This window comes from Homo sapiens, chromosome 11 (genome assembly GCF_000001405.40).
Source record: "Homo sapiens chromosome 11, GRCh38.p14 Primary Assembly".
In the NCBI taxonomy this organism is placed as follows: Eukaryota; Metazoa; Chordata; class Mammalia; order Primates; family Hominidae; genus Homo; species Homo sapiens.
In genome coordinates, this window is record NC_000011.10 from 97,374,104 (window position 1) to 97,446,192 (window position 72,089).

A 72,089-nucleotide genomic window follows, 5' to 3' on the forward strand; every position below is an offset into this window, starting at 1 on the left:
AAATATTTGTGGCCTAAGATTAGGCAATAATTTCTTAGATGTAACACCAAAAACATAAGCTACATAGGATACATAAATTGGGCTTCATCAAAATTAGACACTTTATGCTTCAAAAGACACTATTAGCAAAGTGAACAGGAAATCCACAGAATGGAAGAAACTATTTTTAAATCATATATCTGATAAAGGACTAGATTCAACAATATATAAAAAACCCTTGCAACTCAACAATAAAGAAACAACCCAGTTTTTCAAATGGACAAACTATTTGAATGCATACTTTTCCAAAGAAAATGGCCAATAAGCACATGAAAAAATGCTCAGTACCATTAATCATTAGTGAAATACAAAACCTCAATGAGCTATCACTGCACATATACTAGGATGGTTATAATTTTAAAAAAAGGTGGGTAACAAAAGTTGGTGAGCACGTGGGAAAATTGAAACTCTCATACACTGCTAGTGGGAATTCTTATAAAATGGCACAGCTACTCTGATAAATGGTGTGGCACTTCCTCACGATGTTAAACATAGTTAGTTACTATATGACAGTGATTCTAGTTCTAGAAATATCCCCAAGATAATTAAAAACACATTTCCAAAAAAAAAATTCATTCATGTATGTTATGTTTATAGCAGCATTATTCATAATAGTCAGAAAGTAGAACTAACCCAAGTATCCACAAACTGAAGAATAGAAGAGTAAAATGTTGTATATTCATACAAGGGAAAATCATTCTGCAATAAAAAAAATGAAGTACTGATTTATGCTATGACACGGATGGACATTGAAAACATATCAAGAGTATGAAAAGGTAGTCACAAAAGATCACATATTATACGATTCTATGTATATCAAATATCCAGGGTAGCCAAATCTATGGACAGAAAGTATTATAGAATAGTGGTGGCCTAGGGCTGGGGCTATAGGTTTGGGGTTAATACTGGCAGTCATTGCTAAAGAGAATGGGATTTCTTTTGGAAGAAATGTTTTAAAATTTATTGTGTTGATGTTTTCATAATTCTGTGAATAGACTAAAAACCATTGAATTGTACATTTTAAATGGATGGATTCATGGTATGTAAATTATGTCATATTATGGGTGTTAATTACATCTCAATAAATTTGTTATAAAATAAAAGCCCTTCAGAAACGGTGGAAAAATTAAGAGATCCATTTTTTCTTTATGATATATATATATGTGTGTGTGTGTGTGTGTGTGCGTATTTACTGTAAAAAAGATAGAATGAATAATTAAAAACACCTCAAGTGTGAAAAGAATTTTAGGTTGGGAATGTTAGAAAAACAAACATATTTACTAATATAGAGAGCAAGAGAAATATGTCCATTTTGGGTTGTAAAAGTCAATCTACTTTTTGTTATATATATGTAAGGTGAGAGGAAATCTTGTCTTAAACATTGTGACAATGCAGTGGAACATTCTGCCTTTTTAAAATAAGTTCAAAACCAGTAATCAGAAAGTTTGTTCTGTATTCCAGATGTTTCTTGTTAAAATAAATAGTATATAAAGGAAATATTTCGTATAAAAAAGTTAAAATACAATAATAAAAATAATATTCTTAAAAAATACTTTAAATTTAAATTGACAAATTTAGTCATTGCAGAGAAGAATAGTGAGCTGTACAGCAATATTATTATGGAATAGCATTGGGAACTGTGAGTCTTTGTGTTCCTACTGGGCAGACTTTGGAATATTCTAAGATGGTCATGATGGTTGATACTAAGACTATGTGAGCTAAGGGAGCAGACCCTAACTGAACCAACACATGTTAAGCAGTAAAAAAAACTCTCAGAAAATATAATCACAGGTGACTCCTTACCTGAAAAAAGAATGGAAACCCATAAAGCTAAGTCCCTGACCCAGTGATGTGCTAGAGACTGTGGATGCCAGCTTATAATAGCTCTTAAATATTCAGAAATTCTCAAGCTATTTGTTATAAATAGCCATTATTTAAAATTAAGTCATATCAAAAACAAGGGTAATATATACTTAAAACACATCACTTCATATTTATTTTACTGTTAACTTTGCTCTTGAGGTTATTTATGTCTATTTCATTTCTGATAAAAATACTGCATAAATCTGTTACTGTGCATCCTTTCCTAACTCTGTTCAGTGCTTTGTTAAAATTAAATGTAGTTGAAATATTTACACCATAGAATGTGCTATCTTTTACTAGGGCTCTATTTATTGCTTTGTTGACTTTGTAAGTTTAAGAAAATATTAATAATTCAAATTAAACCTATCTGTTGCAACATCATTGGGAATAGCACAAAAATGAGGACTGTTTGTTTGTAAACTACCAGTAGTTCTCATTGAATTTATAGACCACTATGAGGTTTTTTAAATTAACTTTTATTTTAAATTCAGGGGTACATGTGCAGGTTTTGTTATATAGGGAAACTTGTATGATGGGGCTTTATTGTACAGACTTTATCACCCAGGTATTAAGCCTAGCACCCATTAGTAATTTTTCCTGATCCTCTCCCTCATCCCCCCTTCCAGCCTCCAATAGGCCCCAGTATGTGTTGTTCTTCTCTACATGTCAATGTGTTCTCATTTAGCTCCCACATATAAATGAGAACATGCAGTATTTGGTTTTCTGTTCCTGTGTTAATTTGCTAAGGATAATGGCCTCCACCTCCATCCATGTCCCTGCAAAAGACATGATTGCATTCTGTTTTATGGCTGCATAATATTCCATGGTGTACATGTACCACATTTCTGGATCCAGTCTACTATTGAGGGGCATTTAGGTTGATTCCATGTCCTTGTTATTGTGAATAGTACTTCAATGAACATATGTGTGATATATCTTTATAATAGAATGATGTATATTACTTTGGGTATATACCCAGTAATGGGAATCCTGTATAGAATGTTATTTCTGTTTTTCGGTCTTTGAGAAATTGGTCTTCCACCATGATTGAACTAATTTACACTCCTACCAACAGTGTATAAGCATTCCTTTTTCTCTACAATCTTGCCAGCATCTGTTATTTTGACTTTTTAATAATCGCCATTCTGACTGGTGTGAGATGGTATCTGACTGGAATTTTGATTTGCATTTCTCTAATGGTCAGTGATCATGAGCCTATTTTCTTTCTTTCTTTGAGACAGTCTCACTCTGTCACCCAGGCTGGTGTGCAGTCGCACGATCTCGGCTCACTGCAACCTCCAGCTCCCACGTTCAAGCAATTCTCCTGCCTCAGCCTCCCATGTAGCTGGGACTACAGGCTCACACTAGCAAGCCCAGATAATTTTTTGTATTTTTAGTAGAGACAGGGTTTCACCATGTTAGCCAGGCTGGTCTTGCACTCCTGACCTCAGATGATCCACCTGCCTCGGCCTCCCAAATTGCTGGGATTATAGGCATGAGCCACTGTGCCCAGCCAGATGAACTCATTCTCAATATGCTTGTTGGCTGCATGTATGTCTTCTTTTGTAAAGTATCTGTTCATATCCTTTGCCCAATTCTAATGGGGTTGTTTTTTCTTGTAAATTTAAGTTCCTCATAGATGCTGGATATCAGACTTTTGTCAGATGCATAGTCTGCAAAAAATTTCTCCCATTCCGTAGGTAGTCTCTTCACTCTGATGATAGTTTCTTTGGCTGTGCAGAAGCTCTTTGATTTAATTAGATCCCATTTGTCAATTTTTGCTTTTGTTGCAATTGCTTCTGGTGTCTTTGTCATGAAATTTTTGCCAGTTCCTATGTCCAGAATGGCAGTGCCTAGTTTGTCTTCCAGGTTATTTATAAATTTGGGTTTTACATTTAAGTCTTTAATCCATCATGAGTTAATTGTTTTATATGGTATAAAGATATAATCCAGTTTTAATCTTCTGTATATGGCTAGCCAGTTGTCCCAGCACCATTTATTGATTATGGAATCCTTTTCCCATTGCTTGTTTTTTGTCAGGTTTGTCAAAGATTAGATAGCTGTAGGTGTGCCACTTTATTTCTGTGTCCTCTATTCTATTCCACTGGTCTCTGCCTCTGTTTTTGTACCAGTACCATGCTGTTTTGGTTACTGTAGCCCTGTAGTATAGTTTGAAGGTGGATAGTGTGATGCCTCCAGCTTTGTTCTTTTTTTGCTTATTACCAGTGATCTCACAGAAAAACAACCATCAGATAATATTATAAAGACCTCTATGCATATAAAGTAGAAAATCTAGAAGAAATGAATAATTTCTGAACACATGCACCCTCCCAAGAGTGAAACAGGAAGAAACTGAATCCTTCAACAGACAATGACTTCTGACATTGAGTCAGTAATTAAAAGCCTAACAACGCCCCCCACCACCGCAAAAAAAAAAAAAAAAAAAAAAAAAAAAAAAAAAAAAAAAAAAAACCACCCAGGCAGGACCAGACAGATTCACAGCTGAATTCTACTCGACATACAAAAAGCTGGTACCATTCCTGCTGAAACTATTCTAAAAATACTGAGGTGGAGGGACTCCTCCCTAACTCATTCTATGATGCCAGCATCATCCTGATGCCAAAACCTGTCAGAGATACAACAGCAGCAAAAACTTAAGGCCAATATCTTTGATGACCCATCAATGCAGAAATCCTCAAAACATATTGGCACACCAAATCCAGCAGCACATCAAAAAGCTTGTCCACCATAATCAAGTAGGCTTTACCCCTGGGATGCAAGGTTTCTTCAACATATTCAAATCAATAAATGTGATTAATCACACTAACAGAATTATAGTAAAAAATTATCATCTCAATAGATGCAGAAAAGGCCTTCATAAAATTCAACACTCCCTTATGTTAAAAACTCTCAATAAAGTAGGTATTGAAGGAGCATGTCTCAAAATAAAACTAGCCATCTGTAACAAATCCACAGCCAAAATCATACAGAATGGGCGAAAGCTGAAACTTTCTCTTTGAAAATCGGCATGAGACAGGGATGCCCTCTCTCACCACTCCTATTAGGTATAGTATTGGATGTCCTGGCCAGGGCAAATCAAGCAAGAGAAAAAAGAAAGTACATCCAAATAGGAAGAGAGGAAATCAAACTATCTCTGTTTGGAGACGACATGATCCTATATCTAGAAAACCCCATAGTCTTGGTCCAAAAGCTCCTGAAGCTGATAAACAAATTCAGCAAAGTCTAAGGATACACAACCAATGTGCCAAAATTAGTACCATTCCTATACACAAACAACAGTCAAGCCGAGAGCCAAATCAGAAATGCTATCCCATTCACAATTGCCACAAAAAGAATAAAAAACCTACGAATACAGGTAACTATGGAGGTGATAGATCTCTACAATGAGAACTAAAAAACACTGCTCAAATCAGAGATGACACAAACAAATGGAAAAACATCTCATGCTCATGGATAGGAAGAATCTATATCGTAAAAATGGCTATACTGTCCAAAGCAATTAATAGATTTAATGCTATTCCTATAAAATTACCACTGAGATTCTTCATAGGAGTAGTAAACACTATTTTAAAATTCATATGGAAACAAATAAGAGCCCACATAGCCAAGGCAACACCGTAAGTATTACAGATAAGGAAACTGACACCTGTGGCAATTAAGTAACATGTTTATTGTCACATGGGCTATGAGTAAATGTAGCCAGGATTTGAATTCCAATCCTTATTCTTCTTAAGCCACATTGAACTTCTTCGTAGCCTTTTCATAATTTTTGTTTGTTTTTTGGAGACAGAGTTTTCACTCTTGTTGCCCAGGCTGGAGTGCAGTGATGTGATCTCGGGTCACTGCAACCTCCACCTCCCGGGTTCAAGCGATTCTCCTGAGTACGGCGCGCACCACTACACCTGGCTAATTTTTGTATTTTTAGTAGCAACCGGGTTTCACCATGTTGGCCAGGCTGGTCTCAAACTCCTGACCTCAGATGATCTGCCCACCTCGCCCTCCCAATGTGCTGGGATTACAGGTGTGAGTCATCACGCCCTTCCCTTCAGAATGTTTTATAGCACCGCCAAGGAAGCATGGATTGTGATTGAAAGGAAGAATAGAGCATAACATGCATGAACCAAAAAGGATCACTTCAGTGACTGATAAACACCTGATTTTAAAAAGCCAGACTAATGAAAATCTGATTCAGAATACACGTCACTTAAGTCATTGACGAATGGATGAAATTCCAAAATATACATTTGTTCTTTCACAGTTATCTTACTAATTAATGTAAACAAAAATACTGATCAACATTCCTGTTGTAAGTGCACCTGATCAGCATTTGCAGCCATGGGTTGTCAATGGATGATATATGATTTTGGCAAAAATCAATAAAAGCATTCTGTGATAATTAATAGGCTTTATTCAATGTCCAATAAAAGATCTTATGCACTTTATTATATAAAAGTTTTATATTATACATTTATAGTTGCCTAATTTATAATAAACTTATGCATACGTATATGTACAAATACTGTCTTTTGGAGATCTATTTGACAAACTTTTATGAACACACCACTGCCCTCAGCCCACTAAACACTTTTATAAATACAGCAAAGTTGTTTCCTTCAATTGTCCACTTCTTTCTCTTCCCCAGTCCCTTCCTCCTAAATATCCCTATATCTATAGCCCTAATTGATAGCTGCTGCTGCTTCTCACTACTTGGCTCTTACTTTCTTGTTGATACTGGACAGCCCTGCATAGTCTTTCTACAAATTCCAGACCTACTGCCACAGCCTAGTAACTGTTACCTTTGTTTCTCCTCATTGCCCAAATGTTCCATTCCGCACAGGAGCTAGACTGTGCCTTTATAATTAAATTCTCCTTACTTCCTGTTGAAAGTTTTCCATTGTCTTCTTATCACACTTAGAATAATATCCAGAATCTTCCCATGGCTTAAGGACCCAGTATAATCTGGCTTCTCTCTCTCCAACCATACTTTTTTCCCTTCTCTCCTTTATTATTTTCAGGATTGGTTCTGCATAGGGCCCTGTGCTCAGAAGGGTCCCATGTTTGGTTTAACCTTCTGCTGTTAGTTACTTTTATTAACATGGGGTCTCTCTATGCTGCCCAGGCTGGATTCAAACCCCTGGCCTCAAGCAATTCTCCCTCCTCAGCCTCCCCAGTATCTGGGACTACTGGTGTGTACTACCACACCCAGGCACTGTTGCTACCCTGAAATCCTGTGTGATTTTTAAACAAGTTTTCACTTGATATTAGTACCTACTAATTATGTAACCAGCCATCCTCAATAATGAGGATGGCTTTGGCTTATCAACCTTAACTTCTTTTTCTCAAATTTGACAGTGTTTTTCATCTCAGGACTACTGCCAATGATATTATCTTTTTCTGGAAAGATTTTTTCCCTCGGCCATTCTCCAAACTGGTTTCATTGTTATTATTCAAGTTCAGCTCTATTTTAACGGAATAAGAATAAAGTTTTTATCTATGACATTTAACACTGTATTCCCAGCAGCTAGAATAGTATCTAGCATATAGCATTAAACAAATATCCGCCAAATAAATGAATAAATCCATTTCTTTCTACTATCTGCCATGACACAACTCTAGTTGCCTCATCTGAAAACCCTCCTGTAAGTAACCTCATTGGTCCCCTCTTCTATCAGTCACTGAACTGATCCCTCATCATTTGTTAAAGTTTAAGTTTCTTATCTGCAATGCTTATACATTTTTCTTCCAATAATCTCTGCTTTTTAGGTTATGTTACATAAGACATTATAAGATGGCTGAAGTTTCCCACAGTCTAAGAGATTGAAAAATGGTGTTCCAATCCTAGTTATACTACAATAGTTTTTAATAATGGGAAGTGTGTTAGTCCATTTTTATACTGCTGCTGAAGATGACCTGGGACTGGGCAAATTACAAAAGAAAGAGGTTTAATTGCACTTACAGTTTCACATGGCTGGAGAAGCCTCATGATTATGGAGGAAAACAAGGAGGAGCAAGTCACATCTTACATGGATGGCAGCAGGCAAAGAGAGAGAACTTGTACAAGGAAACTCCACCTTATAAAGCCATCAGACCTCATGAGACTTATTCACTATCACGAGAACAGCACAGGAAAGACCTGTCCTCATGATTCAGTTACCTCCCACTGGGTCCCTCCCACAACATGTGAGAATTCAAGATGAGATTTGGGTCGGGACACAGCCAAATCATATTAAGAAGTTTATTTAACTGTTCCAGGTTTCAATTTCCTTCTCTATAAGATTAAATGAGGAAATGCATGAAAACAATTTAAGAAAGAATAAGTGTATACAAACACCTCAAAATAATTTGGCATTGACTCTTATTAAACATCTCTTCAGTTATTGTAATCACAGCTTCTGATGTTAGGTGGGCATCTTTACTGACACAAAATTGACACCTAATGTGACATTATACAAAATTGACACCTAATGTGACATTATACTAAATTGTGTGTTTGGTTAATCACAAAGGATGAAATTATATGGGTGTACGTATGTGTATAAATATATTCCCATAGAACACTTAAAAACAAGATATAAATAGTTCAGTATTAACAAAGCTGTGGGTGTGTTAACAACCTTGTTAATATTGAACTATTTATATCTTGTTTTCAAGTGTTCTATGGACATATATATACAAATAATGTTTAAATTCTAAGAAGTTGAAATATAATTTTGCACCAATATTTCCTGTAATTATACTTGCTGGCTTTCTACTTTTTTCATGAAATTCTATGTCACCCTGAAGTTTCAATATTTCTTATAACCACAATTATATTTGTATACCACACAAATATTTCTCTAAGCAAAAATAATATTCTGTAAGGACATTTCTGGATCTTTTCTTCTTTTGAGACAGATACACTTTTTCATCACTGAGGAGAAATCAAAACCAAAAAAACAAAAACATCAACTTGGTTTTTTAGCAATGCCTACTGACAAAGATGCCATAACATTTTAAAAAGGAAGCGAAGAGCAGAGTTGAAATGCTAAGAGCGTAGTTTATTGTAAATGCCCAAATCAGAGCAAACAACCAGTGAAAGGTCAACATAACAGCCCATTGATCTGTACAAGCAATTTGCTAAACCTAGTAATAAATTCCCCAAGATCCACAGTAGAAATTCCTTCAAATATTTGTGATATCTTTTTGTATGAGGCAGCTGGCCAAAAAGTATAGCATAATTTGCTCTTTATCCGTGTTGATCACTATGCCAGTACACTATGGGACCCTTATAGAATTTAAACATTATTATTCCTACAAATTTAGTTTTACTGAACCCACATTTTGAGCATCTATATGCCAATCAATAAACAACCTTGCTCCTTTGGAAACAGTCATTAATAATATCGTTAATATATTGTCCCTGTGATTAAGGAGTTCAGTCTATTTGGGGAGAAATTATAAGACAACTTAACAATTGCTGTAAGTATGCAAAGACTGCTACCAGAAAATTTAGGTAATTTCTAAGTTTTTCTCTTTATGGTTATGTGGTTATGGGCCTAATAAAAAATAATGTGGAAGGAAATACATTTAAGGGAAGAAAATACATTTGAGGGGGCCTTGAAATGTAAATAGGAGAAAAAAGCAGAAACAGACTTGACCCAAAAGAAGGTAGGACACACTGAGTAAAGAAAAAATAAACAAAGGCACGCTATTAAGAAAATGGAAGTCTTGCTTAGGGAATAGCCAGGTTGTGGTAAAGAAATACTTTAGAAATTCCCGGGTCGATGCTATAACCCTTAAAATATAGCATTCAATAAAATTAGTAGAAGATAATGAATAAAGATGTGAAAATAACAACAAAACACAAAAGTTCTTAAGACTTCACTATCCAAGCATGAATAATTTCAGTTCTCCTATTGAGCTGATGTTTATTCTCATTCCCAGTTCATCCAATCATTGCTCAAAGCTTACTATCCAAGGTAAAAAAAAAAAATCTCTTATTTTAAATATGCATGGTGTATCTTTTTGGTTATTGTGAGGGAAGCCATACAAAATATAGGATGTCCAGTGAAATTTGACTTCCGATGAATAACAATTTTTTTTGTTGTGTCTATGTCTCTAGTTTTGTCTGATCTTTTTCTGTTATCCTGTGCATAATGTTACTTTAAAAAAATTACTTGTCTGCTTTTAGTAATTTCTATTATCACAGTTTTCTAAAATTTGATTAAGATATCCTTTGGAGTGATTTTTTTTGTTTGTTTATTATCATTTACTTTGGATTGCTACAGTGCCTAATCTGTGTATCCTATACAGTATAACTTTATTTCAAAAACTGTTATTTTTACCTTTAGAAAGCTGGGCATGTTCTATAGATTGTGGGTATCCAGAAAGTACCAGGAAGAAATTAGTATGTATTTTTATCACTCCACCAACTGCTTTCTGTATATTATGAAAATTTATAATTACAAAATCTCAGTGGTCCTTAAACCCCAAAGCACTTTCCACACTAATTGTGGTTGGTGCTTCTCATAATAAAATATAAAAAACCATGAAGATTTGAAAAGTTGAAGACTCACTTCAAAAATAGTTACTTGAATGCTTGGGCATATACATTTAAATGTACAAAGATGCCTCTATGCATGTGGGTGCACACACACCTATAAGGTAAATATTATGTTTAAAGTTCAGTATGACTTGCTGTAATATAATTTTTTAAAATGTCTTAATATAGTATTGAGGCTCTGCCTCAAGGCTGATCAGTTTTTCTTCTTAAACAGCCAGTTAAGTCCATATTCCTGCCCATTTCCCTTTGGGGCTCTCACACTCCAGGCTACTATACACTTGTTCTATACCCCCCAGGGCCAGGTACCATACAACTAAGTATATTCTCCATTCCCCAGAGCTTGCTGAAATTATTTAAATTAGCCAGTTCTAACCCTGCTTGCCCTGCCTCCCTTTTTCCTTCCTGGGAAGCACACAATAAATGAGCTTGCCCACAGTTGCCCTCCCTCGCCTTGCCTAGACACTGGTTGCTGTGCTTCCCTTGAGTGGCCCTGTGTGGTATGCTACATTCTTTCCAGGGCATTGTGTGCATTAAAAACTGTACATCTCTTTCTAATTTATCTTTCTTGATCTACATCCGGCTTCACCATACCTCACCTAAGGTAACCTGGTTAAAACACATGCCAAGTGTTCTCTGTCCTAGGCCAGGACCTATTATAACCAGGCAAATGATCAAACTTGCAAGGCTTGATCTAATTTTAATAAAACACTACCAAAAACCTCATTTAGTGTACTTATGCTATTTTTTACTTACTGCATTTTCACCCTACATATTAATTATGAGGGTACTTGGAATGAAGGTAACTATGGTCCTACAATTTCTTTATTGGAAGGAGAAGTAATTATCTTTTAAAATAGTCTGTGAAGAACACATTTTAGTATGGATCCATTATGAATGCAGTCTAGTTTTGTATGTAGAAAGGGATTGAATCTAGTTTTCTGAGTGGAAAGGGATTTAAATCAGAAAGTTAGAGGCTTATAAAACTTTCGGAAGGACAGACGGGTTGAAGATAAAAGAGTAAGAAAGGTAAAGCAAGTAACATCTAGCATTCAGGAATTTAGAAATGGTAGAAACTACTTCTGATGAACTCAACTGTCTGTAGCACCAAAAAGGGATGATTTGCCAGAGGATACTCAAAGCTACTGGCAAAAAAAAAATTCTTTCATGATGTCTGCTGAAGCCTTCACATGCTTGCCAATGCCACATCAGGCTTGTTTTGTATCTTTCAAATCTTGTAAGGAATGGCTTTACTTGGCAATTTTCAATTTGAAATTCTGCTAGCAGGGTTTGTAAAGTGTTAGTTTACACACTGGTTAGTTTCCTAGCATCCCAGCCCTGTGATAGGAGGACACTGGCAAAGACAATCTGGCCTGCTACCTCATTCACTATCAAGCATCCATCCCCAGTTTCTTGTCAATATTCAATTTAAAAGAACAATGTCAACTGGAGTGGTGTTCTTTATAAGCAGGTGAAATTATGCCTTATGCAAACTAAGATATATTCTCTGAAAAAGGAGAGACCGTAACATAATCACTGTTTTCACCCGAGTATGCTGTTTATTTTACCCCCTTTTCAGTCAGAAACCTCCTTTGATTTACTAGAAGGTATTATTTGTAAGTACCACTAACACACCTTATAGAAAATAGCAGGGGGAAGAAAAAAATTGATATTATAGAAATGTATGCCTAAAAACTTAGAAGAAAATATGCTCAGTTACTATAGACCTTGTTTGAAGTTGTTAATGCAGCCATGATTGTTTGTGACTAAAATTGCTTTTCTCGGCCAGGAACAGTGACTCATACCTGTAATCCCAGCACTTTGGGAGGCTGAGGTGGGTGGATCACTTGAGGTCAGGAGTTTGAGACCAGCCTGGCCAACATGGTAAAACCCCTTCTCCACTAAAAATGCAAAAATTAGCTGGGCGTGGTGGTGCATGCCTGTAATCCCAGCTACTCGGGAAGCTGAGGCAGGAGAACTGTTTGAACCTGGGAGGCAGAGGTTGCAGTGAGCAGAGATTCTGCCACTGCACTCCAGCCTGGGCGATTGAGTAAGACTCCATCTCAAAAAAAAAAATTTGCTTTTGTCTACAGTCCTCAGCTAATTTGTTATTTTAAAAAATGACCACAAACCTAATGTTTCAAGGGTCTGATTTATTAAGGCCTGGATTCCTAATAGTCTTTCATTAATTACTACCTCCATTACTTCCATTACTACTGACTATGAGAAAAGGAAAAGGTGCTCTCCCTGGATTCCAGACATTTTCCTCATCCTCATTATGAAGGACTGCCCCTACTTTAATACTCCAAAGCAAAGCAGTAGTCCCCAACCTTTTGGGTACCAGGAATCGGTTTCATGGAAGACAATTTTTCCACAGAGAGCGTTGCGGGGGGATGGGTGGGGATGTTTTCAGGATGAAACTAATCCACTTCAGATCATCAGTCATTAGAATTAGATTCTCATAAAAGTGTGCAACCTAGATCTCTTGCATGCACAGTTCACACCAGGGTTCCCGCTCCTATGAGAATCTAATGCCACTGCTGATGTGACAGGAGGTGGAGCTCAGGTAGTAATGCTCACTAGTGGCTGCTCACTTCCTGCTGTATGACCTGGTTCCTAACAGGACATAGACTGATACCGGTCCATGGCCAGGGGGTTGGGGATCCCTGCCCCAAAGGACACAGTGTCTTGCCAATTGTTTCAGTGTCCCAGAGAGACCAAATCAACTAGTTATCGGTCTCAAATTCCAATTCAGTAGAAATAGAATGATTCTATTTTGCAGAATGATGAAAGCAATTCTCTGCTGGCAACAGGAATGCACAAGTCAACAGTCAAGGATGGGAGGAAAAATGTTTGCAATTGTGTTATTGGGCAGTAATGTAAGCGATTAGTCAAACTTCACTAATTCCTGGACCTGTACAATATATTGATTACTGTTCAAAATGCTGCACATCTTGAAGCATAGCATTGCAAACTTTCACGTTGTCTCCCTCCTGGTCTGTCAGCAAGACTTCAGTATTCCACCATTCTCACCATTTCTCAGTGATCTGAAATGTAGTAATATCTGTGAACTTTATTGGTGTATGCATATTGTCGCAATATTTGGTGGTAAAATACATTCTTAATCACAATCAAAGATATAATTTAAACCATGATAGTGAGTAAGGCACTTTGTAAGATTACATTTTGGTGTTTAGCAAAACTGTATCTGACAGTCAAGAAAACCAAATTCATATCCAGGATAATTGCCAGTTCTAGTGACAAAACTGTTGTCATTATCATCATCACAGAAAGGGAAAAATGTAATTGACTTGCCACTAGGAGACTTAAAAAAAAAATCCTACTGAATGTTGCCATATTGGATTAAGTATTGGTCTCTGATGCTGCCATGTTGGAACTCAGCAGTAGCAATAACCAGATCTGCCTAATGAAAGGAATTCCATGTTGACAAGTCAATGCTCATTATTTCTGCAACTGTGATCACTTTTTTCTTAAGTCTATTGAATAAGATCTGTTTAACTAGAAAAAGAATGGAAAGATATCCATATGCCAGGATATCTTGTTCATCTTATTAATGAGGATCTTCTATATTTGTGCCCTTTCCCAGTGGTCAAACCATACTCCTTATTCCTGAATGGGACTATAATGTTATACCAGTACCCTTCCATTTGCTGCCAGTGTGTGTGAACTGAGCTTTTGTTATTCAAACAGCTAGTCATAGAAATAGTTTCATGAAACTATATGAGTGGATTGACAGAAAAATGAGTGAATGTAGCAGGAACAGACACGATTTAGTCTAAAACACCTGCTCATATAAATTACTCTCACTTCTGGGACATTTTGAATCTCTCATATATACAACTTCCAATTATGGATGGAGTACTGCAAAACAACTTTATGGTTTGGTGGGTTAGATAATACTATTTCATTTTGGTAACTCAAGTTACATGGTCACTTGCATTTTATGGTCAACTTTCATTCCCTGTTATGTCCTAGTAGCAAAGCAGGACGTGTTTCACAAATAGAAAACTGAAGAAGTCATCAGTGTCTGAACTTGAGCTATTTAGTTTCCAATTTTGTCAACATAGAGAATGAAGCCATTCAGGGATGAACTTAACCTTATCCAGGCTCATAATGTATAAAAGTGGTATATAAATCCAGAATGCTGATACATTATCTATGTGATTTCAGCAAATGACCATGGTTAATATGTTACTTCTTATAGTCTAATCCTTTGAAAATTTAGTCTATATAAACTTGCATCGCAACTCCATTTTAACTAGAATGTTTACTCAGAATATTCTGTTCTTTAAGCTATTTTAGATAACACATTTTAAAACTGTATATAGATAATATAGTTCTACCAAGTGACATTCTTTCATTAATTGCTTAAGTTCTTTAGAAATGTAACTTATGAGATTTTTAAAAAGATCTTAAACATGAATAAAAAGGTAGAACAACAACTTGGAGCCTTTTCTCTTACAAGGTCAAGGCTCCAGAAACAACCTTTCTAATCCTAGAATAGTCTTTGGTCTGCACATGTTTACAAATGCAAATAAAAGCAGAGAGCACAGTTAATTCTGTACTCCTTACATAGCATAAGCTTATATTTGTATAGGCCATTTCTTATGTAGTAAACTTATTTCCTTCTGCAGATTCTACTTTCATGTTTTTTCAGTCCAATCCTAGTGTGAAGATGGTTGAATAAAACTATCATTTATCTATACACACAAAAATACTTATTTTTAGAAGAAGGCATGGCTTTGCTTCACACTGGGCAAAGAGCAAGCGTTGTGAATCTGACAGGGACTTGCCTAAATGTCCCTAGAGCATCTGATATGCCCCAAATATTTAGGACACTATTTAATCAGCTGGGTCATAAATACCAAGTGGCAAAACAGCTTGCTCCTACAAACTAGAACAGCTGTAGATCTTTATCTGGCTTGTGGCATCATTTAAAACTCGCAACCCTACTATTTAATCAATCAAAGCAGCACATACATAGGAATTATATGTTCCCTCTATAATCTAGAATCTTACTAAAAATGTGCCCATGTCTTAGTAGTAGGTAGTGTAATATTTTAAGTACCTCTTATTTTATTTTATTGTGGTTTTATATGTATACACACTAAAAATTACCATTTTAACCATTTTTAGTGTACAAGTCTATAGCATCAGTTATACTCACAATATTTTGCAACCATCACAACTATCTCTTATTAAATATTTTTCAACACCCCAAACAAACTCTGTACTAACTAATTAAACAATAACTCCCCACTCTTCTTCCCCTAGCTGCTGATAAACTCTAATCTACTCTTTGTGTGAATTGGTCTATTCTAGATATTTCACAAAAGTATTATCATACAATATTTATTCTTTTGTGTCTGCCTTATTTTATGCAGCATGTTTTCAAGATGGATCCATGTTATAGTGTGCATCAGAATTTCATTTATTTTTATGATTGAATATTATTCCATTGTGTGTATATAACTCATTTTGTTTATCCATTCATCTGTTGATGGACACAAGTTGCTTCCACCTTTGGGCCGTTATGAGTAATGCTGCAGTGAACACCAGCACACAGGTAAATGTTTGAATCTCTGCTTTCTATTATTTTGATTATATACATAGGCTAGGAGTTGAATTGCTGGGTCATATTTATAGCATATTATCTTTCCTAGGGAATGTTCCATGTGCACTGAGGAGAAAGCATATTCTGCTGTTGTTGACTAGAGTGTTTTATGTCTGTTAGGCTTACTTGATTTATAGTATTGTTTAAGTCCTCTATCTCCTTACTAATTTTCTGTCCAGATGATCTGTCCATTATGGAAAGTATTGAAGTCTCTGTTATCATAGAGCTGACTTTTCTCTCTTCAATTCTGTCAGTGTTTGCATCATGCATTTTGTGGCTATGTTTGGTGTATGTATGACCATAATTGTTACAGCTTCTTGATTTGATCCCTTTATCAATATGAAATGTCCTTTGTCTCTTATGACACTTCTTGACTTAAAATCTCTGTTTGTGGTACCAGTATAGCCACTCTACCTCTCTTGGTTACTATTTGCATGGGTTATCTTTTTCTGTACTTTTGCTTTTAACCAATATTTGTCTTTTGATCTAAGGTGAGTCTCCTACGGTATACAACTGGATGATGTTCTCTGTTCTAAGCTTTGCCTTTTGATTGAAGAGTTTAATCCACTGTCATTTCAAGTGATTACTAATGAAGAAAGAATTACTTCTGCCATTTTGCTATTTGTTTTATCTATATTTTATATCTTTTTGGCCATTTTCCCCATTACTGCTTTCCTTTGTATTTAGTGTATTGTTTTGTAATGACCCATTTTGGTTCCCTTCTCATTTTCTTATATGTACATTTTTATTACAATGTAGGTTGGTATCAAATTTGATTCCATAGCCTATAAAACTTGATCCAGTAAAGCCACATCTTCCCTTTTATATTGTTTTTGTCACAAATTACCTCTTTTTATATTGTTTGCTCAATAAACTTAGAATTATAATTTTATGCATTTTTGTTTAAATCTGTGTAGGAAATTAAAAAGTAGAGCTACAAATAAAAAATAGAAAACACTGGATTTTATATTTTCCCATGTAGTTATCTTTACTGAAGATATTATTTCTTTATACAGCTTTGGGTTGCTATCTAGTGTCCTTTCATTTTCAACAATGTAATATGTTGTTGATAATGTATATATCCATATGTATCCATGTCCTAGAGTGATAATCACAGGGTATCAGCTCAGTGAGTTTTTTAATATAATCAGTTGAGCTAAAAAAAAAAAAAAGAGAGAGAGAAAAGAACTTTACTAACTTTACTTATCCATCATGTTTATAAGCCCCCATGCTGACTGATCACAATTTTGATCTATGAGAATTTGCAATGCATTTCTTTCTCTTGATGTACAATAATCCAACTAGTAGCTACAGATCATTGTTTAAAAACCTAGGAGGGGCTGGGCGCGGTGGCTCAAGCCTGTAATCCCAGCACTTTGGGAGGCCAAGGCGGGCGGATCACGAGATCAGGAGATTGAGATCATCCTGGCTCACACGGTGAAACCCCGTCTCTACTAAAAATACAAAAAAAAAAATTAGCCGGGGGTGGTGGCGGGCGCCTGTAGTCCCAGCTACTTAGGAGGCTGAGGCAGGAGAAGGGCGTGAACCTGGGAGGCGGAGCTTGCAGTGAGCCGAGATTGCGCCACCGCACTCCAGCCTGGGCAAAAGAGCGAGACTCCGTCTAAAAAAAAAAAGCAAAACACCTAGGAGAATATTTATGGTAAGTATTTATTAAAGTCTTTTAAAGATCTCCCTTTAGGGATACAAGTATCCTTTTTATTAAGGAGCTTTAAATCTACTCACTGTTTTAGTTCTAGAAATTGGATTGATACTATGCTCTATTTTGGGGTGGATGAATTATCTTTTCTAAGAGGTAGAGAAATTATTTTTTTAAGCTCAATCACAGATCAAGTAAGTATTTAGATGACTATTTATTTCAGCAATAGGAACACTATGGCTTATTTAGCCTCACCAAACACTACGCACAGGTCACATAAATTTGGTTATACCTCCAGATCTACTATCCAATGTAATTACCATCTGTACCATGTCTCTGATGTTTAACAGCTATGATTTAACTGTTGCCACTCTGGATCACCATTTTTATAAATTAAATTCAGGATTTTGCCAAAGTTTCTACTCTGATTGCTGAACTGCAGCAGACAGCCACTACAAAGCATTTTAATGATGCTAGAGATCTCAATAGTAAGTATTACAATATCTGGATGAAGAAAATGTCCTCTACATATTTCTCCCAGCAATGATGTATGACAAAATGCACAGAGTATTGTCAATTAAAAATACTCACCTGAGCATTGGTTGCCAGTAGTGTGGACATTGTTGATCGCCACAAAGCTGACTTCTCTTCATCCCTTCCAGATGTTAAACTGATAAAAAAAAATTAAAAACTTTAATTTAATTTGGTACATAGTAGTTGTATACATTTATAGGGTACACAAGATGTTTTGACACAGGCATGCAATGCATAATATTCAGCTCATAGAGAATGGGGTATTCATCCCCTTAAGTATTCATTCTCTGTGTTACAAACAATTCTATTATATTCTTAGTTATTTTACAATGTACAATTAAATTATTATTGACTATAGCCACCCTGTTGTGCTATCAAATACTAGCTCTTATTCATTCTATTTTTTTTTGTACCCATTGACCATCCATCCACACGCCCACCTCAATGCTCCCACTATACTTCCCAGACCTGGTAACCATTGTTCAACTCTCTTATCTCTACGAGTTCAATTGTTTTGATTTTTAGATCCCCAACATAAGTGAGAAGATGAGATGTTTGTCTTTCTATGCCTGGTTTATTTCACTTAAAAAAATGACCTCCACCTCTATTCATGTTGTTGCAAATGAAAGGATCTCGTTCTTTTTTATGGCTGAATAGTAATCCATTGTGCATAAGTAACAAGTTTTCCTTATCCATTCATCTATGATGGACATTTAGGTTGCTTCCAAATCTTGGCTATTGTGAACAAAGCTGCAACAAACATGAGAATGCAGCCATCTCCTTGACATACTGATTTTCTTTTCTTTGGGTACATATCCAGCAGTGGGATTGCTGGATTATATGATAGCTCTACTTTTAGTATTTTGAGGAACCTCCACACTGTTCTCCATAGTGGTTGTACCAATTTACATTCTCATCAACAGAGTAAGGTGGTTTCCTTTTCTCCACAGCCTTGCCAGCATTTGTTATTGCCTGTCTTTTGGATATAAGCCATTTTAAATGGAGTGAGATATTTCATTATAGCTTTGATTTGCATTTCAGTGATGTTGAGCATCTATTCATATATCTGTTTGCCATTTGTATGTTTTCTTTTGAGAAATGTCTATTCAAATATTTAGCCCATTTTTTGATCAGATTACTAGATTTTTTTCCTATAGAGTTCTTTGAGATCCTTATATATTTTGGTTATTATATATTCCTTGTCAGATGGGTAGTTTCCAAATATTTTCTTCCATTTTGTGGGTTGTCTCTTGGCTTTCTTCATAGTTTGCTTCACTGTGCAAAAGCTTTTTAATTTGATGGGATCATATTTGTCCATTTTGGTTAGGTTGCCTGAGCTTGTGAGGCATTACTCAAGAAATTATTGCCCAGACCATTATCTTGGAGATCTTCCCCAATGTTTCCTTGTAGTAGTTTCACAGTTTGAGGTCTCAGATTTAAGACTTTTAATCTATTTTATTTTGATTTTTGTATATGGTGAGATGTAGGGGCCTACTTTCTTTCTTTTTACATATGAATATACAGTTTTCCCAGCACCATTTATTGAAGAGACTGACTTTTCCCCACTGTATGTTCTTGGTACCTTTGTCAAAAATGAGTTCACTGTAGGTGTATGGATTTATTTCTGGATTTTCTATTCTGTTCCATTGGTCTATGTGTCTTTTTTTAATGCCAGTACCATGCCATTTGGATTACTATAGCTCTGTAGCATAATTTGAAGTGAGGTAATGTGATTCCTCCAGTTTTGTTCTTTTTGCTTAGGATAGCTTTGGCTATTCTGGGTCTTTTTTGGCTCCATATAAATTATAGTGTTTTTTTTTTCTATTTCTGTGAAGATTGTTGTTGGTATTTTGTCAGGGATTGCACTGAATCTCTAGATGGCCTCAGGTAGTATGAATATTTGAAGAATATAGATTCTTCTAATGCATGAACATGTATATTTGACCTTTTTTGGTATCCTCTTCAACTTCTTTTGTCAAGGTTTTATAGTTTCCATCATAGAGATTTTTCTCTTCTTTGGTTAATTCCTAGGTAGTTATTTTATGTGTCATTATTGTATGTGGCATAACTTTTTAAAAATTTTTTACACTGTTTGCTGTTGGCATATAGAAATGCTACTGATTTTTTAATGTTGATTTTGTATCTTGCAACTTTACTAAATTCTACCAGTTTTCCTGGGAAATCTATAGGTTTTTCCAAATATAAGATCATATCATCTGCAAACGAGGATAATTTGATTTCTTCTTTTCCAATGTGGATGCCTTTTATATATTTTTCTCTTGTCTGAATGCTCTAGCTATGACTTCTAGTACTATGCTGAATAACAGTAGTGACAGTGAGCATCCTTATCTTGTTCCAGATCTTAGAGGAAAGGCTTTCATTTTCTTCCCATTCATTATGATACTAGTTATGTGTCTGTAATATATAGTTTTGATTATGTTGAAGTATGTTTGTTCCATATCCAGCTTTTTTAGGGTTTTTGATCATGAAGAGAAGTTGGATTTCATCAAATGCTTTTCCAGCATCAATTGAAACAATAAGGTTTTTGTCCTATATTATTTTAATATGATGTATTACATTGATTAATTTGCATATGTTAAAGCAACTTTCCATTCCAGAAATAAACCCCACTTGGTCATGATGAATGTTATTTGTTTTTTATTTTATTTTTTTCTTTTTCAGACAGAGTGTCACTCTGTCACCCAGGCTGGAGTGCAGTGGCGTGATCTTGGCTCGCTGCAACTTCCAGCTCCTGAGTTCAAGTGATTCTCCTGCCTCAGCCTCCTGAGTAGCTGGGGTTACAGGCCTGTGCCACCACGCCCAGCTAATTTTTGTATTTTTACTAGAGATGGGGTTTCACCATGTTGGTCAGGCTGGTATCAAACTCCTGACTTTGTGATCCGCCCACCTTGGCTTCCCAAAGTGCTGGGATTACAGGCGTGAGCCACAGTGGCTGGCCGATAGATGTTATTTTTAATGTATTGTGAAATTCAGTTTGCTAGTATTTTGTTGAGGATTTTTTTTGTCAATATTCATCATAGATATTGGCATGTAGTTTCCTTTTTTGATTTGCGTTTAGTTTTGGTATCAGGGTAACACTGGCCTTTAGGAATGAGTTTGGAGGTATTTCCTCCTTCTCTATTTTTTAGAATACTTTGACTAGGTTTGGTATTAGTTCTTCTTTAAATATTTGGTAGAATTCATCAGTGAAGCCATAGGGTTCCAGGCTTTTCTTTACTGGGAGACTTTTAAGGCTTCAGTCCCATTACTTGTTATTAGTTTCTTCAGGTTTTGGATTTCTTCCTGGTTCAATCTTAATAGGTTGTATGTGTCTAGGAATTTGTCCATTTCGTCCAGGATTCCGGTTTATTGTAATATAGTTGCTCATATTAGCCACTAATGACCCTTTGAAATTCTGACGTATCAGTTGTAATGTCTCCTTTTTCACCTCTGATTTTATTTATTTGGATCCTCTCTCCCTCTCTTTTTAGTCTAACTAATTAAAGGCTTGTTAGTTTTGTTTCACTTTTCAAAAAAACAACTTTTTGTTATGTTGATCTTTTGTATCTTCTTCATTTTATTTCTGCGCTGATCATTATTATTTCTTTTCTTCTACTAATACTGGGTTTATGTTGTTCTTGATTTTCTGGTTATTTAAGATGTACCATTAAGTTGTTTATTTGAAGTTTTTTTTTGATGTAGGCACTTATGGCAATAAAATTCCCTCTTAGTACCGCTTTTGCTGGATTCTATAGGTTTTGGTATGTTGTGTTTTCACTATCATTTATTTGAAAAATGTTTTGATTTTCTTAATTCTTTACTCAGGAGCATATAGTTTAATGTGCATGTATTTGTATAGTTCCCCAAATTCCTCATTATTGATTTCTAGTTTTATTCCACTGTAGCAGGAGATGCTTGATATTATTTCAATTTATTTTGAATATTTTAAGACTTGTTTTGTGACCTAACATGTGGTCTATCCTTGAGAATGATCTACGTGCTGAGGAAAAGAATGTGTATTCTCAGCTTTTGGATGAAATGTTTTGTAAATATTAGATCCATTTGATGTATAGTGCAGATTAAGCTTGATGTTTTATTGTGGATTTTCTGGATTGTCACCCCAGTGGTGATAGTGGGGTGAAGTCTCCATCTATTATTGTATTGAGGCCTATCTCTCTCTTTAGCTCTAATAATATTTGCTTTATACATCTGGATGCTCCAGTGATGGGTGCATATATATGTAAAATTGTTATATTCTCCTATGAAATTGACCCCTTTATCATTATATAGTGACCTTCTTTGTTTTTTCTTATAGTTTTTGACTTGAAACCTATTTTTTCTAATACAAGTATGGTGACTCCTGCTCCTTTTTGGTTTCCATTGGCATACAATATGTTTTTCCATCCCTCTATTTTCAGTCTACATGTATCTTCATAGCTGAAGTGTGTTTCTTGTAGGACACAGATAAATTAGTTTTCTTTCCATTCATTCAGCCACTCTATGTTTTTTGATTGGAAAGTTTAGTCGATTTACATTCAATGTTATTATTGATAAATAAAGATTTACTCCTCCCATTTTGTTATTTGTTTTCTGGTTGATTTGTATTCTTCTCTTCTTTCCTTTTTCCTTCCTGTTTTCCTTTAGTAAGGTGATTTTCTCAGGTGATATGATTTAGTTTCTTGCTTTTTATTTTTTGTGAATCTGTTGTATGGTTTTTTTGGTTTGAGGTTAGCAGGAGGCTTGCAAATACTGTCTTATAAACCATTATTTTAAACTGATAACAAGTTAACGTTGTTCAAATAAACAAAAAGAAAACTAATCTTCATTAGTTCTCTATGCCTTAACTTCATCCTCCTGCTTTGTAACATTTTGTTGTTTTTGTTTCTATTTTATTGTACTATGTCTTGAAAAGTTGTAGTTATTTTTGACTGGTTCTCCATCTAGTTTTTCTACCTAGGTAGGATAAGAGTAGTTTACACACCACGGTTAGAGTGTAATAATATTCAGTGTTTTTCTGTTTCTTTACTATTACTAGTGAATTTGGTATCTTTAGGTGATTACTTATGGCTCACTAAACTCCTTTTCTTTCTGATTGAAATACTGCCTTTATCACTTCTTGCAGGAGAGGAATGGTGTTAAATTCATCGAATAGAATTCTGCATTTCTTCTGTGTTATCTTGAATTCCTTTGATTTTCCTCAAAATACCTATTTTGAATTCTCCGTCAGAAAGGTCACATGTTGCTGTTTCTCCAAGATTGGTCCCTGGTGCCTTATTTAGTTCATTTGGTAAGAACATATTTTCCTGGATTGTCTTGATACTTGTAAGTTTGTCTAGGTTTGGCCACTGAAAACTTGGGCATTTATTATAATCTTTGCAGTCTGGCCTTGTTTGTACTCATCCTTCTTGGGAAAGATTTCCTGACATTTAAAAGGACTTGGGTGTTGTGATGTAAGTTGTTATCTCCATTCAGAAGCACCCCAATCCCAGTAACACTGAGGTTCTTGCACATTCGTAGAGGTACCACCTTTATAGTCTTGGACAAGATCCAGAATTCTCTGCATTAACAGACAGAGGCTCTTGTTCTCTTCTCTTACTTTCTCCCAAACAAACAGAATTTCTCTTTCTGAGTCACCTGAAGCTGGGGGTAGAGTAAAACAAACACCCCTGTGACCACCACCACTATGACCGTGCTGTGGCCAACCTGAAGCCAGCACAGTACTGGGTCTCACCCAGAGCCTGCATTACCACTCCTAGCTGCTGTCTATGTTCACTGAAGGCCCAGGGGCTCTATAATCATCAGCTGGCCATGCCAGCCAGGCCTGTGTCTTTCCCTGCATGTGGCAATTTCCCCAGGACTTGGGTGGGTCTACAGGTGCCATCTGGAAGCCAGAACCTAGAGTTAAAAACGTTAGAATTCTACCTGGTGTTCTATTGTCCTGTGGCTGAGCTGGCATTCAAACCACAATACTCAATCCTTGTGACTCTTCCCTCCTCCTTTTCAAAGGCAGCCTTACCTCAAGGCTGCCACCACCACAGGCCCACTGGGAATACTGCCAAACTATTGCCAATGTTCTATTAAGAACTAAGGTCTTTTAAGTCAGCTTGTGGCGAATGCTGCTTGGCCTGTGACTCACCCATCAGGGAAACGGGCTCCTCTCAGGCACAGAGCAGGTCCAGAAATGCCTCCAAGAGCTAAGTGCTGTAATCGGGGGCTCCAAGAGTTTGCTTGGTGTTCTACCCCCAGTGGCCAAGCTGGTACCTACAGTGCAAGACAAAGTCCCCTTTACTTTTCTCTCTGCTTTTCTCAAGAAGCAGCGGTCTTGACACTACAGCTGGAGATGTGCTGAGTCTCACCTGAAGCCTACAAGTCTCAGGGTTTCACCCACTGCCCTTGACATAGTACCTGACGATGGCTGCTGGTTATTCATGGCTCAAAGTTTCTTCAATTAGCAGCTGATGAATGCTGCCAGGAAGGGGTCCTTCCCTTCAGGATAGTGAGTTCCCTCTGGGCGCAGGATGCATCTAAATATGTCATCCAGGAGCTAAGGCCTGGAAAGGAGGCCTTATGACGCTGACCCATACCCTATGCCACTGTGGCTCAGCTCGTATCCAAGATGCAGGACAAATTCTCCCCACTCTTTCCTCTTTTCTCTTCAAGCAGAAGGAAGGAGTCTCTTTTGGAGCTGTGAGCTGTGCAGCCTGTGATTAGGAGAGGGGTAATGCCAGCACTCTCTTAGTTGTGTGGGCTGGTGTCTCAGTAGGTCATGTTCCCCGCTAGTCCCCTGTCTCTGGGTCAAGTTCAGCACTAGGACTCTTCTAGGAGTTGCAGTCCTTGTGGCCTAGATTGCTTTTCAAGTTTATTTAGAGCCCCAGGAGCTCTTTGGACCATGATGGCGAGGCTTGCAGGAACTCACGTTCCAACCCCTGGGATTGGCGATTCTCCTTTTGGTTCAAATGCTCCTTCCGTAGGTGGGTGTCAGCCAGGATTGATCCGGTTTTCCTTTTCTGCTATAACAGGACAGCAGTGAGTTCAATGCCTCACAATTACTCTGCTCTCCTTTCCCCCGTGCACAGAAATGCTGTCAGTACCAGAATACCTCTGCTTGGGGATAGGGGAGGCATGGCACCAGCAATTCAACACTGTTTTTTCTGCCTCTTTCTGCAATACAAAGTTAAAACCAGGTACTACAAGTGCTCACCTGATTTTTGTTTCTCACAAAGGTGCTTTTTTGTGCCATTGGTGTCCTTGTCAGGGGGACAAGCAGTAGAGTCTTCTTCTATTCTTCCATCTTGCTCCATCTCCCCTCTTGCACTCTCAAGCTGATACACTCTTATCTGGAAGGACAAGGCAAAATCTCTAGGCAAGGCGAATACTTCACTAGAACAAACAAGTCACAGTGCTAATCAAGGACAATAATACAATCCAGAATGTGTGTAATATTTATAGTTTCTAATATTTAATCAAATTATCAAATCATGTAAGAAACAACATTGCATTTAGCAGAAAAAGCTTTAAAGCAACTATTATTTATATATTTAAAAAATTAATAAATATCAAATTAAATGTAATATAATTTTATCATATAGGTCAGGGATTTCAGCATAACAATGAAACAAATGAAATTCAAAATGGAATTGCAGAACAGAAAATTAAAATAACAATTTAAGGGGTTTAACAGCAGATGGGAAATGGTAAAAGTCAGGAAATTTGAAGACAGTTTAAAACAAAATATCCAATCTGAAAAAAATAAAAAAAAATAGGAAAAATAAATAGAGCCTCAGAGATCTTTGGGACATTTTAAAAAGTGTCTGATATACTTAATTATGCTATGAAGTGAAACTAACCCAGCGGTCATGGTGAATGAAAGAAAGTTGGTCCTGCCCACTTTGTTCTTGGAGCAGGATGCTCCAGACAAATATCCCTTTTGCACCTCTGAGCTAAGATGGTTTCTGTAACTAAAGTGGAGCTCAGACTCTCTGGCTAGAAAATTCCTTCCACCATCTGCTTCAAAGGGACATCCAATAGAGACTTATGGTTTGAGATTTGGAAACTACCCAATTGGGACTTAGCTGTTTTAAGCTAAATGGATTGAATGAGTTTGAATTATTTATTTGCATATACAGACGTCCCTGAGGACTGATGTGGGAACTTTCCCTATTTAAGCCAGACCCCCTATTTGTTCTCCAGAACACACTTTTGTTTACACCAGGGGTTGTATCCGCCTAATCCACAAATTGATTTTTGTTGTTGTTTTCAGAAAATAAAGCTCTATTTTTTTTCCTTCTGGAAGACCTAATGATCTTTATTTAACAATAAGAATCCCAGAATGAGACAAAAAAAGAAAGGAGGAGGAGGAGGAGGAGGCAGAGGAAGAGAAGGAAGGAAAATGGAGGAAGGAAAATGGAGGTAGGGACGGAGGGAGAATGGGCCAAAGACTTTTAACTTTTGATTAAAATTTCAAATTACAGGTGAAAGAATTGCAGTCAACCCTTATCTGAATAAATACAATGAGAGTTAAACCTAGGCATGTCATAATACAATTTCTAAATAGTAAAGTTAAAGAAAAATTTCAGAAAGACCCGGAGTTAAAAGACATATTATGAACAGGAGACATAGGGGATATGAATTATACTGATTTATCATCAAAAACAATGACAGCACAAAATAAATGATATCTTTATAGTGTTAAAAAAAATCCTGATTTCTATTTCCAGTGAATGTATCCTTCAAAAATCAGGCTAAAGGATATATATTTTCAGAAGTATAAATCTGAGAGCTTTTGTTGTCAGAAGGTGTATGCTACAGAACATAATAAAAGGTATTTTATACCAAATGGAAACTCCAATATACTGGCAGGAATGAAAACAACAGAATGAATAAATGTTGGCAAATATAAAAATTCTTAGTGGTTAGTAATTTCAAATTTAAAGCACTTCAACCCCACATGAAAACTTCTGACCTATAATAATTTTAAAGCATATGTATACATTTGTATGTTACTTTTAACGTATTATATCATTTTAAATACTACATCTGCAAAGATGATAAAGTTGGAATCAGAAAGAATATATCATGTTCAGTTTGGTGATCAAACACTAAAGATTGAACTTTATATGGTGCTATACCAAAAACAGATTTAAGCATGGTTTTTATAACATGATATATTGTACTCATAAAAATGTTTTTTTTGTTTTGTTTTGTTTTGAGACAGGGTCTGGCTCTGTTGCCCAGGCTGGAGTGCAGTGGTGTAATCTCACCTCACTGCAACCTCTGCCTCCTGGGCTCAAGTGATCCTCCCACCTCAGCTTCCCGAGTAGCTGGGACCATAGGGCATGTCACCATGCCCAGCTAATTTTGGCATTTTTTTGTAGAGACAGGATTATGCCATGATGCCCAGGCCGGTCTCAAACTCTTAAGCTCAAGTGATCCATCCACCTCGGTCTCCCAAAGTGCTGGGATTACAGTTGTGAGCCACCATGCCTGGCCTGGTTAGTTTTTATAATTTTCATGCTTTACTTTCAGTTAATAAGAGAAAAAGTTTCCATTTGCTATTTGTATTTCTTACAAACTGTGGATGAAAATATAATTACTATATTTTCTACTTAATATTGGATTTTAAAGTGCTAGAGACATCTTCATGTTCTACATAAAATTTTTGATTATGTAAATGTAATTATCAGAGCTGGCAAAACTGATCTTGGTGAATTATCTTCATGTTCATATGCCTTATTCATGCGTTTTCTTTTATTATCAGTGGTCATCATGTTTCCTGTGAGAATATATGGTGAAAATATAACTCAAATTAAAATTACATATTGGTCCAAAAACTCACTACAGCACTGTTTTGGGGAGGACAATTCTTAGAGACTATTTGACGTGCAGCAACAAGAGAAGAGAGGATATGCACAAAGACTGCTTTATACACCAGTGCGGGGGCAGTGTACAGGTGATCCAGGCAATAGTCCCCTGTAAACGATATTAGTTCAAACACCTGTCCTTATTTAATTGACCCGTAATGAAATATGTTACTTTCATTTTTATCTCAGACATAAAGAGATAATATATCCAAAAATTCTCAAGGAAAAGGAAGAGATCAAATGTTAAGATGAGAACTTCATGTTTTAGAGGTAAGTTAGAAGTTTGGAATGGATGTCTGTGCCTTCAGACAGAGTTCCTGGAAATTGGAAAGACTGGGAAGACACACAGAAAAAAATCTGCTCCAGCAAACATGTCTTTGCTATTCAGTATGATCACCATCACCTGTTTTCATTATTATTTAAACAGAATGGAAATCATCAGATAATTACTGAAGTAAAGATGGGTGTATTTTAAACTGTTCATTGTCGTTATTGTCAATATCAACACCATAATCATTACTTTCATCAATCTTTACTTTAAAAATATGTACAATTGATAGCCTTTTTTTTTTTTTTCCGTTTTTGAGACACGGTCTTGCTCTGTGCCCAGGCTGGAGCGCAGTAGCATGCTCACTGCAGCCTCAACCTTTGGGACTCAAGCAATCCTCACACCTCAGCCTCTGGAGTAGCAGGGACCATAGATGCACACAACCATGTCTATTTTTTGTAGAGATGGGGTTTTGCCATGTTGCCCAGGCTGGTCTCAAACTCCTAGGCTCAGTGATGTACCCACCCCAACCTCTCAAAGCATTGAGATTACAGGCATGAGCCACCGCACCAGTCCTTACAGCATTTTAAAATATAGTAAAATACTTCATATGTTGATATTTGATTTAATAAAGCAATAGTTAATAATTTATCTTGTAGGTGAATATAGTTAATTGATATTATGAAACTGTGTTCTATAATGATTGCCAAATAATGTGGGTCTACCATGGCTAATGAATATGGAAAAATATTTATTAATTATAATGATACAAAACTTCAAAAATACATTTTTTAAAACAGGGAGTTTTCTATATTTTCAATGTCTCATCTATTTTTATCTTTCTACTAATTTTAATCTTCATTTTTTTTTGTTTTTATTTATTTATTTATTTTGAGATAGAATCTTGCTCTGTTGCCCAGGCTGCAGTGCAGTGGTGGAATTTTGACTAACTGCAACCTCTGCCTCCCGGGTACAAACAATTCTCCTGCCTCAGCCTCCTGAGTAGCTGAGACTACAAGCACATGTTACCACACCTGGCTAATTTTTGTATTTTTAGTAGAGATGGGGTTTCGCTGTGTTTCCCAGGCTGGTCTTGAACTCCTGGCCTCAAGTGATCCTCCCACCTTGGCCTCACAAAATGCTGGGATTACAGGCATGAACCACCATGCCTGGCCTTCATCTTCATCTTAATTTACCCAGACATCACCATTTGCATTTGGGCATTTTTGTCAGAACCTTTCTGTGATCCACATGCTATTCATAGATGAAACCTCTCATCCATCAGGCTGAAAAATGTCTTTATCCTAAAAACAGACAGGAACGTGATACTTTGCCTCTCCAGCTGGATTGTTAATATTTGGACTCAAACCTAACTCTATTTTTGTTGTTTTCTTTTAGTTCCAGGGGTACATATGCAAGTTTGTTATATAGGTAATTTGCATGTCGAGGGGATTTTGCGTATGGATTATTTTATCACCCAGGTAATAAGCATAGTACCTGATTGGTAGCTTTTCAATCCTCACCCTCTTCCCACCCTGCTCCAGGCCCAGTATCTATTGTTCCCTTCTGTGTGTCTATATGTACTCAATTGTTAACCCACACTTACATGTGAGAACATGAGGTATTTGGTGTTGTGTTCTTGCATTAATTTGCTTAGGGTAATAACCTCCAGCTCCATGTTGCTGCCAAGGACATGATCTCATGCTTTTTTATGGATGTATAATATTCCATGGTGTATATGCAGCACATTTTCTTTATTCATTCTACCATTGATGGGCATTTAGGTTGATTCCATGTCTTTGTTATTGTGAATAGTGCTGTGATGAACATACAAGTCCACGTATCATTATGGTAGAATGATTTATATTCCTTTGGGTATATATCCAATAATGATATTGCTGGGTGGAATGGTAGTTCTAAGTTATTTGAGAAATCTCCAAACTACTTTTCGCAGTGATTAACTAATTTACATTCCCACCAGAAGTGTACAAGCATTTTCCTTTCTCTGCAACCTCACCAGCATCTGTTATTTTTTGACTTTAAAATAAAATAGCTATTCTGACTTATGTGAGTTGGTATTTCACTGTTTTCAATTTGTGTTTCTCTAATGATTACTGATGTTGAACATTTCTTTTTCATATACTTGTTGGCTGCATGTATATCTTCTTTAGCGAAGTGTTTGTTCATGTCCTTGTCCACTTTTTAGTGGGATTGATTTTTGCTTGTTAAGTTCCTTATAGACTGTGGATATTAGACCTTTGTCAAATGCATAGTTTGCAATTTTTTTTCCATTCTGTGGGTTGTCTCCCAAAACCAACTCTTAATAATACTCATGCTAATCTTTCATTTTCATTTGTTTGTTTTTGTAAGCAGGGGCTCTCATGAAGCCTGTTACTAAACATGAGGTGGTTTATTTTTTCAATTTAATTTTTTTTGAAATTTCCATCTGTTATACTTTCATGTTCTTTTTCTCACTTTTTTCTTGTGCACCTATGTCTAATTTTCCATTCATTGGATGTATATTAATTTCTTTTTGAAATAGTTGTGCTTGTACTTTTATTACTCTGTTTTGTTCTCTCTCATTTTTTTCTCACTGTTCCCCCCACTCAGTGGAGTTGCAGAGCAACTGATGACATTTTTAATAATCAGAGCTGCTTTTTCCTCTTGTTTGTCAAAGAATAGGTATTTGCTAAGGACATCTAAAATGTCCTTAGGGAATAATAATTGTCCCTAGTATTTATTGACAGCTTATTATATACCTGATTTATGCCAATAATTTTATAGCAATTTCTTACTAAATCCTTGCAAAATATGATGAAGCATTACCATAGATCTTTAAAGATGAGAAAACAGTCTCAGAGTATATTGTAGAGACAATACTATTTTTTATCTGTTTTTTTTTTATTTCTAATACAGGAAAAAAAAACAAACTGTATTACCCGAAATGTCTTTGTAGGCATATGACTGGGTTCTGTCAACAAGGCTCCCCCAGGAATGACAGATGCCATTTTTAAGTCAGACCCTTAGTTCTTGAGGATGGTGATATTTTGTATTTTTCCTCTTCTCCTTCCACAGTGATCTCAAAAGTCACATTATTGTCCTGGCAATGCTATTATGTGAAAAAATCCTGGATTCTTATGCTATCATTTAAAAAATTGCTGCCTGATCAACATGAAAGAGAAATAAAAGTTAATAATGTTCAGCTGTGGAACTTTTGAGAATATATATAATACCTATTATGACTGTGAGTGAGGGGTCCAGCTCCAGGCAAAATCTTATGTAAAATATTTGATTGACTATAGGCAGTTGCAAAGGCTTTGCCTTCCAAGCCTCATGAGGGAAAGCTACCCTTCCCACAGCACACGTGGTGGTGCCTTACAGTTTTCTCAAAAGAGTTATACTCAGGACTCAGTCCCTCTTAGCCATCCATAGTCATAGGCATGTTTGCATTACCAGCTCAGGCACTTCAATTTAGAGATTCCTTATCGGGGAAGGGATGCTTCAGCTCAGGCACTTTTCAGGTGCCCCTGTGAAGACCGCCTTATCTAAACACTTTTCTCCATTCTTACTCAGTACTTCTCTTTACTCAGACTCTCCACCTTTCCCTACCCTCAAACCAAGGAAGCAGTGTCTCTTTCAGAGAAATGGAACACGAGGGAAGTGACATCATATTTTGTCCCTCCCTTACATGGCCACGGTAAGAACAGGCTTGATGATTATGTTCAGTTTGATTCATTATACTGTTTGACTACCTGGACACCTGGCAGCTTGACAGAGAGATGTTAAAAAAAACAACAAACACTCAGTTCTTAAGGGCCACAATTTTGATACTAACCCTCCAGTCCTGATTCAAAAGCAGTTTTCTTAGCAACTTACTACTCTTTACTCTCTACAAGATGAAGGGTTAAATTAGTGTAAGTCTAAGCTTTACGCAGATATCTGGTCCCTGTTATAGTTATCAGAGTAGGTATCTATAGATGTAGGCGCTGAGAACTCCTAGCAAAGTGAATGTATGTAGCCATTAAAAATGTTCTTGTCACTTTCCTAATAAAGTTCGTTTCTAACAGTCATTGAATACATGGATCAGGGTGACAGGAGAGTGAACAACCATTCATTTTAAAACAAGACTGCTGAATGATGTTTCTTTTCCTCAAAATGGAGATATTTTGTCTCTCATTAGAAGATGTAAATGTATGAGTCTCTGGACCTATAAATATTTTTAAGTATTTTCTCAAAAGAGAAAAATTTGGATGTTCATGAAAATGTTTTCATCCTTTCAAATACAAAGCCATTAGATATGTATTACTTTCTGTTTTAATTATTATTGTGTTGTCCTCTGCGGGTGGTGTCATCCACTGTTACATCTGTTGTGTGGTAGAATAAAATTTTTAATAACGTGCCCTTACATTTCTTCTAAGATTAAAAAAACACAAAAAACAAACAAACCTAATTGTGGAAAATGAGCAAAAATAATTTGCTTTCAACCCACACAAGTTATTGTCTTATGAAGACTAGTAAATTAGCCTTCTGCTTAAAATGACAGAACTAGTTAGACTAGAGCTTGAGTGTTCACAAATAAAACTTTTAATCTGTAAACCGCATCTAACTGATATAGCATGACCCCTGTCTGAAAAATATCCTCCCTCTTATGACCTTCCTTCTGCAATGTGAGCAGCACAATTGCAACTATAATCATAAGACAAGCCAGAGAGAAAAATAAAATAGTGTACCAAACTAAAATCATCTTCATAAGTAGTCTTCTGTGGCTTATTAGAACTATATTTTTCATAAAACATCTTTAGCTTTTTCCAAATTATGTAGCATTTACTAGTTTCAGGTATTATAACCTGATACATGTGTGGGGTATTGTTCAGCCCAACACACAATTCTTTATTCTTCTGCCTCAACCAGTACTGTGTACTGTAGGTGTATACTGTCCTGGCGAGTGTTCAACCTTGAATATGAAGCTTTTTGTAATGAAGGCTATCTCTAAAAGGGACTGACATTTTAACATTGCCTATGGACAATACTCCTAGCATCTGGGGAAAAAAAATCATTTTTTGAAACAGGCTGAAGACAATGGCATCTCTTCGTGCAGTTCAATCACTTTATAGAAAAGAAAGTGCATCATTGGTCAAACTATGATATAATCCACTACTCCTATCCTATATGACACCCTTAGAGTCTTCTGGTCTCCTAATAATGAAATGGAATTTTGAATATGCAGCTATAGCAGCAGCTCTACAATGAAAGTATCATTCTCAAGGATTTATTATACCCTGAAGTCAATAACCATTATGTAATTTTTTGCCATAAATAACATACATGGGATCAGAAGTAGAATTGTGAAATATGAGTGTCCCATTTATCATCCTTCAATTGAAGCACATGGGGAATTTGTACCCCTCTTCCTGAAACTATAGCCTCTGCATATATAGATAACCTGCTCTTCAGAAGGGAACCATTCCACTAGCAACACAGTCTCATTTAAATTTTAGGTAGGTGTAACATTCCAGCCCCTTTGTTTCAACTTGCAAGAACACTAAAGAGTCATCTTAGGTTTGAAATTCCCCATAACATTGACCAATGCCTCTGTGGCACTGTTGCAGAATTGGAGAGAGAAGAAAATGAAACCAATGAGTAAACTGATTGTCATAATTTAGGACCTTATAGGTTGTAATACAGAACTTGGCTTTCACTTTGAGTGAGATGGGAAGTCATTTCAGGGTTTGAATCACTCTTGCTACTTCATAGGAAATAAACCCTGGGTTGCAGGAAGGAGACGACGATGGAACAAGAAAAGGGTGAAGTCTGAACAAGATTCATTGAAATGGGTAGAAATAATAGATTTACATTATCCCTTATATTAGTCTGTTTTCATGCTGCTCATAAAGACATACCCCAAAATGGGTAATTAATTTAAAAAAATAGGTTTAATGGACTCATAGTTCCATGTGGCTGGGGAGGCCTCACTATCATTGCAAAGGTGAAAGGCACTTCTTACAGGGCAGTGGCAAGAGAGAATGAGAGAGCCAAGCAAAAGGGATTTCTCCTTATAAGACCACCAGTTCTCATGAGACTTATTTACTACCATGAGAATAGTATTGATGAAACCACGCCAATGATTCAATTATCTTCCACTGGGTCCCTCCCACAACATGTGGGAATTATGAGACCTACAATTCAAGATGAGGTTTGGGTGGGGACACAGCCAAACGCTATCACCTGTGTTACCCCTCCCCCAGCCCCAGGCAGCACAGCAAGGAGGGACATAACCACCACTTGGGAGTGGAGAGCAAAGTGGAGCACTAGACTTTGCTTGGGCCCCAATACTAGGCCTCTCCCAGTAAAATCTAATATCAGCAGACTGAGCCTCCAGGCCTACTCCAGTACCAGGTCAGCCCCCAGGTAAGGCTAGTCCTGGTGGTCCTAGTTTCTAGACCACCCCCAGCACCAGGCTGGCCCACAGAGCCCCAGGCTTCAGGCCCATCCCAATAACATGCTGGCCCTTTCAACTATAGTTATCAGACTGGCACCTGTGGATCCAGCTTCCAAGCCAACCCTTATAAATAGAGCTTCCAGGCCCACCCAACACCAGCACAGTTCCTGAGGCCTCAGGGCCACCCCTGGTTCCAGACCAGCCCAGAGCAAGGTCAGTCCACAGAGCCCCAGGCTTCAAACCTGCCCCAGTACAAGATCAGAAACCCTTGCCTCAGACACCAGGTTGGCATCTGCAGACACAGGTTCCAGGCCTACCCAATGCCACACCAGCCCCTGTGGCCTCAAGCTGCGGCAGACCCATGGTCCAGATCCATGCCAGTGGACCCCAGTGGTGGGGGAGCCCCCAAGACCTAGACCCCAGAACCACCCATGAATACCTAGGTCCCAGGCCAGCCCCCATGTAACTTCCAGGCCAGTACCTGTACATGCAGCCTCTAGGACACAGATTACAGGCTGGTCTCCACAGACCTAGTCTCCAGGCACCAGACAAGCTCCTACAATCCTAGGCTGTAGATTGAACTCTGTGCATCCAGGCTCCATGAATACCCTAGCACCAGGTTGGTCCCCATGAAACAAGCCTCCAGTAGTACCAGGTCCAGGCCTCCTTAAGCAGACCCAGGATTTAGCCCCAACCTAGAAGACCTAGCACCAAACCGGCCCCTGCACTGAGGTTCTAGGACTATTCCCTGCAGACCCAGGCTCCAGGACAGCCACTATAAACTCAGACTCTAAGTCTATCCCAGTGGATCCAGAAACCAGCCTATCCCAGCACATGGCCAACTCCTGCAGAATCAGGGTCAAATTCCATCCCAGTGCCAGGTCAGCCCCTATGGACCCAGGCTTAAAGCCAGATCCAACAAATACATTCTCCAGACACATCCTTGGGGACTTAGGCTCCAGGACCACACCTGTGGATACAATGAAAAGTATCTACTCTGGTAAATCCAGGTATTTGGTTCAACCCTGATGACCCAGGTGCCAGGCTTACCCACCCACTAACCCAGGTACTAAGACTCCTTTCTGAGTACTCCAGCCACAAGCCTGGCAATGAATCACATCAGATGACCTGCCCAGTATCTCTAGAAGGGCTGACTGGTGATAGGTTTTTTCAGAAAAAGTCATTCTGAAACAACTAGAATAAGTCTCTATTTGTGATCAATAACAATGAGAAAAACATGATACTACCAAAGGGACTAATTACAGCACCAGAAACTGACACTGAAAAGAAATGAAAATTTATAAACTTCCTGACAAAGATTGCAAAATAATTTTTTAAGGAAGCTCAGTGAACTTCAATAAAATACAGAAAAACAATTTAATGATATCAAGAAACTACATAAAACTAGAAATTTAATGAGAGATTAAAATTATATAAAAACATTCAGAAGCTGAAAAATACAATGAATGATATAAAAATGCAAAAGAAAATATCAACAGGACTGATCAAATGGATGAGAGAACATGTGAAGTCAAAGACAAGTTACTAAAAAATATACATTCAGAGGAGAAAAAAGAATGAGGAAATCTTATGAGATTTATAAAACAACATTAAAGAGAAAACTCTGGGGTTATAGCAGTTTAAGAAAGAGAGAGACATCACAGTAGAAAGCTTGCTTAAAGAAATGATAGCAAAGGGCTTTCAAAATCTGGGAAAATATATAAATATCCAGGTACAGCCATGCCAAAGGTCTCCAATTATTTATTCTAAATAAGATTACACCAAGACACAATAAAACTGTCAAAATTCAAAGACAAAAGAAGACGCTGAAAGTAGAAAGAGAAAAGAAGCAAATCACATACAAGGAAGAGTCAATCAGGCTACGAGCAAGTTTCTTAGCAGAAACATTATAGGCAAGGGAAGAATAAGATGATATATTCAAAGTGCTAAAGCTGAAACACTTCCAACCAAGGACACTGTAATCATCACAGTTGTTCTCTATAAATGAAGGAACACTAAAGGCTCCCAGACAAGTGAACGCTAAGGGACTTCATTACCAACAGACCTATTTTACAACAAATGCTAAAGAGAGTTCTTCAAGCTGAAAGACAAGGATGCTAAAGAGTAAAACAAAAATATAATAAAGTATAAAACTCAGTGGTGAGAGTAAGTACACAGTGAAATTTAAAGTACTCTAATAATGTAATGGTGGTGTATAAATCAGTTATATCTTTAGAAATACAGTCAAAAGACAAAACTATTAAAATAATAGCTACAATAATTTGTCAAGGAATATACAATATACAAAGATGTAAATTGTGACATCAAAAAACCAAATATGTGTGTGGGATAAGTAGATGCATAGTTATTTTAGGTGATCAAAGTTAAGTTATAAGTTTGAACTATCCTATTGCAACTATGAGATGTTTTATGTATGTCTTATGGTTACCACAAAGCAAAATTCAATATTAGATATCCAAAAGATAAAAAGGAATCAAAAGACAACACTGTAGAAAATCATCCAACCATAAAAGAAGACAGAAAGAGAGTAAAACAAGATGAAGGACCTATAACACAGTCAAATAGCAATTAACAAAATGGCAGTAATAAGTCCTTATGTATCAATAATTACTCTGAATATAAATAGGTTAAATGTTCCAATCAAAAGAAATAGAGTAGTTGAATGGATAAAACAAAAACAAAAAAGACTCAACTATATACTACCTACAAGAAACTCACTTCATGTTTAAGGACACACACAATTTGAAGGTAAAGGGATAAAAAAAATATATATCATGCAAATGAAAACCAAAAGAAACCAGGCTAGCTACACCTGTATCAGATAAAATAGACTTTAAGTCATAACCATAAAAAGACAGAAAGAATGTCTCTTTAAATTATTATAATAATAAAAGGGTCAAATAATCAAGAAGATATAACAATTGTAAATATATATGTACCCAAAATTTGAGCACCTAAATATGTAAAGCCAATATTAATAGAGCTGAAAGAATATATAGACTATAACATAATAGTAAGAAACTTCAATACTCCACCTTCAGCAATGTACAGCTCAATCTGACAGGAAGTCATTAATAAAACATTGTAAACTACATTTTAGACAAATGGACCTAAAAGCCATGTACAGAGAACACTGCATGCAACAGAAGCAGAATACACATTTTTCTCAAGTACACATAGAAGATTCCCTAGGATAGATCCGTTGGGCCACTAAACAACTTTTAGCAAATTTATGAAGATTGGAATCACTTAAAGTATCTTTTCCAAATACAATAGTATCAAGCTAGAAATCAAATTTTTAAAAATTCACGAATACATAGTAATTAAAAAACATGCTCCTGAACTAGTGTGTCAATGAAATTAACAATAAAATTTAATGTATCTTGAGAAAAATAAAAATTGAAACACGACATACCAAAACATAGAGGATGCAGCAAAAGCAATTATAAGAGGGAAGTTTATAGCAATAAACATCTGTATCAAAAAAGAATGATCTCAAAGAAACAATGTAATTTTACACTTCAAGGGACTAGAAAAAAGAACAAACTAAGCCCAAAGTTAGTAAAAGGAAGAAGATAATAAATATCCGACCAGAAATACATAAAATGAACAGAAAAAAAATTTAAATAAAAGTTAATGTTGGCTTTTTAATAGATGAGCAAAAGTGACAAAATGTTACTTCATGAAGAGAAAAAGACTCCAATAACTGAAAACAAGGATGAGATGTTATAACTGACATCTTAGCAATGTAAAGTCTCATAAAAGACTAATATGAACAATTATACACCAACTAATTGAATAATCTAGAATTTATGAATAAACACAATCAACAAAGAGTGAATCATTAAGAAATGGAATATATGAACAGATCAATAATGAGTAAAAAGATTGAATTGGTAATAATATATCTCCCATCAAAAAAAGCCCAGCCCTTTATGACTTTACTACTGAATCTCCAAGTCATCTAAAGAACTAATACCAATGCTACTCAAACTTTGTCCCAAAAATATTTAAAAATCGAGGGGATACTTCCAAACTTATTTTACAAGACCAGTACTATGCCAATATTAAAGCCAGATAAGGACACTACAAGAAAGTAAGTTACAGATCAATATTCTTTGTGAACATAGATGCAAAATCTTCAACTAAATACTAGCAAACCAATTCAATAGCACATTCAAAGAATCATTTATCAAAGGGATGCAAGGACAGCACAACCTACACAAATCTATAAATATAATACACCACATCAACAGAATAAAGGACAAAAACATATGAGCATCTCAATAAATAAGAAAAAACATTTGGCAGTATTTAACTTCTTTCATAATCAACACTCTTAACACATTAAATATAGAAGTATCCCACATTCTTAATTTTGTATGTGTGTTTTCAGCAGAGGCACCGTAACACAAGTAGAAAAATTGTACCCGACATTATGAACTCAGGACTTTTCCTTCACCTGGGAAAAAATCATGATAATTAAAAAGAAGCAGAAACCTATTTAATTTCTTCTGAAGTCCAGTATAGTTAAATGATTGGTACTTCATCCATTTGACATAGTGGAAAAGAAAAAACTAGATTAGAGTTTGGTAGACACAGTATGGCATCTGCCTTTGATCAATTTTGTTGCATGATTTGAAATGAGTCACCTCTTTCTAAATGTCATCTCATTTGAATAAGTAATTTTAAACTATTTGCAGCAAAACATTCAGTAACTCATTTCACTATTTCTGATGCAGTGAATGCAAATAAACAAAAGCCATTGCTTTTCTTGACACATCCTCTTCACACAATTAAGAAATGGTTACAACCTGAGAAAACTGCGAACTATATTGCTATTAATTCAGAACAACATAGGAGAAGGGGGAGTTTATGACGGAGGAATAAAATTACAGTGGGAAAAAAAGTACCTCATAAATGAAAAAAAGAGTCAGATTTCATACAAAATCCTCTCAGTAGTTCCACATCACATTCTTTAATAACAAAACTGAAAGAATCGTAATTTTTATGATAAATTCAAAGGCCAGTTGCCAGATAATTTATTTTCCAAAAAGAAGACATTATAAATACAAGGATCTACTGTAACTAAATTTCAATAGAGTCTCACTATCTAATGCAAATGTATCCTATGTAAATTATTACTTGATAAATAAAATACCCTAAATCACCACAAAATTTTAAGCAAGGAGTGTCGAGTTTTTCTCAGTCCCTACATGTACGTTACCCAACACATGATTATATCAAAACTAAATACATTTAAAACTTCGGTTCTACAATCAAATTAGCCACATTTTTTTCCCTCTTTTAAAATTTTTATTTTAGGTTCAGGGGTTACATGTGCACCTTTGCTTCATGGGAAAATTGCATGTCTCTGGGATTTGGTGTACAAATGATTTTGTCACCCAGGTAGCAAGCATAATACCTGACAGGTACTTTTTTGACCCTCGCTATCCTCTGCTCTCCGCCCTCAAGTAGGCCCCTGTGTCTAGAGTTCCTCTTTTTGTGTCCACATGTACTCAATGTTGAGATCCCACTTCTAAGTGAGAAAATTTATGTGACTTTATGTCCCTGCATTAATGCACTTAGGACAATGGTATCCAGCTGCATCCATGGTGCTGCAAAGGACATGATTTCATTTTTTTAATGACTGAGTAGTATTCCATGGTGTATATGTAACACATTTTTAATCCATTCCACCATTGATGGGCATCTAGCTTGATTTCCCATGTTTATTATTGTGAATAGTGCTGCAATAAAAATATAAGTGCATGTCTCTTCGTAGAACACTTTATATTCTTTTGGGTGTATAACTAGTGATGGGATTGCTGGGTTGAATGGTAGTTCTGTTGTAAGTTCTTTGAGAAATCTCCAAATTACTTTCCACAGAGGCTGAACAAATTTACATTCCCACCAGCAGTGTACAAGTGTTGTCTTTTCTCTGCAAACTTGTCAACATCTGTTATTTTCTGACTTTTTCCATAATAGCCATTCTGACTGTGTAAGATGGCATGTCATTGTGGTTTTGATGTGCATTTGTCCAATGATTAGTAATGTTGAGCATTTTTATATGCTTGTTGGCTGCGTGAATGTCTTTGGAAAAATGTTTGTGTCCTTTGCCCATTTTTTAAATTATGTTTGTTTGGTTTTTGCTTATGAAGTACTTTATAGATCTAGATAATTGATACATCAATTGCAAATATTTTCTCCCACGCAGTAGGTTGTCTGTTTACTCTGTTGGTAGTTTCTTTTGCAGTGCAGAAGCTATGTGGGTCTCACTTGTGTATTTTTGTTTTTGTTACAATTGCCTTCAGAAACTTTATCATGAAATCTTTGCCCATGACTATGTCTACAATGGCATTTCCTATGTTTTCTTCTGGAGTTTTTACAGCTTTAGGTATTACATGTAAGCCTTTAATTCATCTTGAGTTGATTTTTGTATATAGTGAAAAGAAGTGGCTCAGTTTCAATCTTCTGCATCTGAATAGCCAGTTATTCCAGCACCATTTATTAAACAGGAAATTCTTTCCCCATGGCTTGTTTTTGTTAACTTTGTTACAGATCAGATGATTCTAGGTGCATGGCTTTATTTCTGGATTCTTTATTCCGTTTCATTGATCTATATGTCTGTTTTTGTATCAGTACCATGCTCTTTTGGTTACTGTCATCTTGTAGTGTAGTTTAAAGTCATCAAGTAGTATGATGCCTTTGGCTTTGTCCTTTTTGCTTAGGATTGCTTTGGTGATTTGGGGTCCTTTTTAGTTTCGTATAAATTTTAGAATTTTTTTTCCATTCTATAAAAATGAAATTAGTACTTTGATAGGAATAACACTGAATCTTTACATTGCTTTGGGGAGTATGGCCATTTTAACAATATTGATTCACCCTATTCATGAGCATGGAATATTTTTCCACTTGTTTATTTCATCTCTTTTCTGTGAGCAGTGCTTTGTAATTCTCATTGTAGAGATTTTTCCCCTTTCTGGTTAGCTGTATTCCTCGTTATTTTGTGTGTGTGTGTGTGGCTATTGTGAAAAAAATTGCATTCTTGATTTGGCTCAGGTTGGATGTGATGTGTTGATTAATAGAAATGCTACAGATTTTTTACATTGATTTTTGTTTCCTGAAACTTTACTGAAGTTGTTTATCAGTTCCAGGAACCTTTGGGCAAATGCTGTGAGTTTTTTCAGGCATAGAATTCCATTGCCTACAAAAAGTGATCGTTTGATGTCCTCTCTTCCTAATTGGATGCCGTTCATTTCCATCTCTTGCCTGACTGCCCTGGCTAGGACTTCCAAAACTATGTTGAACACGAATGGTCAGAGTGGGTATCTTTGTCTTGCTCTATTTTTCAGAGCAATGTTTCCAGTTTGTACCCATTATGATGCTGGCTATGTGTCTCTCATAAATGCCTATTATTCTGAGGTATGTACCTTTGATGTCTAATTTTATGGAGAGTTTTTATATGTTAAGAGATGCTGAATTTTATCAAAAGCCTTTTCTTGCATGTAGTGGGGTAATTATGTCAATTTAAAATTTCGTTCTATTTATGCAAATTAGCCACATTCCAATTGCTTAATACATATGTCTGGCTAACTTGTATACCATATAGGATATTACTGCTATTGAACATTTCTATCATGGCCAAAAACTCTATTGGACAGCATTGCCCCTAGATTATTGAAAGTAGTGATTCTTCTATTCTAACCCATTTTTCCTCAAATGAATTCAATGTGAACAGGCTCATTTACAACGTTTTCAATCTATGTTTATCGGAATTATAAAATTTTAAAACTAGAATAAATTTTGAACTGAATTACAGTACAGAGTTCTTTGACATTCTTAGCACATTTGTCTTACCACAACAAGAAAACAGTCTTAAAAAGTTAAATTGTCATACAATATAAACTTTAATAAGACACTTGAAATGATTGCAATGCTTTAAACTTTTCAGTTCTTGGAAATATCAAATATATTCTAATCAAAAATATACCAAAATTATCTGTTTTGAGAGAGAATAAGTTAATCCTATTACAATCTTTGGTAGAAGATCTCTAAGAATTCAAGAGAATAAAAGACTCCATAAGTGCTCAGGTAGTGAGTCATATGAAGAGGATACACAAACTGTGAGCTCAGGAAAATGCAGCATTAAGGTTGGCCCAGTGCCCCTGATTGGCAATCCCCAGTCAGGGGCACTGGCCCAACCTTATGCCGTATTTTCTAGCTGCAAAGTCCTTTCCCCATCACTTTATTTGCTCTAAGACTATTTTGTGATTTTTTTCCAGAGACACTGTGTCTGTCAAATTAAATTGTAGCACAAGAGGTTGTAAAAATAGATGTAATAAAACCAGTGTGTTATGTGACATTGTGACACAGTAAAACAGAGCTGGGTATGAACGTGTTCTTTAGCTTTCCTTTCTCATTTTACTAATCAGTGCACAGATCTTGAATTTGATGAAATGGAATGGGTTAGAATGTGAGCACTGAATATATCATGACAATATTAAGCTAACAGAAGCTGCACCTTCATGTCCCACAAGGCAAAGAGGGGTTGTAAACTTGGAAAACAAGTTACCAATTTTATTTTATATATATATATAAAAAAATACCAATTTTATATATATATACCAATTTTTATATATATATATATATAAACACATGTATTTGTAGGGCTTGCCTCATATTACATATGTATATATGTATATATAGTACGGCACATATATATATGTAGGGCACAGTATATGTATGTATGTAGGGCACATATATATATATGTAGGGTGTATATATATATATATGAGCCTGGGTTATTCTCAGTGTTTAGTTTCTCCTCCATGAGTAGGCTGGGGACAAATAATGACTAAAATGTTTTCATAGAGAATAAGTTAGTCCTTCCTTGAATGTTTTACCCAGTTCAGATTTTTAAGCTAATGGACATTGCCTGGGAATGGTTAAAGTTAGCTAAAAGCAGAATGATTCAATGAAACTCATCATCTGGGGAAACCGCTATTAATTAGTATATAAAATTTTCTAAGGAGACCTTGGATCTTGAATGTGCTAAGCATCGTCTCTCAGTAGATGACATAAAGTACAATTCTGGTTAAATATTATGTCCTTCAAACTAAGCAGTCCATCTCTCATATATCTATGTTTTACACCTAGTTATCTTTCAAGCAGGTTGGAACAAGTTGAGTGCTGGGACACATTTCAATGGACAATTTAGAAACAAGTGCAATATTCAACATAGGACCTAGAAGAGAAGGGTGAACCATGTTAGCTTATCTTTGAACTGAGAGAAAATCTGTGCATAATAGCTCACCATATTTAGGTATCTGGAAAGACTGCCCAGTGAAGAGAGACATAAGTACAAAATCAAGAGCGGTAAAAATCATGTGACACTAAATGTAAATTGAAAATATGGCATAAATTTATAATTTCTTATTGAAACTGTATATTCCTACTTATGTCCACTGGAAAAGTCTAGAAGTGATTGACAACTCACCACTGATAAGCATCTCTATTGCCCAGATTGTAGTATGTAAGCATAATTTCCCAGTATAAGAAATTAGGATTGCTTCAGGAAAAAAAAATGGTTATTTCAAAGCTTTGGACCAAAAAGCTGCAAGATATGCCTGGGAAATCTTGTGTAAGAAATCAAGGATGTAACACTGAGTTAAAAAGATAGAAGTCACCTTGAAAGTACTTCAATAGTGTAAGATGGGGCAATGTGCACACTGAAGAGAAGAATAATTTCAGATTATTGAAACATATTAAATGTATAAAACTCCATAAGTTTATATCACCACTTTAAAAAAATCCTCACAGTTCATCAATAAGTAAGGTACTAACTCATTTAAAATTGGGGAAGGAAAGTAAATGAAACATTTACCTTCTCTTTATCATAATATAGTTTAAGGAAATAATTTATGAGGAAAAAATTTTAAACATAATTGTAGTTAATTAAGACAGAAGGAAAGATAACATTTAAAAACTATTCTATTGAATTCTCAGCTTAAAATAAAAGTTAGAAAAATAAATAAAAAATATCAATTTTGAATTTTGGATTATATAGCAGTATTGTATTAAAATAAAATTTCTTCAGGTTGAAAACCATACTGTGGTTTTATAACAAAATGTTCTCATTAAGAAGTATACACCAAGATATTTAGGTGTAAGAAAGCAGGATGTCTCCACAAATCCATAGACAGATGTGTACACACACACACACACACACACACACACACACACACACACACAGATGGATCAGTAATAGATGGATAGAATATTTTTTTAAAATAGTACAAACTAGTACAAACTGTAATGAATAAGTGGTTAGTCTGTTTAAAGGATATATTGGAGTTTCTTGTACTATTTTAAAACTTTTCTATAAGTGCTCTCTAAATTTTCAATTACATCAAAATAAAAAGTTTACAAAAGAAAAAAAAGGACACCTCAGAGACAAAACAACAGAATGTAATATAAAAGCCTTTAGAGATCCTTATTTCTGCAAACCAGAAAGTGGGGAAAAAAAATTTAATGAAGCAATCAAGAAAATTGTATTAGACTAATAGATTATATTAAGAAATTAAAATTAATTTTGTTAGATGTAAAAATAGCATTTAAATTATATAATAAAATTATTGTGTTTTAGTGATACATACCAAAACATGTATGAATAAAGTATCAAGATGTTTTGGATTTGTTTTAAAATGCTTCAGGTAAGAAAAAAATATATTAAACATCCCAGATGAGACAAAATCCTGACAATTATTAAATCTGGGTGATTGATATAATTTTTTGTACTTTTTTAATTAAAAAATTGTTTCTAACAAATATTTTATAAAGAAGTTCTAAACTTTTTTATAGAAGAACAAAACAATAAAAGAAAAACAATCTAAGTAGTTTGTCTCTTACTAAGTGGGTAAGACAGCCATTTTCAATTAAAGCAAAGTAAGCATTTTTTTCTGGGAGTTAAATGTTCTTCTGTAAAGTACTGTTATTCTTTTTCCAACAAAAACAGGATGAAAGTCATGTTAACATAAAGAATTTACTCACAAGTTAACAGCCTTTTGTTTGTGTATAATTTTACTTATCAAAGTAAAGTTCTCTTCATTTTTGATTCTAGAGGAGAACATCCTCTAGATGTTTCAAAAATACAATGACTAGATGTATATCCACAGCTTTCCTTGTTCTCAAATGACCCAATCTCATTTAGAAGTTAACAAAAAGGAAAAACAAATCCAAACCCTAAGCCTTTATTTATATAGACCCTAATTGGAAAAACTAGAATTTCAAAGACAATGAGAGATTAACAAACCATCATAAACTTTTTGTTTGTTTATTTTTTGAAAGGAAAAAAGTAAGGTTTCCCTAGGTGGGCAGTTGAAATTAAAGGGGGTCTGTTTGAAAGAAAATGAAAGAAAAATAGACAGGTTAAGAGAATGAGCATCCACATGAAAAACCCTTTATGGACATCAGACTTCTGTATTTAAAAAAAAAAAAAGAAGAAGAAGAGAGAAGAGCAAAGACAGAAGAGAGAAGAGAAAAGAAGAGAAAAGAGAAAAGAAAAGAACCCTTCAAAGCCTAAAATTGTGAGATGTTTCTTTTTACTAACCGTGGTAAGTCACAAGGAAAACAAATTAGATGAAACTACCATTCATATTTCTTCCGATCAGATTAAACTACCATTCTTGTTCCTTCTGATCAGTTCTCCTCAACTTTCACCAGATATCTAAAAAGAAGAAAGCTGTTTATTAATGCGTTATTACTAATAGGCTTTTTTTTTAAGAGAAATTTTGGGTTCACTGTAGATGGAAGATATAATGAATTCTCACATACTATCCACTCCTCCACAACAGCTTACCCCACCATCATCATCCCACACCAGTGTGGTAGATTTATTAACAATTGATGAACCCATGATTATTGACCAAAGTCCATAGTTTGCATTAGGGTATACTCTGTGTAGTACACTCTATGGGTTCTGACAAATGGGATGCATCCATCGTTACAGCATTATACAAATTTTGCTGCCCCCCTAGAACTCCTGAGTTCTACCTATTCATCCCTCCCTCCAAACCCATGGCAAGCAGTTATCTTTTTACTACTTTTTCCCAAAAATTTTGCCTTTTCCAGAATGTCGTGTAGTTGGAATCACACAGCATATAGCCTTTTCGAATGACATATTTCATTTAGTAATATGCATTTAGGATTCCTCCATGTCTTTTTGCTGGCTTGATAGCTCATTTCTTTTTAGTGCTGAATACTCTTTTGCATGATGCATCATATTTTATTTATCCATTTACCCACCGAAGAGCATCTTGATGACTCCCAGGTTTTAACAATTATGAATAAAACTACAAGTAACATTTGTGTGCAGGTTTTTGTGAGGATGTACATCTTCAACTCACTTGGGTAAATACCAAGGATTGTGATTGCTGGTTTGTACAGTAAGAGTATGTTTAGTTTTGTAAGAAAATATCAAACTGCCTTTCAAAGCAGTTGTACTATTTTGCATTCCCATTAGCAATTAATGAAAGCTTCCATCGTTCCACATCCTTGATAGCATTTGATACTATCAGTGTTTTGCATTTTAGCCCTTCAAATATGTATGTAGTGATATATTATTGTCTTAATTTGCAATTTCCTAGTGACATATGATGTTGAGCACCTTTTCATATGTTTATTTGACATTTATATAGATTTGTTAGTGAGATGTCTGTTCTAATCTTTTGCTCATTTTTTACTCAACTGTTCACCTTCTTGAGTTTTAAGAGTTCTTTTCATACTTTGGATTACAGTCCTTTATCAGATATGCCTTTTTCAAACATTTTCTCTCAGCAAAAAATTTTAGTTTCAATAAAATTCATCTGGTCAATTATTTCTTTCATGAATTGTGTCTTTAGTGTTTTATCAAAAAAGGTACAAGCAATGTGTAAAGGATTCCCTATTTAATAAATGGTGCTGGGAGAACTAGCTAGCCATAAGGAGAAAATTAAAACTGGGCCTGTTTCTTATACAAAAATTAACTCAAGATGGATTAAATACTTAAATGTAAAACCCAAAACTATACAAACCCTCAAAGAAAATCTAGGCAATACCATTCAAGACATAGGCATGGGCAAAGATTTCAAGATGAAAACACTAAAAGCAATTGCAACAAAAGCAAAAATTGACAAACAGGATCTAATTAAACTAAAGAGCTTCTGCACAGCAAGAGAAGCTATCATCACATTGAACAGACAATCTACAGAATGGGAGAAAATTTTTGCAATTTGTCCAGCTGACAAAAGTCTAATATCTAGAGTCTACAAGGAACTTAAACAAATTTACAAAAAAAAAAAAAAAAAAACAATTACATTAAAAAGTGGGCAAAGGACATGAACAGTCACTTCCTAAAAGACATTTATGCTACCAACAAGCCTATGAAAAAATCTCAGTATCACTGATCATTAGAGAAATGCAAATCAAAACCACAATGAGATACCATCTCACACCAGTCAGGCGATTATTACAAAGTCAGGAAACAACAGATGCTGGTTAAGTTGTGGAGAAAAAGCAATGCTTTTACAGTTAGTGGGAATGTAAATTAGTTCAACCATTGTGGAAGACAGTGTGGCAGTTCCTCAAAGATCTAGATCTGTTCAATGAGAACACATGGGCAAATGGCAGGGAACAACACACACTGGGGCCTGTTGTTGAGGGTGGTACAGGGGTAGGGAGAGCATCAGGAAGAACAGATAATGGTTTCTGGGCTTAACCTAGGTGATGGGTTCATCTGTGCAACAAACCACCATGGCACACGTTTAACTACGTAACAAACCTACACCTCCTGCACATGTACCCCTGAACTTAAAATCTGAAGAAAAAAAAAGATAATAAACAGCTAATTAAAAAAAGACTGAGTTATGAGAAAATTCACTCTCTCTCTCTCTCTTTGATTTTAAGCTGGGACATCGGTCTTCTCATAACTTGGGACTAGGACTCAGACTAAAACCTACATCAGCGATTCTTCTGGTTCTCAAGCCTTTAGAGTAGGATTGGACCTATACCAGTGTCTCTCCTACCTCTCCAGCTTGCCAACTCTCAATCATGGGACTTAGCCTCCATAACACTGTGACCCAAGGGAACCAATTCCGTATAACAAATCGCTTTTAGAGAAAGATACATAATATATATTAATATGTATATATATGTATATGTTTACATAGCTCTATAAAATCCTGCTGTTTCTGTTTTACCAGAGAACAGAAACTAATTCTATCTATTAATCTGTCAGTCTGTCTATCCATCCAGTTAAACTGAAGTGTGCAAAGGGCAGAATTTAAAAACACATTAAAATCTCAAGGAGATCACAGCTGGATAGAGGAGGTAGTCACTAACAGACAACTTCAAACAGTAAGAAAAGAGCAATCCTTGTGCTGCTTCTGAAGAACTGTTGTAGGAAACTACAAGTTGTGCACTGGCTTATTCAGAAATGTGCTGACAGTGGAAACCTGCAGAGAAGGTAAGTTACAGATCTCAGGGGCCATTTTGTGCCATGTTAGAGTATTTGGACACCTTTCTGCTGGGTGATGAGTAGCCACTGATTTGGTTTTAATCAGCAGAGGGACAAAATCCATTTGTTCCCCAGAACAATTGCTCTGTCAGAAGAATAAAAAATAGCATATAGTGACAAGGGGGAAGCATTCACACTTTTTTTCTTACTTCAAATCCATTTATTTTCTTGCTTTCCCAAAGGCTTTTGAACAAAAAAAAAAATGAGCAAGTAGAGCCTATAAAATATTTTCAAAATAAAAATAAAATTACTTATAATGTTAATTTCAATAACATTATCTTAAGAAATATGTCCTGGACTATCACTGTTTTAACTAAGAACCAGTATATGTTTAACATCTTCAAGTATGACAGAAAAGATATACCAAATTGGAATCCAACTCAATGAGCTGACCAAAACATTTGGGAAATCTCAGATTAATAGTGCAACATTTAGGCCAGGTACAGTGGCTCACGCCTGTAATCCCACAACTTTGGGAAGCTGAGGCAGGAGGACTGTTTGAGGCCAGAAGTTTGAAACCAGCCTGGGAAACATGGCAAAACCAGTCTCTACTAAAAATTCAAAAATTAGGCATGGTGGCATGCACCTGTAGTCCCAGCTACGCAGGAGGCTGAGGTGGGAGGATTACTTAAACCCAGAAAGTCAAGGCTGCAATGAGCCACGTATGTGCCACTGCACTCAGGGTGAAAAGGAGACCCTGTTTCAACAGCAACAACAAAAAAAGTGGAACATGCCAGGCACGGTGGCTCACGCCTGTAATCCCAGCACTTTGGAAGACCGAGGCGGGTGGATCACCTGAGGTCAGGAGTTAGAGACCAGCCTGGCCAACATGGCGAAACCCTATCTCTATTAAAATACAAAAAGCTGGGTATGGTGGCATGCACCTGTAACACCAGCTACTCGGGAGGCTGATACAGGAGAATCGCCTGAACCCAGGAGGCAGAGGTTGCAGTGAGCCGAGATTGCACCATTGCACTCCAGCCTGGGCAACAAGAGTGAAACTCTGTCTCAAAAAAAAAAAAAGAAAAAGTGCAACATTTAGAGAGATTGTTTGTACATATGTGTGTCTGTGGCACTCCCATTGGGGATTATAATTTCTATTGAACAGAAATCTAGATCTTCAACTCCAAAAACAATTTAATACATATGAAACATTGGTAGGGAAATTGAGATCAAGAGATTATTTTTAACTAGCATTTTTTTAAGCACAATTTACACACAGTGGTGCATTACTTTGAAACTTAGGAAGGCATTCATATGAGAATAAGTGAGTAAAGAACAACAAAATTCATATGCGATAAAAGTTTGAGATGCTTCTAAACAGTATTTAAAGTTTCCTGCTATGTTGTTTTCAAAAGGGCAACTGAGAAATGGCCAATCTTCCATCTAGACCAGGGTCCAAGTTTATGTGGGGAATCCAACAGTTTGGTGACTGCTCTTGAAATTTGCACCAAAAATACATCTCTTGTTTATGGTCAAACATGCCTTTTCTTCTGGCTCTGTGACTAGTCTTCTGAAGTCTACAGAGCATTGGGGTGGTACATGAGGTATGAAGAGAAAACTTGCTACACTCTCCATTGAACTAAAACATTTTTATTCTCTTTCTGGTATTACACGTTTTGCTACAACCTTTACACATGCTCCAAAGTCAGCCTTGAATCTTGTGGAATACAAATTAGTTAGCCCCTGGAGGTTGAAATTAGAGTTCAGTGCAGAGAATACACAGTTTATTTCTCTAAATAAACTATCAATGGGTAAAACACAATTTTTTTTTAACAGTTAAGTATGGATCCTCCAAGAAAATATCTATTCTGTGAAACACTATCTTCACACCTTTAGTCATAGTATTCTTACAAAGAAAAAATATGTTTTGTATTTTGTAAATATGTTTTGTATTTCGTAAAAATCATGTAAGACATTTAATAATGCTGAGTTTATCTAATTCAACTTTTGTTTGCCACAGACTGTGTGAGTGTCTCTGTGTGTATCACTTAATAAGTTGTTCAGTAGACCATAGGAAAACAAAAACTACACAGTAATGAGCACAAAACAGGTATCTGTTTTTATGTAAGCTGCAGAAAATCCCATTGTTTCTAGTTCCTGATCCTTCCCCTGCTTGTCAAATCCTTCATATTTATGTATATTCCATATATTTTCAATAATGGCAGTTTACAGCAAAGAGACAAGAGAAGATGAGGCAATGCAAAAAGTTTTTTCTCACAGAGACACTTGGTTGGTCTTTATTGCAATTTTTCCAAGGTTGGAGTATACATCAGGTCTCTTGAAAATGTAGCTCAGTGTCATCATCAATTTGGAATATAACCTGAGCTGTGAACTGCCTTCTGTTAGCTTACTTAGCACAGTGGCCCTCAGCCATTTTTATGTCTGTACTTCATTTACATGTGCAGCAGTATTTCATCAGTAATATTTTGTGCTTTGTGCTGCCCTGCAGGTTACAGAGTTTGCAGTAGCAAAATGTGTACTAGAATTCAGACATCCTGATTTCCCAGCTAGTAATTTATTCCATAACACACTATTTCCTAACATTAACAGTCGCTGCAGAAAGGGCTTGGTAAAGGAAAACTTCCTGGATCATGGCTGGCTGCACTATGCTTAAAATACACAAAGCTTTCATTCTCTAAAGCAATGGTTTTCAAACAACTGTTGTTCAATGTTTCAGCTGCATGGAGGGAAGTTGCCAAATTGGTTAATAAATTATAATAGTAATATTAAGAGCTATTACTACCCACCAGTGAATATTTGGACAAGAGTTATTAGTACCAATGATCCTTTCTGACAAGTGAGGGTAAGAAGAAATAAAACATGTAGAAGGGATATTAAGAAGAAATAAAACATTTTAAATTGTCTAAACAAGGTCATGATGGGAAAACATGTTACTGTATCTTTGCAATGGGAACAATAATGATATTTTTTTCCTGAGACCAACAAATATGGGTCTATCTATTAATCCTGACTTCTAGTTATTGAAAACAGAATTCATGATGGGCACAAGCGGCTTTCAGGCTTGGTTTTCTAACTGCAAACTAGCATTCTTCTAATTCCATCTTGAAGTTGGTTAGATGGAGCAGAAGGGAATGAAAATGTATTGTTAATTTCCTAGAACACTACTTTTAGCTCATTTTAATTAAAAAATTAAGAGCATTTTTATAAAAATTGAATGGTATTACAAAATGAAAGGAAAATTGAACATATATCATTTATCTAAACAGTGACATGTCAAAAATTTAAAAAATATCTAGGTTAATATTTTAACTATGAATTATTTCTATAATATTTGTATTAATTTCCATTTCTTTTTTACATGCTTTTTTCTAACTTGGCTACCTTTATTATATAGTGTGTATTGAGAGAGTAATATGGACCAGATAATGGGCCATGCACTTTCTATTCTGTGGCAGGGATGGTTAAACAGCACAGATTCTCATTTCCATTCCATAAGAACCTCTTAGGCACTACATTCCTCATCCTCCTTGCATCATCTTGGCAGTCATGTGACAACTTTTGGCAGTGGAATGTGAACAGAATCTACGTATAGCAGTTCTGGGCCTGAGTGTTTATATACCTAGTGTTCATTCTCTTGTTCTCATCTTCTTTCATAGAAAACCTGACTGTGATATAATGAAAATGGCTACATCGCAAGATAAAAGCAACCTAGATTCCTGAATTACTGCTTGGGAAAGAACCTTTAAATCAGGAATGCCCACGTTGGACTTTATGTGAATGAGCAATAAATTACATCTTGCTAAGCTATTCAGATTTGCTTTAACCCTGATTTTGTTGTTGTTTTGTTTTGTTAAAGGAATTTGCTCACTCTAATACGTATGTATAATCCTTAAAATAACCCAGCTCAGGTACAATTATATTTTATGGATAAACTTGACTCACAAAAATAAATATTTGCACAAGTTAGTAAGTGGCAGGGGCTACACTCAACTGAGGATTGAATAAATATGTAGGCCATGCGCTTAAAAAATAGACATTTAAATAAGAATTTCTTTACCTCATAGCAGAATTTATTATTCAAAGACATTCCAGATATAAAAGAAACATAGACATAAAAGAAGGCTGTATATTTGGGAGCTGATTAGATTGTAATCTTTCTCACAGCCTCCCCTCATTCTTGTTATGCATCAATGTAAATAGAGAATATTCCCTGAGCCACTGACTTTGGGTTTGGCCATGTAACTTGCCTTGGCAGAAGCATGAGTAGGCAAGTGATGGTGGGCCTGTTAGTAGAAAGAGCTTTAAAAGACATCATATGTTTTTACATTTCTTCTTGAGTTTTATGCCTGTACATGAGAAAAATCACAGATAGTGGTTGTTCTGTGACTAAGATCAGAGAATAAAAAGATACATTGAGAAGACTTAAATCTGGTCCAGCCAAGCCCAAGTGAACTTGTCTAAAACCAGCTGAAACCAGCTACATTCAGCTGAGCCATAAATAACCCACACTTACTGGTATGAATAAGAAATTAGTGTTTCATGTTGCAAAACACTGAGATTCTCAGTCATTTACTTGGTGATATATTTGGTATATATGGAACCGAGGTACATTTTGTAGTGTAGAAGTCTGACAAGAAGATATGACTAAAGTGGTAAGTTGAGGCTAGGTTGTGGTTGGCCTTACATGCCATACCAAGCAGTTTAAATTATCTATTGCAATAATTAGAGAGATATTGGAATGTCATGAGTGAGTGCTCCATTTTGATCTACTTATATAGTTTATCCTCTGATGATAGTAAAATTAAAAATAGAAAGCTTTTTGAAGGAGTCAGTTTTGGCATCAGAAAGGTAGTAAGCCAGCCATGATGCCAACAAGTTTGATGTCAGATGTGTCAGACTGTGTACATCATCCCAGATTGGCGTGCTTATCTTGATTTCTGACCACAATAGCCCTTGTACTAGCTTGTCTTATTATTGCTTTCATGGGCCTAGCTTGCTACTGCTAAAGCCCTGGGTTGCTATAGCACAAGAAACACCATGAGGAGTGTTAACTGGTCAAGGGAGACTGCTTTTTCTGATCACTAGCCAGACAGTATTCACAGTTGCTCTGGTCTTTCATTTAGCTGCCTAGGGATGCAAGGCAAGCTGAAAGTTCAGGAAAATAAATGGCCCATAAGACATGTGGATGAAAGAGCAATGGGAGTGAGAGATGAGAGAAGGGAGGCAGAAAAAATATTTCTCCTTGTTCTGAGATGTAGCAGAACATATTGTCTCTCGGAAGACATACCATGAGACACTGCAATAGTATGCTGTGGCCAGGCAAGAAAATACTTATTCCTATTTGTTATATCTCCTACTAGATTATTTCTAAACAAATTTTCCTGTGGGTACAGACTTTTATTCTTTTTTTTTGTCCCTAAGGAGTCCAGACATATACAGTGAGCTAACAAAAACAGCATTGATATCTGACCTTCAAGTCAGAGAACAGTGCTTACTAATAGAAGTATTATCTTGATATAAAGAGACCTGAGTTTGAGTCCAAGCTCATGCAATTATTATTTCACTGATCTTGGGTAATGCTCTTAAACTGTCTATGTCGAAACCTCCCTTTCTGTTCAGAGGATTGATCCTTGCTCACAGTTGTTTGTACAACGAGTTTTAATCTGTTCAGAATTATTCTTAAACAGCACTGCCTAATCCTAAAAGTGTCAAAATCCTCCTTGCAAGGTGATATTGGTACAGCAGAGAAAGGTTGACAAATGACAAAATGAACATATGATTTCGAAGTATTAGTATATAAATTCCAGACATCTGCTTGGAGAAAAATCAATTAGTGCTCATTAAGCATTTAAAGTATTACAGGTCTTTCACAAAGTCCCTGACATACACTAACATATCTAAAATAGAATAACCTTTCAAGGGAGGAGACACGGAAACTGAGGAACAGGGATGCTTAGCACATATCTACAGGTTATCAACTAGATAGGATTAGATCCAGGACTCAAATCCAACTTGTTGTTTGTAATCATTAGGATAAGCTGCCAGAAATATTGAGAAAAGTTTGAGGTCTTTAAATAGTGACAAAACTTAGCTGAAGTGGCTATATAGAAAAGGCTGTCTTCACACTGTATGTTTGAAGTATTATTGATCATTGTTTAAAACTTCATTTTATTACATATATCAGTGTCACCAGTAATTGCATCTTTATTTTTGGATAAAACTGTTTAGGAGAAGACAAGAATTTCCTTCTGACAGATCCCTGTAAAAAAAAATTCTTACAAACAGAGAAAGTAAAAGTTATAATATATTTTATTTGTTGATATTTATTGCTGGAATGATATATTCACTGAAGACCATGGACATTTTTTATCAGTGCTTAGTTAAATGTAATTTGTATCTATATGCTTATAATTTTAAAATGTTATTGAATCTTACTAATAATTATATAGGAAACAGTTCCTCATTTTTAAACTCTTAACTACCGTGGCTATATTTTAAAATGAGTTCTAAAGTTTAATTTCATATAATACAATTCACCAATTATAAATATATAATTTGAGGATTTTTGGAAAATATACAGAGTTGTGTATAACACGATATATATTTCCATTACCCACAAATTTTCCTTTGCAGTAAAGGGGAAGAGAAACCACACACTGGGAAAAAAGGGCATAATAGACTTGTATACAAAACATAGAAAAGATGGAAGCATTTTAATAATAAGAGCAAGCAACCCAACTAAAAATAACCAAAAGAATAGAAAAAGAGTTGAACATACACTTCCCCAATATATATGTTATCCTTTTTCTAAGAGAAGAGGAATCTGGGGCTTAGAGAGAATTAGTGACTAGTTCAGGTTTATGTTTGGTAAGCAGTACAGTTTAAACTCCAACTGATGACAGTTTAAGAGCCAAATCTGAGTTCTTTACGTGAGAAAGAGGTAAGGAGGAGAGAAAGGGAGGTAAGGAGAGAGGGAAAATAAGCTAGTAACAATGGTCATAATTTGAGAGATTTGTCTTACCGCAAGCCTGACAGTTGATCCCACACTGTGTTGTCCCAAAAAATGACTCACTAAATCAGTAATGGCAGCATTTAACTACATTTTTATATCACTAGTGCTTCTTATAGAAACCAGAGAGAAAGTTTCTATTTCAATTTTTACCAAGTCAAAAGGAGTATCATCTTTTCATTTTGATTTGTATAGGGATTTAAAAGGTAATATCACATAATATGGAGGAAATATTTCTGACGGTTATGACTCAGGTTGAGAAATTGGAAGAATAGATAACAAGCAAACAAAATAAAATTATGTTAATGTTCAGCTAGCCTTCCTTCTTTCCTAAGATTATCAGGTAGAAAATTTAAAAAAAAATTTAAAAACAAAAATATAAAAAACTTGTATTGTGATTTATGAGATGTATGCTAATAAGTAAAGAGGAGATGAAGCTATTAATGTGTTTGTGAGATGTGTGATACAGCGTTTTTTTTGGCGGGGGGAAGGTACTGGTGTTTATTTTTGTTGAAAGGTGTTAAAGGAACATCAGTAAATCCTAAAACAGCTGCAAAACATCTTACATGTCATAGCAATTCGTCATCTGTGTGTATGTGAACAGAAAGGTCCTGTGACTGCAACAACAGGAAGAAGGTAGATCTGTGGTCTTATCTGACCTCTTAATTAGTTGCTGTTTTAATTTGAGAAGTCTGAGCTGTGAATCTCTCAGACTTAGTGAATCAAATTCTTTAAAGAGAAAAGCCCTGAGATAAAACTGTCAGTTAAGAACAAAGCGCCAATAGCTTCAAATCACCATAACTGTTTACAGCATAGTTACTGCGTCTAAAAAAAAGAACTAATATTTTAGTTTTCTTTGCCTTCTAATCAAAATATTCATCAAAATAATAATAAAAAATTCTGCCTTATGGATATAGTGATGCAGTTTTTTTACTGCTTTCTCATGCTATTTCAACAAGTCTCTAAGAAAAGTAGCATTTTTATTCCTATTTCATAGATTTAAAGACACTTCTCCCTCAGAGTATGTGAACTTGCTCTTTGTTCCTTTTGGAAGCTCTTTCTTTCTTTTGGAGACTCTTCCTTCAGATATTTCAATGGCTAGCTTTCCTATTTCTGCTAGATGTTCATGAACATGTCATCTTCTCATTGAGACCATCTCAGCCCATCCTATGTGAAATTTCAGTACCTAACCTTTCAACATTCCTTATCCTCTTTCCCTGCTATATATTCCTTCCTATCACAGCATTTATTGTTGTGTAACAAAATTTATCTTTTTAATTCTACCCTTTCTGTTGCTACTCCCACCTCTCCACAGTGTAAACTCTGAGTCTGTGTCTATGAAGACTGATTTGACAAACATCATGCACTCTAATTGACATTTTATGATTGAATCTTTAATAGAATCACAAGTAATGGGTTTTTAAGATAGAATGAAAACAGACTGATTACATGCTCAATTTTGGTTTTTGAATATGATTCACAGAATGTTTACATGAAGGAGGTTTCAAGGAGAGTTGGAATGATTCAAATATTGATAACATTAATCAAATACTTTAAAGTGAATAAAATAAGCATTCTAACACATTCTGGCTCAGAAAGAAGTTTCTTAAATAGCATTAAAATTTTGAATTTTTAAAATATTTATTCTTGTGAATTTGTTTTCACTCCTTTACATGATAAAACTTACTCTCTGGTGGGAGGTGTCCATATAGAAAACAGGGATGTGGGTTCTATTTATGGCCCCACTAACTATAGTTACCAGGAAGTTGTCTATTTTTTCTATACTTCAGTTTTTTCATCAAGATAAGAGGAGGAGGGTGGGGTTATTTCATGTCCCCTTGATGGTTTATATCAAAGATTTTCATCAATGTATAATTGTGTAATTATATGAACTGTAAACAGTACTATAATAGAAAAGATTTTCAAGTTCTAATCATGTATTTGTTTCTAGAAGTCCCAAAATGCACGTTCTATCTAAACGTATTTTAGTTGATAATCAATCCTTTACAATGTTTATAAGCAAAGCGTAAATCAAATAAGCTCTGTGAAGCTTGTAATTTTCTGCCATTTTGACAGCTATTTAGTTATTTTTTGCATGAAATAAAAACTCAATTCCATTTTCTAATCCTTGTAATTTGACTGAAGGCTGCATCTTTGCTTGCTTCTATATAAGAAAGCTCAAATGACAGAGGAAACAAGCAAGTTATTGCTAAATCAAAATTTATAGCATTGGATAATGGAATTTTACTAACCAGTTAGGAGAGGAAAAAAAACCCTGTAATACCGTAAAATGCTTATGATAAACAATCCTGAAGAACATCAACACACCCGACTCGGCACTTTAAGTAAAGGCCTAGAGGAACCCTAATTCCAAAATATGTCTTATACTTTTTATCTATAGCTTTGCATTGCTCAGTGAGTTTCTAGTTTCTTGAGAAATGTTCACTTGTGATTTAGTACTACAGAACTACTTCAGGCAAATTGAATAAGAGAGCTTAAAGAGTATTTAATATAATGCAGGCAAATTTTTTAAAAGCCCTTATTATTTAGAAGAAATCTTTTTAATGCTCTTTGGTCAGACTGACTGTCTACAATGATTGGCTTTGATGAAAGGAGAAAAAAAAAAAGAGACCTGGCTAATATCTACAGTAGAGAAGGAAACCTAGTGATTACATTATCCTTTGTTTAGACCTCAAACGAACAAGCTAATAGCTTCTTACTTAGCTGTTTGTGCTCTGATTTCAGGCCATTAGTGGGCATTATACAATGAAAAAGTTTGCTTATACTCTTCCCATGGGTGTTTCAATTTTGTACTAATAAGCCGAGTTCAGTTCATCTTTTCATGTTAGAACCCCGAGGAAGAACTATGGGTTAACTTCAGCTGAATAACAAATGGTTATCCAAACTCTATAAGGAATTTTATATTCTCTTAGTAAAGACCTTTCCTTTTAAGATAGAGCAAAAGTTCAAACTAGGAATCTGAATCTCAAGAACAACAGTTACTAACAGAAAAACACATTTGAACTATCTCAGGGATTTAGTTTGTCAATTTATATTCCCTGAGAGTAGTCATGTAAATTCTCAGTTCTGTATTTAAATTTATTAGTACTTCCTTGTCATTTTTAAAGACAAGCAGAAAGAACTTGACTGTGATTGAGATTTTGGTAAGGATTAACAGTAGAATGGATAATAAGCAGCAGATTCATGGAGGACTCTAGCCTGGTGAACAGGGTATACATGGCTGGAGGCAATTCCTGTGGGTAATCACTGAGGGGAGAAATATTTCTTCCAGTTGAAAGCTGAGTGGCAGTACAGACTCTTCTTTGAAGGCAGCTGCTTCATCAGGGAGAAATTTTCATGTTAAGGAACTTAGGAGCAGCTATTTTACCTCCTGCTCTTCTGATATTTTTCCCCAATGAGAAACATTTTTACTGACTTACTCAGCCTGTTCTACTTTCAAAGAGTAAAATCCAGCTGTGGAGTGTGATTTGACAGACATAACAAATTATATATCTCCATCTCTGGAGTCTTCCTTTCTTCTCTGTTACAATATTCTGAATACTGTGTCTTTACTGAACAAAAATAATTAAAATTATAAAATCAAAGTCATGCTTCAATCACACTATCATTTATATATCATCACTACAACATACAAGGTGGTAACATGTATATTTTTTCTTACAAAAAATTAAAAGCATACATTAATATAACTGTCATTTTACATATACAGAATTTGTGTCTCAGAGATTATTGAATTATTTGCCAAATATTATAGAGCTTTGATCACCCAACTGGAGTGTGGAAACTAAATCGTCTGGCACTTGGTTTGTACCCCTTCTTAAGCACACTGCTAAATAAGGCACCTTCTAAGCAATGTACCTTTGAATAATCTCCAGTATTAAGTTATTTGGAGGATATCATGGAAGTGAAGAAGAAAAATGATGAATTTTACAGACTGCTAATAAGTAAAAAGGGTTACAAAGAAATCTTAGATGACATAAGCAATGAATATTCTGTTGATGGAGCTTTAAAGAGAGAAGTAAGAGAATACAGAAATGTTCAAACTGACATGGGGATTAGGGTAAAAGTGATCAGAAAATCCTTCATGAAGATGATAGTACTTTTTCTTGAAAGGTGATTAGGATTTGACATGGACTGATGAAGAAGTTAGGACATTCAGACTAGAGAGAAGGGCATGGACAAGCCTAAAACTTATAAACATAACAAATAAAATGCTGTTACAACTAGGATCCAAATTTATGAGACAATGAGAGGCATGTAAAAGTATTGTTAAGATAAATAAATAGATAGAAACTTGTATTAAAACAACATGAAACTACCTAAACAAAACATTAAGGAGTAGACCTACTTTAGAAGGCAGTAAGAAATTCAATCAATTTCTGATCTGAGTTTGATCTGGCTTTACCAAATTTTTAACTGAGGCAGGTATGCCGATCTGAAAGGAGTTTTACAATCATTAGGCATGGGAAAGAAAAGAGTTAGATTTGATTCGTTTCCATGTTGAAATTGAAAGAGTCCAGATCTGAGGTAAATTACACATGATAGTTAGATTGCAATGATAATAGTTAGGATATTCTGCATGTTGTGTTCAGGATTATTTGGTATATATATTTCACAGAGATTGGATGTAGGACTCAAATTTATGTTCAGGTTCAGGGCCTATTATATGTAGGTATATATTCAAGATATTTCAAGGTAGTTTCTTTTCCACTTATATAAAATGAGGGCATATTATCGATATTTAATATTTATCTCTGCAATAGATGTGCTTGGTGAATAATTCTGAGGCCCCTTTAAAACCCAAATGTGTGGCTTGAAGCTGCCAGAGTACAAATGTAGTCAATCACAATTATGGCAGTGCTTCTTAAACAGTTTTCTCATATTGCTTCAAAAGCATTTAGAGTATTAAAAGACAAAGCCAGATCTATTAGTTTTATTTGACAAATTCATACTCCATAGTTTGACAAATAAAACTAATAATATACTGTTTTCCTTTTGCATTTTGGCAATTTGATTCATTTTAATTATATTAGGTAAAATATTCTATGTTAAGTAAAATAACATAGAATATGCAACCATTCATTTTGACCAGAACTGTTCTGGTTTTGGCATTCAGAGTTTTATATCTGGGAAACCCATTATCTCAGGCAAATCAGGATGGTTGATCACCCTAATATTTCACTACAACTAGAAGTAACTGGATGTTTATATCTATCATGGAATTGGTAATTTTGATTTTGATTATTAAATAGCTTATGATGTACTCTGGGATTCTCAGATTAATCAAATCAGATACCTTAAAATCAAGCATTTACTGTGCTTTTCAATGATCAGTTTAGTTTCTTCCTGTGATAGCCAATATCTAGGGTGTGTTTAAAATCTATCAGTGATATACAATAAATCCTCATTTAACATCATCAATAGGTCCTTGGCAACTGCTACTTTCAGCAAAATGACATATAAGGAAACACTGAACAAAACAACTTTATTTGAGGACCTGCTGTGCATCATTTTGCTTAAAGTTGGTTTCCAAGACTTTATGATGTCAACAGGGGACTTACTGTATATAGTTTTGCTATTTTAACATGCATGTATACTATTCAGTCTCATATATATATATAATATATATATATCTCCAATGTAAACTTTGTTTTTTGTTTTGTTTTGTTTTATAACATACAACAGTGTCTAGCAAACAGAATTCTACCCATGATCCTCAATTCTGGGGGAGACAGACTTCTCTTTTGAGTTTTTTGGGAAACAGTGCAAAGTCATCAATGTTCAAAAAGATAAAATAAATCCAAGATTTTGGGACAAATGGTCTTTTTCCTGCAATAATGTGCTTTTACCTACATCTTAATGTGAAAACAAACGGAAATCATTATCATTAAAGTGGTGCTACATCTAAAAAGCAGTATGTTGGTCCAAAGAAATCAATAGCATATACACCTATACACCCCAAACACATCAGCAACACCTCGAAAACTCAAAAGGGAGACAGTAGGTACACACACACACACACAAACACACACACACATATACACACACATATATACACACACACACACCCCTCTTTTGTGGAAGCCCAGCAAGATGGAGGTAAGATGTTTTGAAATAGGTGCATGGTGTAGTAAGTCTCTCTCCCTAACATTTCTTCCCCTACTTCTAATGAGAACAAATGCAGTTTTTAAATATTTCTGTTTGGAGATTTATTGAAGAGTAAAGAGGACCAGACTCCCTTTACCAAGTGATATGATGAGTAAGTGATGAGTGATCCTTGACTGGACACCTAGCCAGATTACTGTAGGTAGTTTGCATCTTAGCTGGCATTCTGTCGCTATTAATTTCTAAATCATTTACAGTAGAATATAACCTTAGTAGGTGCATAAAAATGCACTCTTTCTTTTAATCAATGATCTGAGGAATATGCACATTGAATTTGTAATGTTTATGATTTATAAGTAATTCTCATTGTTAAATCAAAGTGAGAATAAAATGGGGAGTTAAAGAACTACTTTTCTTGCAAGGCATATGAGACAAGCAAAAAGAAGTTGACAGCCAAAGCAGTTATTAAATCAATTTTTGAGTGAAAAGAAACTTTGGTCCTCTACTATAACTGCCAAATTTCTGAGTCATATCGTTTTATTAACATAAAAATATGGCTTTTACTTAGCTATTTATCTATAGGGAAACCGCATAAAAGACCAGGAAAGCATAGAAACTGGTAAATGTTTCTGCATAACATGAATAACACCCATATGAAAATTGCTCTATGTCATGGTCTTACTTCTGTCATGAACTAATTGTATGACCTTGAGGTATGTCACTTAAATTCTCTGCACACGTATATCTTGGAAAATAAAATGAATGTGTTTTAAGGCCTTTTCAATATAAAAATTATAGAATTTATTTCTAATGTTTTGGTCACTTTTAATTATGCCTTTTTGATTAGCAAAATGAACATCTTTGTTCATGTGAACAAATTTCAAATGAACAAATTTGAAAAGGAAAATGAACATCTCAGGACATACTCTCTTATGGGCACCCGAAAACCTCAGTTGTGTGATCACTCCAGGGTGATTTGCTCACTGAGCTCTAACCCTTCCTCAAACTACAGATGCATTGGCCTAAGCCATACAACTGTTCTTGATTTCCTTATTTTTTCTTTAGTCTCATATGGATCTAGAGTACTTTTCTTATGAGCAACCTGACTGACTGAGTTCCAGAGATTCTGGCCCTCTGTTTCCCTTATTCTCATCTGCAGCAGTTATCTAAATTCACAATCTTCTGAAGTATTTAACCTTGAGCAATGCCACTGCTCATCTTAAGGGATTTTAAGACCAATATTCAAAGAGGTTCATTTTACATAGGAGGCCCCTATAGATAGGAACAGATCTACAGAGGTTTTCAAGTAAACACAAAAGTTTATAAAGTACTGGCATGTATACCCTGGCTGACATGAAATGGGCATATGGGCAGGTGTGTCAAGTCTATGCTTTCCAAGGCTCCTGGACACTGACCTTTGGGGAAAAGACTATTGCCAAGTAAATTCTTTTTTGCTTTATCTCAAACATCTTCTACCTTTTTCCTCTTCCCTACAAGTTAGCCTATGACTGAGTTCCCAGCACATCCTGTGTGAGAACACATTGATATTTATATCAGATGCCCTTTATAAAGTCACAATTAGGCTTATCGCTTTAATGTTGTACTACACTTTGTTTTAAAACAGCCTCCTTCAAAAAAAAAAAAAAATCAATGAATCCAGAAGCTGTTTTTTTTAAATTAACAAATATACCCCCTAGCTAGACTGATAAAAGAGAGAAGGATCAAATAGACAATAAAAAATGATAAAGGAGATATCAACACTGATCCTACAGAAATACAAACTACCATCAGAAAATAATATAAACACCTCTATACAAATAAACTAGAAAATCTAGAAGAAATGGATAAACTCCTGGACACATACACCCTCCCAAGACTAAACCAGGAAGAAGTCGAATCCCTGAATAGACCAATAGCAAGTTCTGAAATTGAGGCACTAATAGCCTACCAACCAAAAAAATGCCCAGGAACAGATGGATTCACAGCTGAACTCTACCAGAGGTACAAAGAGGAGCTGATACGATACCTTCTGAAACTATTCCAAACAATAGAAAAAGAAGGCCTCCTCCTTAACTCATTTTGAGGCCAGCATCATCCTGATACCAAAACCTGGCAGAGATCTAACAAAAAACAAAGAAAATTTCGGGCCAATATCCCTGATGAATATCAGTGCAAAAATGTTCAATAAAATACTGACAAACCGAATCCAGCAGCACATTAAAAAGCCTGTCCACCACAATCAAGTCAGCTTCATGCCTGGGATGGAGGGCTGGTTCAACACACACAAATCAATAAACATAATCCACCACATAAACAAAACCAATAACAAAAACCACATGATTATCTCATTAGATGCAGAAAAGGCCTTTGATAAAATTCAACATCCCTTCTTGCTAAAAACTCTCAATAAACAAGGTATTCATGGAACACATCTCAAAATAATAACAGCTATATATGACAAACCCATAGCCAATATCATACTGAATGGGCAAAAACTGGAAGCATTTCCTTTGAAAACCGGCACAAGACAAGGATGCCCTCTCTCACCACTCCTATTAACATAGTACTGGAAGTTCTGGCCAAGGCAATCAGGAAACAGAAAGAAATAAAGCATATTCAAATAGGAAGAGAGGAAGTCATATTATCTCTGTTTGCAGATAACATGATTGTATATTTAGAAAAACCCATCGTCTCAGCCCAAAAACTCCTTAAGCTGATAAGCAACTTGAGCAAAGTCTCAGGATACAAAATCAGTGTGCAAAAATCACAAGATTCCTATACACCAACAATAGACAAGCAGAGAACCAAATCATGAGTGAACTCACATTCACAATTGCAACAAAAAGAATAAAATACCTAGGAATACAACTTACAAGAGATGCGAAGTGCCTTTTTAAGAAGAACTACAAACAACTACTCAAGGAAATAAGAGAGGACATAAACAAATGGAAAAACATTCCATGTTCATGGATAAGAAGAATCAGGATCATGAAAATGGCCATATAGCCCAAAGAAATTTATAGATTTAATGCTATTCCCATCAAGCTACCATTGACTTTATTTGCAGAATTGGAAAAAACTACTTTAAATTTCATATGGAGCCAAAAAAGAGCCTGTATAGCCAAGATAATCCTAAGCAAAAAAGAACAATGCTGGAGGCATCATGCTACCTGATTTCAAACTATACTACAAGGCTACAGTAACCAAAACAGCATGGTACTGGTACCAAAACAGATATATAGACCAATGGAACAGAACAGAGACCTCAGAAATAACACCACACATCTACAACCATCTGATCTTTGACAGCGCGACAAAAACTAGCAATGGGGAAAAGATTCCCTATTTAATAAATGGTTCTGGGAAAACTGGCTAGCCACATGAGGAAAACTGAAACTGGACCCCTTCCTTACACTTTATACAAAAATTAACTCAAGATGGATTAAATACTTAAATGTAAAACCCAAAACCATAAGATTCCTAGAAGAAAACCTAGGCAATACCATTCAGGACATAGGAATGGACAACAGCTTCATGACTAAAACACCAAAAGCAATGGCAACAAAAGCCAAAGTTGACAAATGGGATCTAATTAAACTAAACAGCTTCTGCACAGCAAAAGAAACTATCATCAGATTGAATAGGCAACATACAGAATGGGAGAAAATTTTTGCAATCTACCCATCTGAAAAAGGTCTAATATCCAGAACGTACAAAGAACTTAAATAAATTTACAAGAAAAAAAAATAAATGACCTCATCAAAAAGTGGGTGAAGGATATGAACAGACACTTCTCCAAAGAAGACATTTATGCAGCCAACGAACATATGAAAAAAAGCTTATCATTAGTCAGTAGAGAAATGCAATCAAAACCACGAGATACCATCTCATGCCAGTTACAATAGTGACTATTAAAAAGTCAGGAAACAACAGATGCTGGTGAGGCTGCAGAGAAATAGGAACACTTTTACGCTGTTGGTGGGAGTGCAAATTAGTTCAGCCATTGTGGAAGACAGTGTGGCGATTCCTCAAGGATCTAGAACCAGAAATACCATTTGACCCAATAATCCCATTATCCTCTGGGTACCAATGATGGACTAGATAAAGAAAATGAGGCACATATACACCATGGAATACTATGCAGCCATAAAAAAGAATGAGTTTATGTCCTTTGCAGAGACATGGATGTAGCCGGAAACCATCATTCTCAGAAAAATAACACAGAACAGAAAAACCAAACACCGCATGTTCTCACTCATAAGTAGGAGTTGATGAGGACACATGAACGCAGGCAGGGGTACACCACACACCGGGGCCTGTTGGCAGAGGTCGGGGGTGGGGTTGGGCAGCAAGAGGAAGGAGAGCATTAGGACAAATATCTAATGCATGCAAGGCTTAAAACCTAGATGACAAGTTGATAGGTACAGCAAACCACCATGGCACACGTATACCTGTGGAACAAATTTGCACATTCTGCACATGTATCCCAGAACTTAACGTAAAATAAAAACAAAAAAATAAAAGAAATAAAAGTCTCCCTGATTTGCTATCAGAGTTCAGTTTTTTAGCTCTTTTGCTACCATTTATTTCTGAATAAAATAAAGTGTAAGAATGATTTAATATTTTTCTGTGCCCTTACACACACATGCACACATACTTACAAACACATACATATATATGTATATAAATTTTAAGTGGAAAAGTTACATAAGTACAGGATTTTTTTGGTTGTTACTTTTCTTTCAACCTGAGTATGACTAATTTTGACTTCCTCCATCTGCTTTAGTTTACCCATGTCAGCAATCCAAGATAGATTATTAAAAATATATATTTAGCTGTGTCTAAGCTTCTGATTAATATGTATTGAAATTTAGATCTCAATTTATATTTTTGAATGTCTATCTTAGTTCTTTTCAAATCTGCCTGTTAATTTTTTATAATATCTTATCCTTTAGCCATATGTTTTATTAACTTATTTTACCACTAAACATACTAAAATACATATTTAATAGTCTCTATCAAAGCAAATGCCCTTAATCAGGTTGTTTTGATAGATTGCTAACTTTAATTTATTTGTGAGACAGAACTATAGAGAATTTCCCTTAATTTATGGTGTAAATAGAGTATATATGACCTCTCTATAAGCATGTATATATATAAACATCTCTATAGGTATACACATGTACACACACATATACATATATATAAAATATCATACAGCATTTTCTATACTTTTTTTGGAGGTTAATTTCAGCATATACATTTGGTAATACTGAGAGAAATGAGAGTCCAAATTTTATTTTTCAACAGTTTCCTCCTCTTCTCCATAATTCACCAACTAATGCCATCATACAGAAATTTGTATACTGTTTCATTTATTAATATAAAACAAATAGACAAGCAAATGACCATGGAGTAAGCAACAGGCCCTATTGGAGACTGAGTAGACAGAGTCTATTACACAACTTTATGACATGTCAAATACAGGCCCACGTGAGTGGAGTAGGCAGTACCTAATTTCTAAAATCTTAAAAGACAGGCTACTATTTATGGGACATACAGACACTAACATAATATTTAAAATAAGAAAGATATTTGATTTAATTCAAATGAAACTATTTGTATTCATCCATGGCTGACCTGATACTTTTCAGAACAAATAAAGTTATAGTGTCCTTGATATGGTGGATCTTTATAAAATAGTAGTATATAATACAGCACTTGTTTTATGGTATTATAATAATTTGGTTAATACTAATTATATGCTCTAAATTTAATCTGCTTAGAATTATATTTCTGAAAATAAGATCTTAAGTTACATTTTCTGCTTTTTCAAACTTATAGTAGTTTCCTATGTAGTAGGAATCAATGATCATTAAAAAGTTTTATACTAATTATATTATGTGGATTTGATGTGATATCACACATAACATGTAGCTAGAACAGATGTCTCTGTAGTACTTTTATATATTCCTTTCAGTTAAATGTAGTCTCAAGCAGAAATAAAAAGTAGAAAATTTAAATAACACTCTTTGAACAATCCAAAACAACAATAACAATTGTCTCTAATCTTTGGTTTTTCATGACTTGAATGACTTTCAGGCTTACAAATAAGTCAGTCAAGACTTCATTTCATTTTCTATTCTCGTCAGCTAAGAACTGAAATAATTCTAGTTGTTAAATTATGGAATTTATTTTAAATAATTTTTATTTTCCAATCAAATTTATACAAGTTTATGCCACCAGTAAATCTTGGTATCCCTAGAAAAGCCTTCATCATCTGAGTAGAAAATATTTTCTTTAATGAGCTTAGTTGAGTACACAGTTCTGCCCAATTAAAAATTCTTGTAAGTGACTAATTTCTACATAAAATGGGTGTTTATTTTTTTTCCCAGTGCCAAGCACAGTTTGTGGAGGCATAAGACACTCAATGAATATTTGTTTAATGAAAATATAAAAAGAAACATTCAAACCTTGTCCACTCATACCTTCAAACACTCTTCTTGTAGCTTTCATAATATCATAGGTTTTTTCCTCTTCCCTCACTGGCTCTTTCAATCCCACTTGAAATACTATGCAATTTTAGCTATTCAAGCACACTATATTTATGTACGTTAGCACAATTGAGTCGATGATATAAATCAGTATTTTTAAAATTGTATTCTACATAACAGTAAGATTTCTCACAAGTGTGTTTGGGGGTTCCAAGGAACTGAGACAGAAAACTCTGGACTCTACAACTCTAATATCTCTTAATTTGGCTTACTTTATTTGTGATTGTGATGTCCTATTTTAGGGTATAATGCATGTATAACTCAAGCCCTCTTTCTAGGTTTAGAACTCACATATGATGTGTCCAGATCAGCAGAAGGTCCCTCTGTCTCTTGGTTGTATATACTTCCCCAGAACAAAAGCATGCTATCAGAAAGACTGCTGCTCAGCACACCCCAGTGTCTGCCACTTCACTAGCACAGGTTAGTTAAACTCCGTTCTGAATTCAGTACTTGGCTTTTCTTTCCCTCCTTCTTCGTATTGCTAGTATGAGGAATGACGCCTAGGAAAAGGACTTTGTCCTTCCCTATCGTCTCCATTCGCGCTGTGCCAATTCATCCCAATGAGTTCCAAAAACCAGTTCAGAGAAAAGAACCTTGTAGTCATAATACCTTTACACTCCAGTTAGTTATGCAAATTTGTCTACCCCCTCAGGCACAAATCTCAAGTTTGAAATACCAAAGTTCCCAAAGAGTGAGGGAAGAAAAGAGAAAGAGTGGGAGAATGGGAAAACATGGAGGAAAGGAGGGATTGCAGGTCCGCAATATTAGATGTTTGTGTGTTTAGCCATTATGCTACATATTGCTTTATTAGAACAAAGTGTTTTTCACTGAAAACTTTGAAAATGAATACTCCAAATTCACTACCATCAAATCTGGTGAGTTTATTCTCACATAATAACAATATCCACTTTAGAGTTATGCCTATTTAACTGTACTCAAACTGTTTAATCATTTTTGTATATTCAACTTAAAAAACATATATCCTCCCTGTAAAACACGGAAAAATATAGATGCATATATAAAAAGAAAAGAAAAATGTGTGTATACCTACCACCAAAGTAAAGAGTAATTTTATAATAGATTATTTCACCATAAAATTAGGATGCAACTTTTTCACTTTTTATTTCCCTGTTATAAAAAGATTCTTAAATAAAAGTAAAAAGTTTTGTATTTTATTCCATGTGTAACCAGATTTTAGTCTGTCTTTCAAATTTGTGATAGTCATTCATACTCTCAAATATGTTTGTTTATGTGTGATGATTACCTAAAGACTTAACCCTTGAAGAGGAATTGATAGACAAAATAGTATACCATACATATAATCTAAGGTTCTTGCTACTGTAAGAGAAAAAATTTTCTGAAGCCCTCATAAGAGAGTTAAATAAACTTTGGATTTAAAGTATCAGTTTTCTTCATAAACACAAGAACACAGAATGTACTTTTTTGGGACTTACATAAAATACCAATTTTCTTAATAACTCAAAATTTATAAAAGGTAAACTTTTGAACCTTGCTCACTCATTATTTATCTGTTTGTAAAGACTAAAAACCGAATCTCTGCCTTGTGCATACCACTTTGGTAAATTTATTTCTAGAATTGCAACTGGTATATAATTTGGGCTAAATTTGCCCAATTTTGCCTTCGTAAAAAATGCATTCTTTCCCTTTAATGATCTGCTACAACACTCTTGCTCCCCCAAATACAAAAACAATTTCAGAAAAAAAAACTTTCTGGAGAAAATGCTTAGGACAGAAATTTTATACAATTTTTACTTAGGAACCAAAAATATGAGGAATGCAGACTTTCTAACTTATGGCAGAATGGAAAGTTTGGAATTCAGATTACTGTACCTCCTCATTGAATAAGAAAGAGGGACATCCATCTTGAGAGCTGTCAGTCTAAGTACTTTCCCAAACATGACATTCACTTTTTTAAATGAACAAAAGTGTTGAAATAGCTCCATCGAGTAATATGCATATGAGTTTCTGCATTATAACTCACTGAAATAGAGGTTTTGATTAATTGCTTTCTATGTTAGCAGCTGTCTTTGCTATTAGACACTGTTTGGTTTCCTGAGTCACAGTGAACAGGTTAAAATAATATCTACCAGACTAAAGATCTAAGTCCCCAAACAAGAATAAACTACATAATAGATGAACAAATCATACAATAACTCAGGCTGCAAATTCAAGAAGCTCAATTTGGCATACTGGAGTTATGTAGTTTTCATAGTGATTTTCAGCTCAGTTTTAAACTCTCAAGGTGCTCTGAAGGAAAACTACTGCAATGCTTGGAATATCTTTAGCTTAGCTTTCTGAATGCAGAACAAAAATTTCCTTTCTGAAAAATTATTTTTATCAGATAGTGAATATGCTGTAATTTCCACAGTCTTAACAAAAGCCCTCTTCCTCTATACCACTTCCCTCTTCCAATGGCTGTTCATTTTTTTCTGCTCCCCTTCATAACAAAATTCCTTGACGTTGCTGTCCCTACAGTTTATCTCTGTGTTCTCTCCACCCAGCCTCTTGAAGCATTACAAAGAGGCTTTCACCCGCATTGCTCTATTGAAACTTATCTTGCTAAGGTTGCCAAAGGCTTCAACATTACAAAACCCTAGAGTCAACTCTTAATTGTCATCATACCTCTCTGTTGGCAGCATTTAGTTGATCTGCATTCCTTCTTGGCTTTCCTCAACATCTGAGTTGTCTGCCTATTGAAATCACTCTTTCTCTGTTCCTTTGCTCATTATTCCTTATCATCCAACCTAAAAGTGTTGGAGGACTCAGGATATACCTTTTGGAACTCCTCTCCCTTAGTGACTTCATTTAGTCTTATGGTCATCTAAATAATTACAACTCCCAAAGATATATACAGTCTGGAATGTTCCCCTGAACCTCAAATTCATGTAATCAACTGCCTAGTCAACAGCCTCTTATATTAGAGGTCTGCAGACATTCCAAAATTGATATTGCCAAGGAGAACTTCTAATCTTCCTCACCATTGCC

The 72,089-nt window shown here is 35.4% G+C and overlaps 1 long non-coding RNA gene across 1 annotated transcript; it reads right to left on the bottom strand.

Annotated features, from left to right (window-relative positions):
* Positions 1–17,188: 17,188 nt before the first annotated feature.
* On the bottom strand, positions 17,189–25,622 carry LOC105369451 (uncharacterized). Its single transcript, XR_947940.3, has 3 exons — positions 25,490–25,622; positions 18,346–18,424; positions 17,189–17,253 (listed from the first exon to the last, which is right to left on the bottom strand). It is a non-coding gene; the product is annotated as an uncharacterized LOC105369451 (long non-coding RNA).
* Positions 25,623–72,089: the final 46,467 nt, after the last annotated feature.